Source organism: Haematobia irritans, chromosome 1 (genome assembly GCF_050003625.1).
Source record: "Haematobia irritans isolate KBUSLIRL chromosome 1, ASM5000362v1, whole genome shotgun sequence".
Taxonomy (NCBI): Eukaryota; Metazoa; Arthropoda; class Insecta; order Diptera; family Muscidae; genus Haematobia; species Haematobia irritans.
In genome coordinates, this window is record NC_134397.1 from 249,353,554 (window position 1) to 249,425,642 (window position 72,089).

Consider the following 72,089-nt stretch of genomic DNA (forward strand, 5'->3'; position numbering starts at 1 on the left):
GTTGTTTATTTTTTTTTTTTCGACTTAACTTGAAAAAAAAAATATGTACCGCTCTTAAATGATAATACCAGCCAGACAAACAGGCGTATGTATAAACGATGATCATTAAAAAGCAAAAAAAAAAATAAATAAAACGCGGTATTAATGTAAGATGCGGCAAATCATTAGTTTATTGCGGTGATAACCTTTGATCGCCGCTTCGAGTGAAATACAAAAGCTTGTGACAAACTAGCACAACAAAATTTTTAGTGATTATGAATTTGTTTAGGCAATCTCGCCTTTTGTCTCATCCACCGGTTGAGCTTTCCCTGTGATAGAAGTCATATTTAAATAATTCAATCGCACGTACTATTTTTATTTTTTATTTTGATGAACTGTGGTGAACTGATTTCATTTGGTTTGACGCATTCCCCTGACTCTTTGATATTTGCGCTTTTTTTTTGGGAGGAGGCAATAATGTAATTTGTTTGCAAATCATTTCACTAAACCCATAAATTATCCAAAAAGAAATAAAATAAAACCAAAAACCAAACCGAAAATCAACAAACAAGAAAATATTTCATTTTCGACAATCATAAAAGTGATCACTCATATGAAACTGGTGCGGCATGATGCGATGGCGGTATGGCATGGTGTGATTTTGGAGCTTTATGTTGGCTTTTTTAAGGCGCCAAGAGGTTAGAAGTGGGATACGCACAGTGGGCAGAGGAAATTAAAAGTATTTAATAATGGGTGTAAAATTATTTTAAAAATTAACAAACAAAAAAATTACGAAGAAATATCGTACAACATATATAGACCCAAATATTTTTATATTTTGTTATTTTAAGAATTTATGTATTAATAAAAAATTTTTTGGGTACACATTTTAAGAGCATTCGAGGGGTTTTACCCTGCGCCACACTGTGGAACAGGGTATTATAAGTTATTTTTAATATTGACGTTCTTGTATTAGTTTAAACAGCTGTTATTCGATTGGTTGTGTGTGTTGTTTTTGCCTTTAGCCCTTGCTATGCTGGAATGGTGAAGGAAGTTTGAGAGTCACTGGGAAAGCGCCAATAGCAAAGTTAGGTGGCAAACCGATGTATCAGGCTCACTTAGACTATTCAGTCAATTGTGATACCACAGTGGTGAACTTCTCCCTTATAGCAAGAGAGTGAGTTAAAGCAATGAGAGTAATATGCGTGTACTTTGTATGTCTTTGCTGAGGACAATGTTGTGGGGTGAGATGTTTTAGGTTGTGAAAATATCGGTTAGTTGAATAGTTTTCCTAAAGTTGTTAGTAAAGGACGTTATAAGAAAAATAAAAATGTATTATTAAAAACCCATGAATGAATGTAGTATGCGATATTTACATTTATTTAGGACTTTTTGGATACATATTGTGAGCGCATTTTAAAGGCCAAATTTGTTATCAAACGAAAGGCAATTTTCTGTAGATATGGCCTATGTAATTTTCCAAATTGATTAATTTTTATTGGAGAAAATTGCAGTCTTTTTTTTAAATATTGATTGTTGAATAATTGTTGTTTGGTTGATTTTGTGTGTGTTGCTTTTGTATTTGGCTTTTGGTATGCTAGCATGGGAAAGTATGTTTGAGATTCATTGGGAAAGTGGTAACAGCAAGAGAGTGAGTTAAACCAATGAGAATAATAAGATTGTACTTTTTAGGCAATTCAGAGTTGATAAAGTTGACACTTTCGTGTTTTTTTTTTTATACATTGCGACTGCCAAATGCACCGTAGTACGACCGCGAGCCATTTGGTACTTTTTCATCACAATAACTCTACATAGAGTTATTGTGAGTTATTGTGATAGAGTTTGATACTTTTTCATCACAATAACTCTATATAGAGTTATTCTGCCCTAAATGAGAACATTTCTCAGATATCAACACAACTCTAAAAATTATAAATAGCGGACATTAAAAAATTACACATAGTTCATAATGAGGACATTTTAGTTGTTATTACAGGATCTCAATATTTTTCAGAGGAATATTGTCTATATCATATTCGTCCGCAAATATGAAAAGTGAAATGTATTTTTTTCCGCCACACTGAGGAGCAGAGTATTATATATTGTATATAGTTGAAACGTCCAGAAGGAGACGCAATACACACTCTAGCAATAATGTTTAGATCTGGCCCCTGAGCCGGTTCCCAAAATTGGTAGAATTCTACAAAAAATTTTAAAGTTTTTACAGTTTTGTAGATAGGTAGAATTGTTGATTGTGGTAGATTTTGCAAAGAGGTACTTTTTCATAAATTTTCTATTGAAATAAAGATTTACTACAGAAATAAATTTTTGACAAAATTTGCTATAGAAATAAAATTTTGACAAAATTTTCCGAGAAATAAAATTTATAAAAAATTGTATATAGAAATAAATTTTTGACAAAATTTTGTATAGAAATAAAATTTTGACAAAATCTTCTACAAAAAAAAATTTACAAAATTTTCTATGGAAATAAATTTTTGACATAATCTTCTACATAAAAAAAATGTAACAAAATTTACTATAGAAATAAAATTTTGAGAAAATTTTCTATAGAACTAAGATATTGACATAATCTTGTACAAAAAAAAAATTGGAAAAATTTTCTATAGAAATAAATTTTTGACAAAATTGACTACAGAAATAAAATTTTGAGAAAATTTTCTAAAGAAATGAAATTTTGACAATATCTTCTACAGAACTAAAATTTTTCTATAGAAATAAAATTTTGACAAAATTTACTATAGAAATAAAATTTTGACAAAATCTTGTACACAAAAAAAAGACACAATTTTCTATAGAAATAAATTTTTGACAACATTTTTTACAGACAAAAAATCTAACAGAATTTACTATAAAAATAAAATTTGGCAAAATTCTCTATAGAAATAAATTTTTGACAAAATTTTCTACAGAAAAAAATGTAACAAAATTTACTATAGAAATAAAATTTTTACAAAATCTTCTACAGAAAAAAATGTAACAAAATTTTTTGAATTTTCTATAGAAATACAATTTTGACAAAATTTTCTATAGAAATAAAATTTTGACAAAATTTACTATAGAAATAAAATTTTGACAAAAATTTCTATAGAATTAAAATTTTGACAAAATTACCTATAGAAATAAAATTTTGACAAAATTGACTACAGATATAAAATTTTGAGAAAATTTTCTATAGAAATAAAATTTTGACAAAATTTACTATAGAAATAAAATTTTGACAAAATCTTGTACACAAAAAAAATAGACAAAATTTTCTATGGAAATAAATTTTTGACAAAATCTTCTACAGAAAAAAAAATGTAACAAAATTTAATATAGAAATAAAATTTTGACAAAATTCTCTATAGAAATAAAATTTTGACAAAATTTTCTACAGAAATAAATTTTTGACAAAATTTTCTATAGAATTAAAATTTTGACAAAAATTCCTATAGAAATAAAATTTTGACAAAATTGACTATAGAAATAAAATTTTGAGAAAATTTTCTATAGAAATAAAATATTTAACAAAATCTTCTACGGAAATAAAATTTTGACAAAATTTACTATAGAAATAAAATTTTGAATTTTCTATAGAAATACAGTTTTGACAAAATTTTCTATAGAATTAAAATTTTGACAAAATTTACTATAGAAATAAAATTTTGACAAAATTGACTACAGATATAAAATTTTGAGAAAATTTTCTATAGAAACAAAAGTTTGACAAAATCTTCTACAGAAATAAAATTTTGACAAAATTTACTATAGAAATAAAATTTTGACAAAATCTTGTACACAAAAAAAAAATTGACAAAATTTTCTATAGAAATAAATTTTTGACAAAATCTTCTACAGAAAAATATGTAACAAAATTTACTATAGAAATAAAATGTTGACAAAATTTTCTGCAGAAATAAATTTGTGACAAAATTTTCTATAGAATTAAAATTTTGACAAAATTTCCTATAGAAATAAAATTTTGACAAAATAAATAAATAAAGTTTTACTAAATTCGTACTTCTCACAAAATAGTTCATTATTCCGTTAAATTTTTAAATTCATTATTTCTTAAATTTGTGTGTGTGTGTGTGGTTTTTTTCTATTTGGCTTTTATTAAGGTCGCATGGGAAAATAAGTTTGAGAGTCTTCGGGAGAGTGTTAATAGTAAGAGAGTGAGTTAGAGTGAGAGTAATATGATGGTATACCCTCAGCAAATGTATACATATACATTTGCTGAGGGTAATGTGGTGGGGATGAGATGTTTTATGAGAGAAAAGGTGGGATGTAAAAAAATAATAGGCATTATAAGAAATATAAAAATATAGAACATTTACATATTTGTTATTAAACCAAATAAATAAAAGTACACTGAAAAAAAGCATACCCGGTTCCAAAGATTTTGTCAAATTTAAATTTTTCGTTTTTTTTAGCTCTGTTTCTTCATATACTATCAAAGTCCTTTAAAAACGATTTAACGGCAACTTTATTTTCCAAATTCAGACTCGACTTCCAGTAGAAATTTTGCTATGTTTCAAGTAAAAGACGTCTTTAAAATAAAGTGTTGAAAAACATGTCCTATTTTTGAATGATTTTTTGCTTTGTAGTCAAGATGCAAAAAGGCAACAAATTTAAGGACAATTTCATTAATTTTAAGGAATTTTTCTGAATTTTTAAAGTCAAGTTGACCTTACCCCAAAAAATTGTTCTTTCATGTTATGATACCCATTTTTAAGTCAAATCACTTAACTATAAGGACAATACGATTTCATTGAAAAGTTTATCGACTTTTTGATATAGAAAAAAAACTTTATATTATGAGAAGCAAAATTTGCATTCGTATTTTAAGGACATGAAATCTTTGGCCTCACGACAATATTTTTTTCAGTGTGGGAGGTGAAATTTCATTTTGTATAGAATGTTTTTCTCCAACAAATGTATCACATTCACTACACCATGTGTTTTGGTAGTCGTTAGGATAGTTTTTCGGTGGTAACCAGACTAACAAACGAAGTAAATTTTCTGTAGATATGGCGAATCGGTTTTTTTTTTGTCGACAAAATTGCAATTTATAAAAAAAATATGAATTTTATTATGTTAATTGGAATAACTGTTGTTTGATTGGTTGTGTGTGTTGGTTTTCTATTTGACTTTTGTTATAGTAGCATGGAAAAGAAAGTTTGAGAGTCATCGACGGAGTATACATGGCAAGAGAGTGAGTTAAACCGATCCTATTAAATGGGTTGGTGAGGGTGGTGGGAGCTTTATGTTTTACATATTAAAATGATCAGTTAGCCAGCCGTATATATTTTCTGAAGGTGCTAATAATAGTAATTTTGCATATTATAATAAGTTCGTTTTAGAAAATTTAGAACAAAAAATTACACTATTTTTAACTGTAATTTTAGATTAGAGGAACCAAAACAAATATTAATCATCAAAAACTGCTGTATTGTTTTCCAAAGTATTCTACATTAAGATTTATTGATTTTTGAAGCACGTTTGCCATTCTGATTGAGGTATCAAACGCTTCCTCATGTGTCCAAAAATGTTGACATCTCATTTTATATTTTACGTAGGGAAATAAACAGAAGACCACCTTGAGTGAGAGCTGCCATTGCCGTGGTGAAGAGTGATCCGTGTTCGGCGGTTGGTTTTCCTGATTTCTTGGAAGAAAACTGGCAATGAAATCATTGTTTACCACTCAGCGTTGTTCTAGTGTCCAGTTGTCCGACACTAGCGTGTTTTCCAGTTTTTCCGATAAACATACGATCATTTCGTGGATTGTGGAGTTAATTCACGTCAAAAGTTGAAAAAAATAATCGCACGAATGTGTTCACGATTTAATCACATTTTTTGGGCGAGTTTCTATAAACAACAAAAGTAGCGCTCGTATCTTAAAACGTTCTGAGTACATATAACCTCAATAAGGTTAAGCTTTAAGATAGAAGTGTCAGATGGCAGATTGCAACGCAAGGGCTACCCTATCCCGAAATATAAAATGCAACTCTCGTATAATGTTTATACTATAGGGATAAATAATAAAGCATTTGGTACTATAAACTATATTTACTTTTTATTTATTGTCTCTCCGCTTCTTTGGCTCGGAATCAATACCAAAATTTTTAAACTAAAGACAAAATCTTTGGAATCGGGCATGCTTTTTTTTCAGTGCAAATAAAGCAAAAAGTTTTACTAAATTCGTACTTCTCACAAAATAGTTCATTATTCCGTTAAATTTGTAAATGCATTATTGTTGTTGTTTTTCTATTTGGCTTTTATGAAGGGCGCATGGGGAAATAAGTTTGAGAGTCTTCGGGAAAGTGTTAATAGTAAGAGAGTGAGTTAGAGTGAGAGTAATATGATGGTATACATTTGCTGAGGGTAATGTGGTAGCGAGGAGATGTTTTATGAGAGAAAAGGTCCATAAGTGGGATGTAAAGAAATAATAGGCACACCGAAAAAAAAGTGAAAAAATATTCTACATTAAGATTTATTGATTTTTGAAGCACGTTTGCCATTCTGATTGAGGTATCAAACGCTTCCTCATGTGTCCAAAAATGTTGACATCTCATTTTATATTTTACGTAGGGAAATAAACAGAAGACCTCCTTGAGTGAGTGCTGCCATTGCCGTGGTGAAGAGTGATTTCTTGCAAATCTTTTTTTTGGCAAAGAAATCATTGTTTACCACTCAGAATTGACTGTTCTGCGTTGTTCTAATGTCCAGTTGTCCGACACTAGCGTGTTTTGCAGTTTTTCCGATAAACGTACGATCATATTGTGGAGTTAATTCACGTCGAAAGTTGTAAAAAATAATCGCACGAATGTGTTCACGATGTAATCACATTTTTGGCCGAGTTTCTGTAAACAACGAAAGTAGCGCTCGTATCTTAAAACGTTCTGAGTACATATAACCTCAAAAATTTTAAGCTTTAAGATAGAACTGTCAGTTGGAAGATCGCAATGCAAATGCTACCTTATCACGAAATATAAAATGCAACACTCGTATAATGTTTATACTATAGGGATAAATAAGAAAGCATTTGGTACTATAAACTATATTTACTTTTTATTTATTTATATATTTATTTATTTATTTTTTTATTTTTTTTTTTTTTTTTGATAATTTCCATCCCACTGTGAATTGGTTCGAGGTGAGATTGTAATTAAATGTTAAAGTATTTTTATTTATTTTTTGGCACATGTTTCAAATCTACATATGAACGCTAATAACAACATCGACTGACGATATCTATAACAGTGGCGGCGGCGTCAACGATAATGATCGCATATTTTGTCTTATGATCCATTTTGACATGCGATCTATTACAAGCTAATTTATGATATGAGCAGCATATAACGCATGTATGGTAGTGTTTGAACGCAAATCGAATATGAATTTTGATTGTGTGTTAAATTGAAAGAAGATAACATCTCTCAACCAATAGTGGATCATTTTTACTTATGTTTTTTTTTTTTTTTTTTTTTGGAATGAAATCAACTTTTCAAAGATATCCATTCCAATGCTGTGTCGCTTTTTATTTTATATTTTGATTTATTAGTAAAACGTTATAATATTCCCCAATATACAGAAGAAGAAAAACGAAAACTCTAAAATGATTTGTGTTTGCGAAAGTTAATTTATTTCTAATACATTTTGGCATTTTGTTTAGTGCTAATATTTTGGGGTTATATGTTATATGGCAAATGGACGTTTGATAAATTTTCACGAACCTATTTTGGAGGTAGATAAAATTTCTGCAAACAGTGGTGCGTTGAAAAATGATAAGTACGAATTATTTTCGAATGCTTACCCTATTTTTTATTTAATTTCGATAACAAAATTCATGTGTGAGCATTGTCTTATAAGAATGTGAAAGAGGACTACCATTCCATCTATTCTTGGTTGTGAGCAACCATGGTGCAATAGTTAACATGCTCGTCTTGCATACAAATGGTTCTGGTTTCAATCCCAGTTTTGGCCAAACACCACAAATTTTTTCAATGGTGGAATATCGGCTCTCTGTAATGCTGGTGACATTTTGAGTTTTTTTGCCAAACCATAAAAAAAAACTTATTTTGCTAAATTTTATTTCATTTATTTTTATGTTTACAGAACATTTGTCATTTTTTTTCCAAAAAAATTTTGTTAAAATTTTATTTCTATAGAAAATTTTGTCAAACTTTTATTTCTTTGAAAATTTTTATCAAAATTTTATTTCTGCAGAAAATTTTGTTAAAATTTTATTTCTATAGAACATTTTGTCAAAATTTTATTTCTAAAGAAAATTTTGTCAAAATTTAATTTATGTAGAAATTTTTGTCAAAACTTTATCTAGCAATTTTTGTTAAAATTTTATTTCTATAGAAAATTTTGTCAAAACTTTATCCAGAAATTTTTGTCAAACTTTTATTTCTATAGAAAATTTTGTCAAAATTTTATTTCTATAGAAATTTTTATCAAAATATTATTTTGTTAAAATTTTATTTCTATAGAAAATTTTGTCAAAACTTTATCCAGAAATTTTTGTCAAACTTTTATTTCTATAGAAAATTTTGTCAAAATTTTATTTCTATAGAAATTTTTATCAAAATTTTATTTCTGCAGAAAATTTTGTCAAAATTTTATCTCTATAGAAAATTTTGTAAAAATGTTATTTCTTTGGAAATTTTGTCATAATTTCATTTCTATAGAACATTTTGTCAAAATTTTATTTATCTAGAAATTTTTGTCAAAACTAGAAATTTTTGTTAAAATTTTATTCCTATAGAAAATTTTGTCAAAACTTTATCTAGAAATTTTTGTCAAACTTTTATTTCTATAGACAATTTTGTCAAAACTTTATTTAGAAATTTTTTTATTTTTTATTTCTATAGAAATTTTTATCAAAATATTATTTGTCAAAATTTTATTTTGTATAGAAAATTTTGTCAAAATTTTAGTTCTTAGGAAATTTTGTCAAAATTTCATTTCTATAGAACATTTTGTCAAAATTTTATTTCTAAAGAAAATTAAGTCAAATATTTATTTAAGTAAATATTTTTGTCACAACTTTATCTAGAAATTTTTTTCAAAATTTTATTTCTATAGAAATTTTTATCAAAATTTTATTTCTATAGAAATTTTTATCAAAATTTTATTTCTGCAGAAAATTTTGTCTAACTTTTATTTCTAAACTTTATCTAGAAATTTTTGTCAAACTTTTATTTCTATAGGAAATTTTGTCAAAATTTTATTTCTACAGAAAATCTTGTCAAAATTTTATTTCTATAGAAATTTTTATCAAAATTTTATTTCTGCAGAAAATGTTGTCAAAATTTTATTTCTTAGGAAATTTTGTCATAATTTCATTTCTTAGGAAATTTTGTCAAAATTTCATTTCTATAGAACATTTTGTCAAAATTTTATTTCTAAAGAAAATTTTGTCAAATTTTTATTTATCTAAAAATTTTTGTCACAACTTTATCTAGAAATTTTTGTTAAAATTTTATTTCTATAGAAATTTTTATCAAAATTTTATTTCTGCAGAAAATTTTGTCAAACTTTTATTTCTATAGAAAATTTTGTAAAAATATTATTTCTACAGAAAATTTTGTCAAAATTTTATTTCAAAACTTTATCTAGAAATTTTTGTTAACATTTTATTCCTATAGAAAATTTTGTCAAAGCTTTATCTAGAAAGTTTTGTCAAAATTTTATTTCTACAGAAAATTTTGTCAAAGTTTTATTTCTTTGCAAATTTTTATCAAAATTTTATTTTAGCAGAAAATTTTGTTAAAATTTTATTTCTATAGAATATTTTGTCAAAATTTTATTTCTAAAGAAAATTTTGTCAAAATTTTATTTATATAGAAATTTTTGTCAAAACTTTATCTAGAAATTTTTGTTAAAATTTTATTTCTATAGAAAATTTTGTCAAAACTTTATCTAGAAATGTTTGTCAAACTTTTATTTCTATAGAAAATTTTGCCAAAATTTTATTTCTATAGAAATTTTTATCAACATTTTATTTCTATAGAAAATTTTGTTAACATTTTATTTCTGTGGAAATTTTGTCAAAATTTCATTTCTATAGAAAATTTTGTCAAAATTTTATTTCTATAGAACATTTTGTCAAAATTTTATTTTTATAGAAATTTTTATCAAAATTTTATTTCTATAGAAATTTTTATCAAAATGTTATTTCTATAGAAAATTTTGTCAAAATTTTATTTCTGTGGAAATTTTTTCAAAATTTCATTTCTATAGAACATTTTGTCAAAATTTTATTTCTATAGAACATTTTGTAAAAATTTTATTTCTAAAGAAAATTTTGTCAACATTTTATTTCTATAGAAATTTTTATCAAAATTTTATTTCTGCAAAAAATTTTGTCAAAATTTTATTTCTATAGAAAAATTTGTCAAAATTTTATTTATCTAGAAATTTTTGTCAAAACTTTCTTTATATAGAAAATTTTGTCAAAATTTTATTTCTTTGGAAATTTTGTCAAAATTTTATTTATCTATAATTTTTTTATTCAAAAGCCAGAAATAACATCAATTTTGTATTTGTTTGATTTCACTACCACGAATTATGGCCATTCAATGGCCGGCATAGCTATCATACATTGAAAAAACAGTGAGAACACCAGGGAGAAAAATTTTGGTTAGTTTTAGAAAATTTAGATGATTTTTGGAAAAATTAACTGAATAGTATTACAAACTCTAACAGCACGCAGATATTACAAAAATGAGCAAATAGTTGTTGACAAATTTAAGAACATAATTATTTTGTTTTTTCACTTGGTAAAGAAAATTTAGTAGTTTGAAAGTGAAATAAAGTGTTCATTTATTTGAGGGTATGCTGCACAGCATTTTAAGATGATCGGCACTTTGACATTATTAAGTGCCCATTTTACTTTCCAAAATTCCCCAGGAGCGAGATCCAGAGGCTTTGGTGACCATTGCAGTGAAAATGAAGCCTTGAACCTCCATTTTAAGCCATTCTCGATGCGTGCTGAGTTCAATGGCGCTTAGTTCCGTTGGAATGTCACTAGTCTGCGGTGAAAATGTTTGTCTGCCTATGGCTTCAAAATACGATATTTAGGACATTTTTCCAATAATATTCGGCATTTATTTTGATCCCATGGTCGAAAAATAAGAGCGGAAAGCGCCATTCTAACGTTTAAATAATTTAGTAAAGCCGATCATTTTGTTTCTTCACAAACTGTTCATTTTGGAATGGAGAAACCCATATTCGTTAAAAGGCTATTTTCATGAAGCGAATCAAATCCTTGGCTTTTACTATCCCACATTTTCTTGTATATCGGTGAGCTCTTGCTCTTTTAGGAACTTCACTGTCTTTAATCCGCATCCGTTCTTACAATATGTTCAGCTCAGTCACTGCGGCGTTTATATCTGGCCTACAATTTTCGGACGATTTTTGGGTCGTTGCCGTGTTTTTTTCTTCCACTTTTTGGACGTCATACAACACTGCCAGTATCACAGTAACAAGCAATGGTATGAGAATCAAAAAAAAAATATTATAAAATTACTGGGAGGCTCTATACCAGAGAACTGACGAAATTCCCTATGTATTCAAGGAGAACATTTTCATTAAATTTTTGGCTACGCTTCTATTGTGGAAATTTTAAGCAAACGAAGTTTTCTTTTGACTCTAAAAAAAAAGATTCCTTATTTATTGGATACTTTAATGACAAGAATTAAAAAATAAATGTTTTGTACAAATCAAGTACTAAATTCGCAATAAAATAGTATTTTTTTTTTTTTTTTGAAAAGTGTTACTTTAACTGATAATTCATAGTTGTCTAAAATAAGCAAAATTTATTTAAATTGTGTCTGCATTGAACTTCGTCTAGCACTAAAGAGATTCTATTTATTTATTTATTATAATTACAAATTATAATAAATATAACAAAAAACAAGTATATGCGGCAGTAAATTCGCCCAGGCCGAATCTTATGTACCCTCCACCATGGATTGCGTAGAAACTTCTGCGAAAAACTGTCATCCACAATCGAATTACTTGCGTTGTCTTAATACTTACCGATGGCAAGGTATCTTAAAACTTCTTAACATCGTTTTGTAAATTGTGTGTTAAATATGGTATATATTAGACAAAAAAGTATATATAGGCCTAAAAAAAGTCTAAAAAAAATTACGAATCGATATAGACTTTTGCACGGTACTTAAAGAGCCAGAATTGAAATATGTTATGGGGGTCGCTTATAAGAGGGCTACAATTATGAACTTGAATGGACCAATTTTTGTGTGATTGGGATCGATTTATCTGAGGGCTATGTATAACTATAGACCGATATGAACCTAGTTAGGCATGGTTGTTAACGGCCACATACTAGCATAATGTACCAAATTTCAACTGATTCGGATGAAATTTGCTCCTTCAAGAGGCTCCAAAACCAAATCTCGGGATCTTTTTATATGGGGGATATAAAAGGGTGGTTAAATTGTAAGGGCCGATGTTGAATGTGAACCACTCCTAAACGCCAAGTTTTTTTCCGAATTTTATTTGACATTTCTCTATTTCAGACTTACTCAATTTGAACCATGGACGTCGTGAATGGGCAAAATGGTTCCAAGAAATGGCAACAGTGGATGATCATTTTTCAAAGAAAATCATCTTCAGTGATGAGGCACATTTTCACCTCAGTGGATTCGTCAATAAACAGAATTGCCGCATTTGGGCGAATGAGAATCCAAAGGGTAATTGTCGAAAAACCAATGCCCCCACAAAGAGTGACTGTTTGGTGCGGTTTATGGGCTGGCGGCATTTTTCCAAAATAAGGCCGGTCAGGCAGTTACTGTGAATGGTGTTCGCTATCGTGAGATGATAACGAACTTTTTATGGCCCGAATTGGAAGATATGGATGTGGACTATATGTGGTTTCAGCAGGACGGTGCCACTTGCCACACAGCTAACGAAGCAATGGCTCTTTTGCGCAACAAATTCAATGGCCGTGTTATCTCGCGTAATGGCGATGTCAATTGGCCGCCAAGATCATGTGATTTCACACCGTTGGACTTTTTTCTTTGGGGTTATTTGAAAGAAAAGGTGTACGTCGATAAGCCAGCAATAATTCAAGAGCTAAAGGATGAGATAATTCGGCACATTAACGGCATAGAACCTCCATTATGCCTCAGCGTCATCGGAAATTTGGACCATCGGATGAAGGTGTGCCACCGAAGTCGCGGCGCCCATTTGGCCGATATTTTGTTCCATATATAATTGAGTTTTTATTCAAAATCAACATCGGTCCTTGAAATTTTAACCACCCTTTATATGATTATGGGCTGATGTGGACCACTTTTGGCATGGTTGTTAAATATCATATACTAACACGACGTACCAAATTTCAACCAGATCGGATGAATTTTGCTTCTCCAAGAGGCTCCAAAACCAAATATCGGGATGGGTTTATATGAAGCTATATAGATAATTATGGACTGATATGAACCAATTCTTGCATGGTTGTTGGGTACCATATACTAATATCACGTATCAATTTTCAACTGAATCGGATGAATTTTGCTCTTCCAGGGGCTCCGCAGGTAAAATCTGGCGATCGGTTTATATGGGGCCTATATATAATTATAGACCGATTTCGACCGATTTTTGCATGGGTGTTTGAGGCCATATACTAACACCACGTACCAAATTTCAACTGAATCAGATGAATTTTGGTCTTCCAAGAGTTAAAATCTGGAGATCGGTTTATATGGGGGCTATATATAATTATGGACCGATGTGGACCAATTTTTGCGTGGTTTTTAGAGACCATATACCAACACCATGTACCAAATTTCAGCCGGATCGGATGAAATTTGGTTCTCTTACAGGCTACGCAAGCCAAATCTGGGGATCGGTTTATATGGGGGCTATATATAATTATGGACCGATCTGGATCAATTTTTGCATGGTTGTTAGAGACTATATACCAACACCATGTACCAAATTTCAGCCGGAGCGGATGAAATATGTTTCTGTTAGAGGCTCCACAAGCCAAATCTGAGGGTCCCTTTATATGGGGGCTATACGTAAAAGTGGATAGCTTGTTTCGTTCGGAAGTTAGTGTGATTTCAACAGACGGACGGACGGACATGCTTAGATCGACTCAGAATTTCACCACGACCCAGAATATATATACTTTATGGGGTCTTAGAGCAATATTTCGATGTGTTACAAACGGAATGACAAAGTTAATATACCCCCATCCTGTGATGGAGGGTATAAAAATGGTTCTTATAAATTCAGAATCTGATCTAGTTTTCATAGGTAAAGACTACGCTTCCCACATTTATCAGTGGGAAGCGTACTGCACACAGAGAAGGAATATGATCACCTCAAACATGTTTCAAGAGCAAAATGTTATTTTTGTATGGTGACCATGTAACATGTTTGTCACTAAAATGTTATTTTCTCGTCAAATATAACCTGCTTGCCGAAATCAGATATGTGATTTCCGAGAAAATAACATGGTTGCGAAAACTATGTTACATGGTCACCACCCAAAAATAACATTTTGCTCTTAAAATATGTTTGAGGTGATCATATTCCTTCTATGGGTGTGGTTGAACTGATCTGCTCGGGAAAATATCTGTCATCAAACCCCCCAGAAATTTTCAAAGGAAACTATTATATTTGATTCATGGTGGTGGGTATTTAAGTTTTGTCCCGGCCGAACTTACTACTGTATATACTTGTTTTATTTAATTTCGATAGCAAAATTCAGGTGTGAGCATTGTCTTATCAGAATTTGAAAGAGGACTATCATCTTTGGCCAAATACCACAAAGTTTTGCAATGGTGGAATATTGCCTCTCAGTAATGTTGGTGACATTTTGAGTTTTTTTTTATCAAACAAAAAAAAACTTATTTTGCAAAATTTTATTTCTATAGAACATTTGGTCAATTTGTTTTTTGAAAATTTTGTTAAAATTTTATTTCTATCGAAAATTTTGTCAAAATTTTATTTCTTTGGAAATGTTGTCAAAATTTCATTTCTATAGAATATTTTGTGGAAATTTTATTTCTAAAGAGAATTTTGTTTAAATTTTATTTCTGTTGACATTTTTATCAAAATGTTATTTGTCTAGAAATTTTTGTCAAAACTTTATCTAGTAATTTTTGTCAAAACTTTATCTAGAAATTTTTGATAAAATTTTATATAAAAATTTGTCAAAATTTTATTTATCTAAAAATGTTTGTCAAAACTTTATTTCTATAGAAATTTTTATCAAAATTTTATTACTATAGAAAATTTTTGCAAAAAAAAATTTTTTCTTGTTCTCAGATCTCAAAAGAATGCTCGCAGGGAAAAAATTTGGCTGCAATGAAGAGGTGATCGCCAAAACTGAGGCCTATTTTGAGGCAAAACCGAAGGAGTACTACCAAAACGGTATCAAAAAATTGGAAGGTCGTTATAATCGTTGTATCGCTCTTGAAGGGAACTATGTTGAATAATAAAAACGAATTTTGAAAAAAATGTGTTTTTCTTTGTTAGACCGGGGACTTGTCAGCCAACCTGTTAATTTGGATGAGGTGTTATTGGAAATTTGTAAAAAGTATTAACTTATTTGTGTCATGTTGTTTGCAATAAGTAAAATAATTTAGTGAAAATTTTCTAAAATAATCCTACATTTTCTTTCAATGTGGCTTCTCTTTTTTTTGGGTGTATGAACACAATGCTTTTCACTGCTCTTTTCGGTCATTATTAAATGCCCAAAATAATTATTAAAAAGCAAAAAAAAAATATACTAAAAAATATATATACTAAATATATACTACTAAAGCCAATTTAACTACATTTTAGTTAATGGTTTTGATAATTTTTTTTTTTTTTTGGTTTTTTAATTGACTTTAATAATTTTTTATGTACGTTAGTTAAATGAACTAAAAAAAGAGAAAAATTATATACAAATTAAACATAAAGATTTACTAAATTCGTGTCTCCCACAAATTAGTTCAGAATTTCTTATAATTTTTTTTTTAATTTTACCAATAATGCACCCGTCTTGAACTTCGTATGACATTTTTGCAAGTTTGAACTTAAATTTTTTTCCTTCATATTACGAAATTTTCTTTTACGAGTGAAAAAAAATATTTATGTGTAAAACATTTTCTTGTATTTGTCGAAAAGTGTTTACTTATTTTTATGAAATCAGCATGACATCTGAATTTTGTAATACCGTTAAACATTTCTAAAATTAACCTAAATTGTCAAAAATTTACCAACATTTTCCTTTTCGCTGTTTTTTCCGAAACGAAATTTTAAGACCAAGTAAATCCGAATTTATTAAATTAAGAGATATTATGATTGTCTCTATTTTCTTTTATTGCTCCTCAGAAAAAAAATTAATTTCATTGTTTTTTCTCTGCGGAAAAGCGGGTTCATTTTTTTTTCTTGGAAAATATAATTTTTCCAAAAATATTTGCTAAAGTTAATTTCCATTGGAAAACAGCATTTCTATATATTTTTAAAAATTCAAGTTTCTTTTTTAATACAAGTATCAAATTCTGGAAGCATTTTCCTCTTCTCACAATAGCTATTTAGTTAATGAATAATCATTTGCTTTTATTCATCTTTGCTCCATGCTTCACTCTAACCATTATCCTTTAATATCATCTCCTTTAGGGCAAACCATTTTAAATTAAACTCTTTTTGCACTGCGAACAAAAATACAAAATCAATTGGCACTTTTAATTAAAAGTACACAAGACAAAATGTAAACTAATTAAATGCAATATCCCTTCTTTTAAAACAGTGACAGTTAGGCCAACAGAAACAAAAAACACAACAAATATCCATTGTCAATATAGCATCAGTGGAAAATGTGCATTGTTAAAGCTGCAGTAGTAGCATCATCAGCAGCAGCATCATCTAATGGTGAATTTATCTCCCATCACACCAATACACAATAAAATCATGGGTAGTTCTATTACTGCTCTTCTATTAGCTATAATTTGCCACCTTTCTCTTTCACTTAGTCTCTTTAAATGATGTGCTTGTTTTAGCTCTTGTTTTTTTTTTATCCTTAAAAAAATTTTCTATTCTCCCATACTCATATTCGCGAATTTGTATTAAACGTAAACGATAATGAAACTCGTTAATTTACTTATTGATCTAAATGACGACAACCCCATGAATGGTTTACTGTGGTGTGATGATACAGTGTCGTCTAGAGAGAGCTAAGAGCTATTGATGATGTTTATTTAGGATACAGCAGCCCAATAACGGCAGCCAACCACCACCACCACCAACAACTTGTAAACCAATCAACCACACTGTTTTCGTTTATCTCTTACATGCAATACAAATACATTGAAAATAGCAACAACGAGAGAGAAAAAAGTCTCTGTCCACACAAAACACCATTTATCGGAAGCCATATGCAAAAGTAGCAATAACAACAACGACAACACTCATGTATAAAATACACTACTACTTTAAGAAGAACAAGAAGAAGACAACGACGAACAACAACAACAACAGCCATACAACACATTATTAATGAAAAAAGCAAAAAAAAAACAACAACAAAAAAAGACGGGGAAACAATAATCGTCTAAAATACCAGCCAACAACTACAATGAGGCTATTATCAGCATACAGCGGCTGAAGCAGCAAAAGTAGCAGCGGTTTTATACCAACTAATAATAATAACAGCTCTTAACGAGCGTAAAATGTAACTATTAAAAGTAGTAACGCCCCTCTCCCAGACAAAAGAGCTGAACAATGATAATCATACGAACAGTAAAAACAACAGAAGCAATAACAAAAACAACCACACAATGACAATACAACACCACCAATGTTATCTAAATGCAGACATATTAGGAAACAACAAATACAACAACCATGTAACCATAGAAAAACAACCCACACTAGCCATAACCCAAAAAAAAACACACTTCACCACTATTCTCATGAGAACAACAGAGAAAGTGAGTCACTTAAATGTTGTGGCACATATAGCTTTCTCTTTTACTCTTTTGCTTTACTACGCTATGGGTGTTTAAGATAAAATCCACATTATTATGAGGGTTGTTTGTATATCCCATATGCTGGAAAAAGATGGTGTTAAATGGTGCGAGAAGACCAGGTTTCAATAACCGGTTGTGAAATTTGAAATGGTATGAGAACCAAAAATTGAGAGAGAGAGAGAGAGAGAGTAAAGTAAAATTCCCACTGCGGATACTTAGTATGAGTTTGAGCATTCCATGATTATTCTGACATCGTTTGTCGTTGAGTAAACACATAATCGTAGTGAACGTCCGTGTTTGAAGAAACTAAAAGAGAAGACAAGAAAAAACAAAAAATAAAAGAAATATAATTTAAAGAGGAAGAAATAAATGAAAATAAACAAAAAATACGGAAGACAACATAAGTGTATGATAAAACGAAAATCTCAAGAATTTAAAAGAAATACTTATGAAATATTAAGAAGAATAAAAAGTGTTACAAAGTGAAATAGATTCAAGTGCTTTTTCTAACCATAAACTCCAACCAAAGGACTAACATAACACCACAACATCTTGATTTAAAAAAACGGATTTTTTGCTTCGTTTTTCATACGAATTGAAACGGTGATAATTTTCTCTTGAAAGTTATCTCCTATTCCCCCAAATCCCAAATTAAAAAAGTAAGCCTTTATGACTAAAATGATTCCGCCGGTACCCACTTCAGCCGTTATGATGCCTACGCCTAAGCAAAAGATCGGCTTTAGTATTGAGTCGATCGTTGGCAATGATGCCGCATCAAATCAATCGCATACGAATACCGTCGGTGCTGGAGAAACTCAATTAAATGGAAATCATGGTCAAACTAATAGCCCAACTCCAAATGCAGAGGATAATCATGGTCATAGTACAAATCCCACATCACCACCTCAGACACCACCAGCTATTACCACCACAGCATTACAGGGTCTAACACATCCCCATTTGTTGGGTCAACATCCTCATATGGCCCATCATTTATCGAAGGCCCAGCAACAGGCTTTGCATCAGCATTTATTAATGCAACATCAACATCAACAACATCAGCAGCAGCAACAACAACAACAACAAAATTCTGCCAAACCTGATATTTCGGATATTATTCAAAGATTGCATAATTCAGCAGCAGCTGCAGTACACTTGAATGCCGCCAATAATAACAATAATGGAGCCTATAGTCCTCCACCACCTCAGACCCGTCTATCACCTGATGTAGAATCCTCCAATTCTAGCTCGCAACATCAATCGCATATGCCTAATTTGAAACGTGAACGATCGCCCGATAGATGTCAAGATCAAATACAAAATCCTGCCCAACGTCATCAGCCTCCTCATACACCACCCAAATCAGTGTCTCCCCAATCACATCCCTCACCACCTCCACCACCACACAACAGTCATTTAAGTGCAAGTCCCGTGACTCCCCAACATTATGGAAAACCTCCTGGTATTGGTGGTGGTTTAACACCCCTCATGGTACCTGGTATGCCGCCGGCAAATATTGTTAGACCTTTTCCCATGGGTCCAGGAGTAGTGGGACCCCCACCTCCACCACCACCCCAGCAAGGAATGCCTGATATTAAAGCTTTACCGCCTTACATTAATGCTCCTCCAGAATTGCCACCTCAACATAATCCTCATTTAATAGCTGCTGCCCAATTTCAAATGGCTTTGCAGGCTGGTCATGTTTTGGGCCCTGCAGCAGCAGCGGCCGCGGCAGCTGGTCTCCCTCCACATCCTGGATCATTTATGGGTGGACCCGGTATGCCTCGCGATAGTTATCCTTTATATCCTTGGCTATTGAGTCGTCATGGAAGAATATTCCCACATCGTTTTCCAGGAAGTAAGTTGATTAAATATTTTTTAAAAAGTTTTTATTTATTTTTATTAGAAAAAACCCATAGGGAAAGAATTAAGGAAAAATTAGGAATAAAAAAATTTAAATTAAATGCCAATATCTTTAAAAGTTCTAGAAATTGCAAAAACGTTTATAAAATCTTAGAATTCACTTTCATTGCAAGGTATAAAATCGATTTGTATACAAATCTTATACCCATAGTTCAGTTCTAAAAATGTTCCAATAATGTTCCAAGGCATAAATATATTTTTATGAAATCTTAGAATTCACTTTCATTGCGAGGTATAAAATCGATTTGTATACAAATCTTATACCCATATTTCAGTTCTAAAAATGTTCCAATAAGGATCCAAGGCATAAATATTTGAGATATCATGGAACTCAGTTCATTTATATATTTAACATTTTTCATTTTCTTTCACTTGGATATTTAACAAATTAAAAAAAAAAATATCGGAATAGATCAATTAATGATCAATTATATAATATCGCCTTCCGCCGGCCGCTTTGGATGTGTTCAGATGTCTTGAGATACTTAGTGAAACTTAATTAGAACTAACTACTGTTCCTTAAACATTTATAATCTTCATAGGAACTTTTTATAGACCATTAAAAATTCTGCATTTCCTTTTCTTTATTTTACAAACGTTCAGCATTGCGAACTGAGACCTTTTTCTTACAAACTCAAATGGGTCTACCACGAATGTGTTCTTTTCGCCCGACGGAAAGTCAACTTCATGACATTTTTTTTATTTTTGCAAAACTTTTATCCAAGATCAATTTTTCTCAGTAAAAGCCTTTTCCCAAGTTTTCTCAGAAAATTCAACTTGATTTCTAACAATTTTCTATTTGAATTCAAGCCATCCTAGGTTTGTTATTTATAGAAACATATAAATCTTACATGATTCAAACTTAAGAGATACGTAGGAACATAATTATTTTTTTTTATTTATTCTTAATTTGTTTTTGTTTTCAAAATCATACTAATTTCCCACTTTTTCTCTCTCTCTCTTTTTTAGATTTCCTTCTACAACCCTTCCGCAAACCTAAACGTATACGTACTGCCTTCTCACCATCACAATTGTTGAAATTGGAACATGCCTTCGAAAGCAATCAATACGTGGTGGGAGCCGAACGTAAAGCCTTGGCTCAATCCCTAAATCTCTCAGAGACCCAAGTGAAAGTCTGGTTCCAAAATCGTCGCACCAAACACAAACGCATGCAACAGGAAGATGGCAAAGAGGGCTCAGATCGTAACTCACAAAATGCCAGCTGTGATGAAGATGACGATGAACTCATCGATATGGAAATGGATGATTGTGGTTCCGATGATGAACATGAATTGGATGCTAGCCATTAGAGAGTTAACCAAGTGTTAAAAAGGGGTAAATAGGATTTTGAGATTGCCCACTCAAAATCTTTTGTCGTTGTTCATCGTTGCTCCTGAATGAAAGATCTAACGAGAAATCTTCTCACAAACACCGTATGACTGCAAGTGGTGTTGTGTGAGAGGTGAATTTGTTTTGATGCTGTGAGTTCCTTAGTTATTGCATGGGAGTGGTGAGTTGGAGCGAAAGTGGGAGAGAGAGAGAGAAACAAAAAGTGCAGAGCGCTTAATCTAAGGCCAGGGTGATTGGATTACAAACCAAGCAAATAAAAAAAGGGTGTTTTTAGACCCCTCGCAAAAATGCATGAGATTGTGCTGTCTATGAAACAAATCTCAGTTTGTAGTACAGACCCAACCGTATATTGTTCAGTTTTGACTTTGTGATAATACTTTTATTGTAAAATTGTATTCATATTATTTATAAACATATTTCTTTCTTAGAATGAATTTTCCTACAAAAAAATTATAAAAATATTTTTATTAGAAAACTGTAATTATATTTAAATTTCCTTATAAAGAAACAAAAAAAAAAAAAACATAATCGAATCCAATTTTCTTAAAAAAAAAACTGGGCATTTGAAAAAGCAGCAATGAAAAATTTATCCCAAGGCATTAAGCCATGATATAGCAAGACAAATCATATTATTCGCTAGGCAACGCGAATTTTGAAACATGAATTTGTTAAAAAATAATGAAATATGAAAGTGTTAAAGCCCAATGCCATTTGTGGTTTTCACTTGAATCTGTATAAGTTGTTTATTTTCAAATGCCTAGTTTCTCTGAGAGAAATTTCCTTGATCCCTCTTAAATCCCAGTATTAAATGAAACTAATTATGAATCATATAAAGATATATTGATTTTTTTTTTGTGTGTAAATATTGCATATAACTTAGATTAAGTAAAGAAAACAACTATTGTATTATAAATTAATTTTAGTTTTATTATTGCTAAGTTTGTTTACTCTAGAAAATTTCAAAAAAAGATGAAAGTGGAAATTGCCGAAAAATACATAAAAAATTTTAAAAACTAAAATAATTTTGTGTTTAACTTAATTGGTGGGAAAAAATTTCAAAACAACACAGAAAACCTTAAACAAACCATACTAAATTGGTATTACTCTACAGATCATAGAAAGGACTCTATTTTAAGTTATGAAAAAAAAAATGCAATGGCTGACAGACAGGGGTTATATTTTCAGCAATAAACTTCAGTTCATTATTGTAATTTACAAGTCACTACTTACAAGCAAATTATAACAGAACAGGAAAATAACGGCCCAAAATGTTACACATTGAGAATGGAGAGGTATTATAAGAATAAGTATTTTGCTCTCGAGCCCAAGATGCCAAAATTTTGTTTGTTGACGTAACCACCGCAGAGGAAATGGGTGAAATTGGTTTTTCGATGGTACCAATTTTATAAAGAATGGTAATATAATATATACATCGTTGAATCGTGCATCATAGTTTCTATTCGTCAAGTGTTAAGGTATAAAAGCTTCAGAAATGACAGATACCGAAAGACCGTATAATTCTTGAATAAGTCGATTTGGGTCAAAATCAAAAAACGATTTTGGTACCAATGGCCTTGTAGTGAGTCTGATAATCTCAACTCCCAGACTCAAAAGCATTTATGGTGGAAGAAGTGAGAGTTCATGAGGTGGAGCGACTAGATAAGTAATCACTTTCCTTATCTTATACACGCAAAGAAGTTTGGAAAACGTGTACCGAAAATGTTTTGTTAGAGTTTTTTTTTGATTTTCTTCGAAAATTTTAAACTTTTATCACCAAAAAAAAAATTCGTTTGTTACAATTTTTTTTTCAATAAAAACAAGTAAGTAAAGTCTAAAGTCGGTCAGGGCCGACTATATTATACCCTTCACCATTATGTAGACCAAAATCTGTGTTACCATCTCAACTCCTTCGGATTTGTTGGCAGTTATTATCAAGTTAATATTCCCGATTTGGAGTCAATCGCCATGATATGTTGACAAGTGTGGGTTGTGATATACTATTTGGTCAAGTCGGGCAACTTGGAGCCTTATTTAAAACTCAACCATTCTGTGGAAATTTTGGCATTACAGTGTGTAGGATATGACTAAGATATGGGAAAATCATCACAAAATTTGGTGTAGAGTGTGGGAATTTGGCTTTATTTGTATAAACTGGAAGAACGAATATATGGAGGCTTTATCTAAAACTGATCCAAATTAGAACAAACTTGACACACTTAAATATCATATTAAATATATTCTCTGTGTCAATTGGAGGAAAATCTCATTGAAAATGGGTCTAACATATGAAAAAATCTACCATATTTCCCCAACTCTGGTGTACGTATATATGGGAGCTATATATAATCTGAACCGATTTTGACATGTATATTTAGAATAATAATACTGCAATCTCTGCAAAATTTCACGTAAATGGGAGTATAACTTTGGCCCCCGCGGTCATAAGAGTGTAAATCGGGCGAAAGATATATATGGGAGCTATAACTAAACTGAACCGATTTCAACCAAATTTGGCACACTTACCGATACTATTAAACGTACACCTTGTGTAAAATTTGAAGCAAGTCAGAGGAAAACTCTGGCTTTTGATGCCATATAAGTGCAAATCGGGCGAAAGATATATATGGGAGCTATATCTAAATCTGAACCGATTTCAACCAAATTTGGTACGCTTACCCATTCTATTAAACGTACTCCTTGTGCAAAATTTGAACCACATCACGGCAAAACTTTGGCTTTTGAGGCCATATAAGTGCAAATCAGACGAAAGATATATATGGGAGCTATATCTAAGTCTGAACCGATTTCAATCGAATTTACCAAGCATTTGTATAATGTCAATTCTACTCTCTATGTAAAATTTCACAAAATTTCATAAAATTTCACAAAGTAGTAAACTTTGGCCTCTGTGGTGATATTAGTCTAAATCGGACGAAAGATATATATGGGAACTATATCTAAATCTGAACCGACTTGGCTGATATTTTGCAAGTTTGTGGAGACTCATAAAATATTTGGATGTACTGAATTTGAAGAACGTCGGTTGATAAACACGCCAATTATAACCAGATCGGGTATAAATATGTGTGGCAGCTATATATAATCTGAACCGGTTTTTTTTCCAAAATCAATAGCGATTGTCTTTGTCCCAAAACACGACCCTATGCCAAATTTGAGGATGATCGGACTTAAACTGCGACCTGTCCTTTGCGCACAAAAATACATGAACAGACAGACAGACGGACATCGCTAAATCGACTCAGAATTTAATTCTAAGACGATCGGTATACTAAACGATGGGTCTCAGACTTTTCCTTCTTGGCGTTACGTACAAATGCACAAACTTATTATACCCTGTACCACAATAGTGGTGAAGGGTATAAACAGGAACATAGTTTCCACGGAGAATATATTTAATATGATATTTAAGTGTGTCAAGTTTGATTTAATTTGGTTCAGAATTAGATAAAGCCTCCATATATTCGTTTTTCCGGTTTACACAAATATGGTCAAAATCTCCACACTTTACACAAAATTCTGTGATAATTTCCCCATATCTTAGTCATATCCTACACATTGCAATGCCAGACTTTCTACAGAACGGTTGAGTTTTAAATAAGGCTCCAAGTCGCCTGACTTGACAAAATAATATATCACAACCTACACTTGACCACATATCTTGGCAAGATCTAAACAATATTCGTGTAAAATCGTCACTGCTGAGTAGCAAAAATTGTTAATGTTACTCAAATTGTCCTATATCTCGAATACATAAGTATAGCCTGATAAATCGCAAATGCTATTTTGTACAATTGCCTCAAAATTTTTCTCGCTTCATATTTCCCATATTTTTTTATACCCTCCTCCATAGGACGGGGGTATATTAACTTTGTCATTCCGTTTGTAACACATCGAAATATTGCTCTAAGACCCCATAAAGTGTATATATTCTGGGTTGTGGTGAAATTCTGAGTCGATCTGAGCATGTTAGTCCGTCCGTCTGTTGAAATCACACTAACTTTCGAACGACTTGAAACTTCGCACAAGTAGTTGTTATTGATGTAGGTCGGATGGTATTGCAAATGGGCCATATCGGTCCACTTTTACGTATAGCCCCCATAAAAAGGGACCCCCAAATTTGGCTTGCGATTGCTCTAAGAGAAGCAAAGGGACCCCCAAATTTGGCTTGCGATTGCTCTAAGAGAAGCAAATTTCATCCGATCCGGCTGAAATTTGGTACATGGTGTTAGTACATGGTCTCTAACAACCATGCAAAAATTGGTCCACATCGGTTCATAATTATATATAGCCCCCATATAACCCGATCCCCCGATTTGGTTTGCGGAGCCTCTAAGAGAAGCAATTTTCATCCGATCCGGCTGAAATTTGGTACGTGGTGTTAGTATATGGTCTCTAACAACCATGCAAGAATTGGTCCATATCGGTCCATAATTATATATAGCCCCCATATAAATCGATCCCCAGATTTGGCTTGTGGAGCCTCTAAGAGAAGCATATTTCATCCGATCCGGCTGAAATTTGGTACATGGTGTTGGTATATGGTCTCTAACAATCATGCAAAAATTGGTCCACATCGGTCCCTAATTATATATAGCCCCCATATTAAACGTTCCCCAGATTTGATCTCCGGAGCCTCTTGGAGGAGCAAAATTTATCCGATCCGGTTGAAATCTTAGTATAAGGCCTCTAATAACCATACCAATATGTATGTATTTGGGACAAACCTTTATATATAGCACCCAACACATTTGACGGATGTGATATGGTATCGAAAATTTAGATTTACAAAGTGGTGCAGGGTATAATATGGTCGGCCCCGCCCGACTTTAGACTTTCCTTACTTGTTTTTAATACCATTTTTTTCTTCCGAAATATGAAATTTTATTAAACAAAAGATTTTGGTAATACATTTTCTTCAATTTGACAAAAATTATGAATCAGTTTGTATCATATTGCAATTAAAGGGTGATACGGTCAAAATTTGGTCAAGGGAAAACACGTGTAAATCGGTGAAATCGTTTATTTAAAAAATCAAATTAAATTTCTTTTTCACGTTCAATTAGTATAAAATTCAGGAAAAATATTCAGTTAGGCTTTCGCTTTTCCAAATCCGAATTGCCGGGCCTCACGCTTGATACCTGCCATCAGATTTTGTACAGCCACCTTGTCCACCTTCTTCGCCGCAGAATGACAGTTTGCCTTGAACTGCTGCTCGTCCTTAGCAGTTTTTTTTTTTTTGTCTTCTTTAGGTTCCGCTTGACAATAGCCCAGTATTTCTCAATTGGGCGGAGCTTTGGCGTGTTGGGAGGGTTCTTGTCCTTGGGAACCACCTGCTCGTTGTTGGCGGCGTAACACTCCATGGCCTTTTTACCGTAATGGCAAGATGCCAAATCGGGCCAAAACAGTACGGAACAACCGTGTTTCTTCAGGAATGGCAGCAGACGTTTATTCAAACACTCTTTCACGTAAATTTCTTGGTTGACAGTCCCGGAAGCTATGAAAATGCTGCTTTTCAAGCCACAGGTACAGATGGCTTGCCAAACCAGATATTTTTTTTGGGAACTTTGACAGTTTTATGTGCTTGAAAATATCTGCTACCTTTCCCCTTCCTTTTGCCGTATAAAACTCCTGTCCCGGAAGCTGCTTGTAGTCGGCTTTGACGTAGGTTTCGTCGTCCATTACCACGCAGTCAAACTTCGTCAGCGTCGTCGGGGATCGCGCTTTGGCCGTCGTATTTTGTTTATCATCGCGATTTGGAGTCACTACCTTCTTGTAAGTCGATAGTCCGGCTCGATGCACGGTTGTAGACGATACACCCAGCTTATTTGCGGCATCTCGGAGAGAGAGGTTAGGGTTTCGCTTGAAACTACCGGCAACTCTCTTTGTCGTCTCAACGGCTTCCGGTTTTCGATTTCCCCCCGATCCAGACTTCCTGGCTATCGACAAACGTTCCCCAAACACTTTAATTACATTTGTAACGGTTGATTTGGCAACTTTTAGCGATTTTGCCAGCTTTGCGTGCGAGTAGCTGGGATTTTCGCGATGCGCGAGCAAAATTTTGATACGCTGCTCTTCTTGCTTGGACGGCATTTTGACAACTGAAGAGTGAATTCCAAAATCAAAATAGGAGCAACATTCTACACACACACACACCTTCAAAATGAGGGGTGTTCAGATTTAAATGAAAAATATAAAGAAATACGTCAAGTTTATATTGACCAAATTTTGACCGTATCACCCTTTATAAAGTCCGGACGTGTAAAAGGACTTAAAAAATACCTAACAATATTGGGGATATTTAGGTTTTTTACACAAAGAAATTCCCTTATTATACCCTCCACCATAGGATGGGGGTATATTAACTTTGTCATTTCGTTTGTAACACATCGAAGTATTGCTCTAAGAGTATATATATTCTAGGTCGTGGTGAAATTCTGAGTCGATCTGAGCATGTCCGTCCGTCCGTCCGTCTCTTGAAATCACGCTAACTTCCGAACGAAACAAGCTATCGACTTGAAACTTGGCACAAGTAGTTTTTTATTGATGTAGGTCGGATGGTATTGCAAATGGGCCATATCGGCTCTCTTTAACGTATAGCTCCCATATAAACGGACCCCCAAATTTGGCTTGCGATTGCTCTATGAGAAGCGGCTGAAATTTGGTACTTGGTGTTGGTATATGGTCTCTAACAACCATGCAAAAATTGGTTCACATCGGTCCATAATTATATATAGCCTCCATATAAACCGATCCCCCGATTTGGCTTGCGGAGCCTCTTAGAGGAGCAAATGCATCCGATCCGGTTGAAATTTGGTACATGGTGTTGGTATATGGTCTCTAACAACCATGCAAAAATTGGTCCATATCGGTCCATAATTATATATAGCCCCCATATAAACCGATCACCAGATTTGTCCTCCGGAGCCTCTTGGAGGAGCAAAATTCATCCGATCCGGTTGAATTTTGCAACGTGGTGTTAGTATAAGGCCGCTTATAACCATGCCATAATTGGTCCATATCGATCTATAGTTATATATAGCCGATCCCCAATCACACAAAAATTGGTCCATATCGGTTCATAATCGTGGTTGCCATTGGATCCAAATATAATCTACCAACATTTTTTTTATAGAAAATTTTGTCAAAATTTAATTTCTTTAAAAAATTTTGTCAAAATTTTATTTCTATAGAAAATTTTTTCCAAATTTTATTTCTATAGAAAATTTTGTCAAAATTTTATTTCTATAGAAAATTTTGTCAAAATTTTATTTCTATAGAAAATTTTTTCCAAATTTTATTTCTATAGGTTTTTTTCCAAATTTTATTTCTATAGATTTTTTTTCCAAATTTTACTTTTACACGCAAAAAAATAATTCTTTCCTCCCAAACGAAATTTTAGACAAACAGGGTTCGTTTCTCATTTGCTTTTCGCTGTAAGGAAGTGTATTTGGAAGAAAAGTATAAACTTTTTGTGATAAAAGTTTATTCTTTTCCAGGATGTAAAAACAATTTCATAAAGACTAACTAAAATAACATTGTTTTCTTGCTAATTGCATTTTCCCTCAAATCTTTCTCACATTCACGAGGTTTTTTAGTTCTTAACACCTTTTCCTGTAATACCAACAATGTAGAAGAAATTATACAATTTTATAAATTTTTAAAATTTTTTTTACCTTTCGCCTGGACGGAGAATCGAAGCCAACACACTAACCACTGAGCTAGGTACCTGTTATGGTCATCAATAGATAAATATCCATAAAAGTTATATTTATATAGCATAGCTTGCGGCGCCCACGAACCGAATAAACAAAGTTTATTTAACAGAAACAAACATTTAGTTTGGCACCGTGGAGCAGTGGTTGCTACGTCCGACTTGCATGTCAAGGGTCGTGGGTTCGATCCCTGCTTCGACCAAAGTTTTTTTTTTTACATATATTGCGGATATGTTCGGAAGATTCCGAAAAAATGTTCAACATTACATTGTAGTATATAAAATTTGAACAGTAAAATGTGTCTTATTAAAGACCTAAAGTCAGAAAAGAACAGTGTTTGATATAAACGAAATGGACTGTGTTGTTGTTTCAAAAATAACTTTTTTTATTGAAAAAATAAAAATTTTCACCCAGAAAAAAGTGACCCCTTCTTTAAGTTAAAATGAACTCATTGTGAAGAAAGTTGAACTTCGTATAGCGCCAAAGACATTTTTATTGGTTTGAACGATGTGATTTTCGTAGAAATTAGGTATAATGCATTCCATATATTAGTTAACATTTTCCTATATTTATATACCACTATACTGCAGAATGAAAAAATTTAACTAATTTGAATTCATATATGGAATGATTTTATTGAAATTTTTTCATTCACATGGACAAATCTTACACATTTGTGGTAAAACTTTTACTTCATAGTTAGAACTGCTTACCTTCGTTTTTAAATACAATTTTATTTATTTATATAAGCAATTTTATATTCAATAAAAGACATGTTTTATTAATATATTGAATATATTTATTAAGAATCAACAGCATCGAATCTCCTTGAAATATTAGTTTATTATTCCGCTGTTTCCAATTTCCATGTGATATTATCAACTGTAAAACGCACTTTTTCTTCTTCTTGTACTTTTCACTTTTAATAAGTTGCTGCCTAACGATTTTGTCCTCCTTTTACAATTTCAATACCTACTAATATAAAAAATCATAAAACATTTTTGTTGCAAAAGGTTAGCGTCACTGAATATTACCTGATAATTGAAGATTCCAAAATGAAGACAAATGAAAGGGTTGTTATTCTGCTGGTGTTTTCTTTCTTTATACACTATCACGAACATTGATAGATTTATTTAAAAAAACGAAAATTTTTCTCACTAATTTAAAATAATAAATATTTTATATTATAAAGGAAGTCGCAATTATCATTTTATAAGAAATTTTACTAATTTTGAGGAAACTTGGTTTTAGTTCGGTTTTTGTTTATTTTTACGAATGCTTTGTTATCGGTGAATAAAATTTTCTTGTTCAGTAGTAAATTCTTATACCCAGCGAAGAAAATAGTATGAGTAAAATTCCATGCCTTATTCTAGTTAATGAACTATTCCTAACTGCTTACAGTTTAGGATTTTTTTACTGAAACGAGTAAATTTTATTATTTCTCACAAAAATTTACCTAAATGGAAATAAAATGGATAAACTATATTGATGAAAAATTTTTCCTTTAGTTTCGAAGGCACTTTTTTCTGGGTGTTGTAACCAGGGATCCGGAGCGGAGCGGAGCGGAGCGTGGAGCGGAGCGGAGCAAGCCCTTTTTTTGCCGGAGCGGGAGCGGAGCGGGAGCGGCATTTCTAAAATCCGGAGCGGAGCGGGAGCGGAGCGGTTTCCAAATGAAAAACCGCTCCGCTCCGAATAAAATATTACTTGAATGAAATGTGTAACTTTGAAATTACACTGTGTAGGTAATTTCAAATTTAGCTAGTACTTAGCGTAGTGTGAGTAAACGTTTAAAATGTACGATATGTATTTTTGTACGTACGTACATTGGGGAAAACACAACGTGTTTTTTTAGTAATTGTTTTCAAAAACGGCATATGTCAAAATATATCTCTAGTATGTGTTGTAAAAGTAACAACAGTACTTTCGATCAATTTCATCCCGTATTACTACAAAGATGTTTGTAATGAACGTCAAATAAATGCAATTAAACGATCTTATTTATATTTAATTTTTTAGTTTTCCACACTGAAAAAAATATTGTCGTGAAGTCAAAGATTCCATGTCCTTAGAATAAGAATGCAAATTTTGCTTAACATGGAAGACGCATTTCTCTAAAATAAAGTTTTTTTTCTTGTCCAAAAGGCAATAAACTTTTGAATGAAGTTGTAATGTCCTTATAATTAAGTGATTTTACTTAAAAATGTGTATCATAACATGAAAGATAAAATTTTTGAGGTAAGGTCAACGTGAATTTAATAATTAAGAAAAATTCTTTAAAATTAATAAAATTGTCTTTAAATTTGTTTCCTTTTTGCATCTTGCCTACAAAGCAAAAAATCGTTAACAAATAAGACATGTTTTTCAACACTTTATTTTAAAGACGCTTTTTACTTGAAACATAGCATAATTTCTACTGGAAGTCGAGTCTTAATATGGAAAAAAATAACTCGTTAACTCGTTTTTAAAGGATTTTGATAACAACTGACGAAAAAAATCTAAAAAAATGAAAAATTAACATTTGCTTCCTGGAAGCAATTACATAACCCCCAAATTTAAAAGAGAATTACGTCTTTAAAGTATCCTTAATTGTATTCTCCGCTTCTTTGGCTCGGAATTAATACCCAAACTGTTAAAGTAAAGACAAAATCTTTGGAACCGGGCATGCTTTTTTTCAGTGTAAGGACATTCATATTTGCTTTACTATTGTACTATATCCTAGCATTCTCTTATTTCTGATATTAGTTCTCGAAAATTTAATTAAAATTATGGATAGTTTCAATTTTGGTTGAAAAATGTGCGCATATACATTTATTATACAATAAAGGGGAAAAAAGCGAAATTAGTTAACACTAGATCTGAGTAAGAATATTCGTAGGTATACCACGGACTGATGTCGATGGAGGTTGTTGCAAACATAAACATACACACACACATTACAAATATAACAAAACCTCTTCTCTACGTCTGTTGCAAAACAAAAAAAAACTTCCGGAGAGTAGTTACTTCTACTCTGTGTATAGACTTTCAATTCCAATCAGCGTTGCCGTTTTGGTCCGATCGGACCAAAATTGGTCCAAAAGATTTCTAATTTTTAAATTTGGTCCGATGGTCAGACCAAACAGAATTTGGTCCATTTTCATAAATTTGGTTTCTATCACATATTAAATAGTAGATGGTGCACCGCAAAGAATATTGTCGGGAGGCCAAATATTTCACATGCTTAAAATACGAATACGAATTTTGCTTAGAATAGAAGACGTATTTCTCTGAAAAAAAGTTTTTCCTTGTCTAAGTGATTCGACATAAAAATGTGTATCCTAACATGAATGCAAATTTCGTTTTAATGAAGTCAAAATGGATTTAATATTTCTGAAAAAATCTTCAAAATTAATAAAATATTTCAACACATTGTTTTAAAGTCATTATACCCTAAACCATATAGTGGTTAGGGTATAATAAGTTTGATCTGCCAAAAAATGTGCTTACAAGAAATATTGATTTTAGACCCCATAAAATATATACCGATCGACTCAGAATCACCTCCTGAGTCGATCTAGCGCTTGGTGTCCGTCCGTCTGTCCATGTATTTGTTGTTCACAGGATTTCGGCCGCAATTATTAACCGATTTTGATGAAATTTGGTACAGGGAGTTTTTTTGGGCACAAGGACGAACGTTATTGAATTTGGAAGAAATCGGATCAAATTTAGATATAGCTCCCATATATATGTATTGCCCGATTTCGACAAATGGGGTCACGTTGCACTTTTTTTACTAACCGATCGTCGTCAAATTTAGCACAAAATAATCTTCTGTATCACCCTTTAAGTCTGAAAATTTAATCGAAATCGGTTCAGATTTAGATATAGGTCCCATATATATGTATCGCCCGATTTTGTCAAATTAGGTCATAAAACCCTTATTTATCAACTGATCTTACTCAAAGTTGGCGAAATGTAATCTTCTACAGCACTAACTAAAGGGTGATTTGTTAAGAGCTTGATAACTTTTTTTTAAAAAAAAACGCATAAAATTTGCAAAATCTCATCGGTTCTTTATTTGAAACGTTAGATTGGTCCATGACATTTACTTTTTGAAGATAATTTCATTTAAATGTTGACCGCGGCTGCGTCTTAGGTGGTCCATTCGGAAAGTCCAATTTTGGGCAACTTTTTCGAGCATTTCGGCCGGAATAGCCCGAATTTCTTCGGAAATGTTGTCTTCCAAAGCTGGAATAGTTGCTGGCTTATTTCTGTAGACTTTAGACTTGACGTAGCCCCACAAAAAATAGTCTAAAGGCGTCAAATCGCATGATCTTGGTGGCCAACTTACCGGTCCATTTCTTGAGATGAATTGTTCTCCGAAGTTTTCCCTCAAAATGGCCATAGAATCGCGAGCTGTGTGGCATGTAGCGCCATCTTGTTGAAACCACATGTCAACCAAGTTCAGTTCTTCCATTTTTGGCAACAAAAAGTTTGTTAGCATCGAACGATAGCGATCGCCATTCACCGTAACGTTGCGTCCAACAGCATCTTTGAAAAAATACGGTCCAATGATTCCACCAGCGTACAAACCACACCAAACAGTGCATTTTTCGGGATGCATGGGCAGTTCTTGAACGGCTTCTGGTTGCTCTTCACTCCAAATGCGGCAATTTTGCTTATTTACGTAGCCATTCAACCAGAAATGAGCCTCATCGCTGAACAAAATTTGTCGATAAAAAAGCGGATTTTCTGCCACTGATTTTGGTAATAAAATTCAATGATTTGCAAGCGTTGCTCGTTAATAAGTCTATTCATGATGAAATGTCAAAGCATACTGAGCATCTTTCTCTTTGACACCATGTCTGAAATCCCACGTGATCTGTCAAATACTAATGCATGAAAATCCTAACCTCAAAAGAATCACCCTTTATATGTGCAAAAAATCATCGAAATCGGTTCAAATTTAGCTATAGCTCCCATATATGTACCGCCCGATTTTTCTAAATAAAATAAAACTCAATTGAACAAATAATACAATGTTTGTACTATAATTTTCTCGAAGAGGAGCGGAGCGGAGCGTGGAGCGGAGCGGAGCGATTTTTTTTTTCTCGGAGCGGAGCGAGGAGCGGAGCGGTTTTTTTTTCTCCGGAGCGGGAGCGGAGCGGAGCGAAAAAAATGGACCGCTCCGGATCCCTGGTTGTAACAAACGAATTTTTTTGGTAATAAAAGTTTAAAATTTTCGGAGCAATTCAAAAAACTCTAACAAAAAAAAAACGTTTTCGGTACACGTTTTCCAAACGTTTTTTTTTTCTTTGCGTGTATAGAAAATGTTGTCAAAATTTTATTTTGTCAAAATTTTATTTCTATAGAAACTTTACACTTCATTATATATTTACGTATTTAATCGGCCTTATTTAGTTTAATATATACCACGTATGGACTATGTGGTATATATTACGGTGTAAGGAAGTTTTAAGATACCTTGCCATCGGCAAGTGTTACCGCAACCCAAGTAATTCGAATCCATGGTGGAGGCTACATAAGCTTCGGCCTGGCCGAACTTACGGTCGTATATACTTGTTTTAACTAAAATTATAATTTTTTTGAGTCAAACAGACTTACTTTTAAAGTTTTGGCACCCCCAGAAAAAAGACAACTACATTTTTTATACTTTATATTTTAATTATTTATGGTTTAACATACTTTAATGACGTGAACTAAAAATGAGACAAAAATGTATACAAATTAAGTGAAAATGGGTGAATTTTGCTGTAATTGCGTTCATTAGTTTCTCGAATGAGTAAATTCTACTTAAATTGTGACTGTCTAGAACTTCATATAACGCTAAAGACATTTTAATAATTGTAAATACCATTTTTTTTTTCTTCTGAAATATGCAATTTTATTAAACAACAGATTTTGCTAATAAAGTTTCTTCAATTTGACAAAAATTATGAAATAGTTTGTATTATATTGCAATTACTAAAATTTTTATACCCTCCACCATAGGATGGGGGTATATTAACTTTGTCATTCCGTTTGTAACACATCGAAATATTGCTCTAAGACCCCATAAAGTATATATATTCTGGGTCGTGGTGAAATTCTGAGTCGATCTAAGCATGTCCGTCCGTCCGTCTGTCCGTCCGTCTGTTGAAATCACGCTAACTTCCGAACGAAACAAGCTATCGACTTGAAACTTGGCACAAGTAGTTGTTATCGATGTAGGTCGGATGGTATTGAAAATGGGCCATATCGGACCACGTTTACGTATAGCCCCCATATAAACCGATCCCCAAATTTGGGTTGCGGAGCCTTCCGGAGCAGCAAAATTCATCCGATCCGGTTGAAATTTGGTACGTGGTCTAAGTATACGGTCTCTAACAACCATGCAAAAATTGGTCCATATCGGTCCATAATTATATATATCCCCATATAAACCGATCCCCAGATTTGACCTCCGGAGCCTCTTGGAGGGGCAAAATTCATCCGATCCGGTTGAAATTTTGTACTTGTTGTTAGTATACGGTCTCTAATAACCATGCAAAAATTGGTTCATATCGGTCCATAAATATATATAGCTCCCATATAAACCGATCCCCAGATTTGACCTCCGGAGCCTCTTGGAGGAGCAAACTTCATCCTACCCGATTGAAATTTGGTACGTGGTGTTAGTATATGGTCTCTAACAACCATGCAAAAACTGGTCCATATCGGTCCATAATTATATATAGCTCCCATATAAACCGATCCCCAGATTTGACCTCCGGAGCCTCTTGGAGGGGCAAAATTCATCCGATCCGTTTGAAATTGGGTACCTGATGTTAGTATACGGTCTCTAACAAGCATGCAAAAATTGGTCCATATCGGTCCATAATTATATATAGCTCCCATATAAACCGATCCCCAGATTTGAACTCTGGAGCCTCTTGGATGAGCAAAATTCATCCGATCCATTTGAAATTTAGTACGTGGTGTTAGTATATGGTCTCTAACAACCATGCAAAAATTGGTCCATATCGGTCCATAATTATATATAGCTCCCATATAAACCGATCCCCAGTTTTGACCTCCGGAGCCTCTTGGAGGAGCAAAAGTCATCCGATGCGGTTGAAATTTGGTACATTTCGTTAGTATATGGCCTCTAACAGCCATGTAAAAATTGTCAAATTTTATTACTATAGAAAGTTTTGTCAAAATTTCATTTCTATAGAAAGTTTTGTAAAAAGTTTATTTCTATAGCAATGTTTGTCAACATTTTATTTCCATAGAAAATTTTGTCAAAATTTTATTTCTATAGAAAATTTTGTAAACAATTTATTTCTGTAGAAAATTTTGTCAACATTTTATTTCTATAGACAATTTTGTCAACATTTTATTTCTATAGAACATTTTGTCAACATTTTATTTCTATAGAAAATTTTGTCAACATTTTATTTCTATAGAAAATTTTGTCAAAATTTTATTGCTATAGAAAATTTTGTCAACATTTTACTTCCATAGAAAATTTTGTCAACATTTTATTTCTATAGAAAATTTTGTCAAGTTTTTATTTCTATAGAAAATTTTGTCAAAATTTTATTTCTATTGAAAATTTTGTCAAACTGAATTATATACGTATTTAATCGGCCTTTTTTTTTGTTTAATATATACCCCTTATGGACTAACTTACAATTTAGAAGACAGTGTTAAAAAGTTTTACGATACCTTGCCATCGGCAAGTGTTATCGCAACCCAAGTAATTCGATTGTGGATGACAGCCTTTAGTAGAAGTTCCTACGCAATCCATGGTGGAGGGTACATAAGATTCGGCCTGGCCGAACTTACGGCCGTATATACTTGTTTTTGTTAAAATTGTCTTTTTTTTTCAATTTTGGTCCACTTTCATCACATTAGTATTTTTTGCAAAAATTTCTAAAAAAAAATAAATTTTGTAAAAATTTTTCTATAGAAATAAAATTTTGCAAAATTTTTCTATAGAAATAAAACTTTTACATTTTCTTTCATGGGAGCTTCACTTTTTTCCGGGTGCACGGTATTCCGGTAACATAACATATTTTCCTTAAAATCGAATTATTATTGTTTTTTTTTTTTTTTTTTTTTTGTAACCAAAACTTAAACCATTGAATATGCTCTTATGATCTCAATTTCATAAGGCTCACACATGCTCAGAATCAATTCACGGCCTATTGACTACAGGTGATGACGTTGGCATGACCATGACGTTGTTTATAATCAAACCAAAAAAAAAAAAAAAAACAACAAAAAACAAAAAAACAGACAGGTTGTTCGATAAACGAACCACGAAGACATAAAACCATCCTTTTTGTACAAAGTTATTTGTTATCCTTGGGCGTTTAGCTTTATCGCCAAAAAAAAAAAAACAATAACAACAACAACAAGAAACCATATTCACACTTGATCATGCTGTTCTATGTTCAGAAAACCCCAATATGATCACACAAACGTGCAAATGCATACACTTTGACCAAAGAGATAATAAAATCGCCAAGATTCTTAACAAGATCTATATTCATAATCATAACAATGGACAGACATATAGGACGTATGGTGTTGGGTTATGTCCATCGAAGCTGCTGTTTTGCCCCAAACCAAAATATCGAAGTAGAAACATTTTGCAGTGTGATTTTCGATTCAGTTATTTTCGATTTTCGTTTCAGTTAGATTATCGATGCCTTATGGGACAGGGTTTAGAATTCCATATTGTCAGAAATATTTCTATAGAATTTTAAATGGATGTAAGCAACCTGTATCAATTGCATATAGCTTTATCGAAGGACTATGTTTCTACATTGGTTTTCGGATATTTATTTTTCACTTGTGAGATAGGATGTTTTAGAGGATCATATGATAGAAGAGTAATGATTAATAAACAAGTATATACGGCCGTAAGTTCGGCCAGGCCGAATCTTATGTACCCTCCACCATGGATTGCGTAGGAACTTCTACTAAAGGCTGTCATCCACAATCGAATTACTTGGGTTGCGATAACACTTGCCGATGGCAAGGTATCGTAAAACTTTTTAACACTGTCTTCTAAATTGTAAGTTAGCCGATACGGGGTATATATTAAACAAAAAAAGGCCGATTAAATACGTATATAATATAGTTTGACAAAATTTTCTATAGAAATAAAATTTTGACAAAATTTTCTATAGAAATGAAACATTGACAAAATTTTCTATAGAAATAAAATTTTGACAAAATTTTCTATAGAAATAAAAATTTGACAAAATTTTCTATAGAAATAAAAACTTGACAACATTTTCTATAGAAATAAAATGTTGACAAAATTTTCTATGGAAGTAAAATGTTGACAAAATTTTCTATAGCAATACAATTTTGACAAAAATTTCTATAGAAATAAAATGTTGACAAAATTTTGTATAGAAATGAAATTTTGACAAAACTTTGTATAGAAATAATATGTTGACAAAATTTTCTACAGAAATAAATTTTTTAAAAATTTTCTATAGAAATAAAATTTTGACAAACATTTCTATATAAATAAACTTTTGACAAAACTTTCTATAGAAATGAAATTTTAACAAAATTTTCTATAGTAATAAAATTTGACAAAATTTTCTATAGAAATAAAATTTTGACAAAATTTTCTATGGAAATAAAATTTTGACAAACATTTGTATAGAAATAAACTTTTGACAAAACTTTCTATAGAAATGAAATTTTGACAAAACTTTCTACAGTAATAAAATTTGACAAAATTTTCTATGGAAATAAAGTTTTGGTAGATTATTTTTGGCGATATGGACCAATTTTTGTGTAATAAGTCATCGGCTATATATAACTAAAGACCGATATGGACCAATTTTTACATGGCTGTTAGAGGCCATATATTGACAAAATGTACCAAATTTCAACCGTATCGGATGACTTTTGCTCCTCCAAGAGGTTCCGGACGTCAAATCTGGGGACGGTTTATATGGGAACTATATATAATTATGGACCGATATGGACCAATTTTTGCATGTTTGTTAGAGACCATATACTAACACCATGTACCAAAGTTCAACTGGATCGGATGAATTTTGCTCTTCCAAGAGGCTCCGGAGGTCAAATCTGGGGATCGGTTTATATGGGGGCTATATATAATTATGGACCGATATGGACCAATTTTTGCATGGTTATTAGAGGCCGTAAACTAACATCAGGTACCAAATTTCAACCGGATCGGATGAATTTTGCCCCTCCAAGAGGCTCCGGAGGTCAAATCTGGGGATCGGTTTATATGGGGGCTATATATATTTATGGACCGATATGGACCAATTTTTGCATGGTTGTTAAAAACCGTATACTAAGACCACGTACTAAATTTCAACCGGATTGGATGAATTTTGCTCCTCCAAGAGGCTCCGGTGGTCAAATCTGGGGATCGGTTTATATGGGAGCTATATATAATTATTGACCGATATGGACCAATTTTTGCATGGTTGTTAGAGGCCGTATACTAACATCACGTACCAAATTTCAACCGGATCGGATGAATTTTGCCCCTGCAAAAGTCTCCGGAGGTCAAATCTGGGGATCGGTTTATATGGGGGCTATATATAATTATGGACCGATATGCACCAAATTTTGCATGGTTGTTAGAAACCATATACTAACATCAGGTACCAAATTTCAATCGGATCGGATGAATTTTGCCCCTCCAAGAGGCTCCGGAGGTCAAATCTGGGGATCGGTTTATATGGGGGCTATATATAATTATGGACCGATATGAACCAATTTTTGCATGGTTGTTAGAGACCGTATACTAAGACCACGTACCAAATTTCAACCGGATCGGATGAATTTTGCTGCTCCGGGAGGCTCCCCAAGCCAAATTTGGGGATCGGTTTATATGGGGGCTATACGTAAACGTGGTGCGATATGGCCCATTTTCAATACCATCCGACCTACATCAATAACAACTACTTGTGCCAAGTTTCAAGTCGATAGCTTGTTTCGTTCGGAAGTTAGCGTGATTTCCACAGACGGACGGACAGCCGGACAGACGGACAGACGGACGGACGGACGGACGGACGGACATGCTTAGATCGACTCAGAATTTCACCACGACCCAGAATATATATACTTTATGGGGTCTTAGAGCAATATTTCGATGTGTTACAAACGGAATGACAAAGTTAATATACCCCCATCCTATGGTGGAGGGTATAAAAATTACACCCACTCGTTCTTTTCCTCATCCTCTATACTGAAAAAATATTGTAGTCAGGCCAAAAATTTCTTGTCCTTAATTTGGCTTAGCATATGAGACGCATTTGAAACCATGGACAAAACAGACTAAATCTGTGCCAAATTTCAGACCCTCATTATGGCTGTAGAGTGATTACAACAGACAAAAAAACCGAGCGTCATCGTTACGGTATGGTCACACAGGGCAACTAAAGGGTGATACGGTCAAAATTTGGTCAATATAAACTTGACGTATTTCTTTCAATTTTGCATTTAAAAAACCTGAACACACCCCATTTTGAAGGTGTGTGTGTAGAATGTTGCTCCTATTTTGATTTTGGAATTCACTCTTCAGTTGTCAAAATGCCGTCCAAGCAAGAAGAGCAGCGTATCAAAATTTTGCTCGCGCATCGCGAAAATCCGAGCTACTCGCACGCAAAGCTGGCAAAATCGCTAAAAGTTGCCAAATCAACCGTTACAAATGTAATTAAAGTGTTTGGGGAACGTTTGTCGACAGCCAGGAAGTCTGGATCGGGGGGAAATCGAAAACCGGAAGCAGCTGAGACGACAAAGAGAGTTGCCGGTAATTTCAAGCGAAATCCTAACCTCTCTCTCCGAGATGCCGCAAATAAGCTGGGTGTATCGTCTACAACCGTGCATCGAGCCAAAAAACGAGCCGGACTATCGACTTACAAGAAGGTAGTGACTCCAAATCGCGACGATAAACAAAATACGACGGCCAAAGCGCGATCTCGGAGGCTGTACACGACGATGCTGACGAAGTTTGACTGCGTGGTAATGGACGACGAAACCTACGTCAAAGCCGACTACAAGCAGCTTCCGGGACAGGAGTTTCATACGGCAAAAGGAAGGGGAAAGGTAGCAGATATTTTCAAGCACATAAAACTGTCAAAGTTCGCAAATAAATATCTGGTTTGGCAAGCCATCTGTACTTGTGGCTTAAAAAGCAGCATTTTCATAGCTTCCGGGACTGTCAACCAAGAAAATTACGTGAAAGAGTGTTTGAATAAACGTCTGCTGCCTTTCCTGAAGAAACACGGTTGTTCCGTACTGTTTTGGCCGGATTTGGCATCTTGCCATTACGGTAAAAAGGCCATGGAGTGGTACGCCGCCAACAACGTGCAGGTGGTTCCCAAGGACAAGAACCCTCCCAACACGCCAGAGCTGCGCCCAATTGAGAAATACTGGGCTATTGTCAAGCGGAACCTAAAGAAGACCAAAAAAACTGCTAAGGACGAGCAGTAGTTCAAGGCAAACTGACTTTCTGCGGCGAAGAAGGTGGACAAGGTGGCTGTACAAAATCTGATGGCAAGTGTCAAGCGTGAGGCCCGGCAATTCGGATTTGGAAAAGCGAAAGCCTAACTGAATATTTTTCCTGAATTTTATACTAATTGAACTTGAAAAAGAAAGTTAATTTGACACGCGTTTTCCCTTGACCAAATTTTGACCGTATCACCCTTTACTCAATTTTGCACTTTTTGGTGTACTCATCATAAAACAAAAATATAGCGTTAGTTTTGTATTTTTTTTTCTTTCTTTAACAGGTTGGCTGATAAGTCCCCGGTCTGACACATAGATGGCGTCGCTAGTATTAAATGCATATTATTTTTATATAGTACCAAGCTTCAAATGATTCGAGTCAAAATTAGACGTCTGTTAGGCAATTAGTTTGTGAGATAGAGCGTCGTTTGTGAAGCAACTTTTGTTATTGTGAAAAAATGGAAAAAAAAGGAATTTCGTGTTTTGATAAAATACTGTTTTCTAAAGGGGAAAAATACGGTGGAAGCAAAAACTTGGCTTGATAATGAGCTTCCGGACTCTGTCCCAGGGAAATCAACAATAATTGATTGGTATGCAAAATTCAAGCGTGGTGAAATGAGCACGGAGGACGGTGAACGCAGTGGACGCCCGAAAGTGGTGGTTACCGACGAAAACATCAAAAAAATCCACAAAATGATTTTGAATGACCGTAAAATGAAGTTGATCGAGATAGCAGACGCCTTAAAGATATCAAAGGAACGTGTTGGTCATATCCTTCGTCAATATTTTTATATGCGGAAGCTCTGTGCAAAATGGGTGCCGCGCGAGCTCACATTTGACCAAAAACAACAACGTGTTGATGATTCTGAGCGGTGTTTGCAGCTGTTAACTCGTAATACACCCGAGTTTTTCCGTCGATATGTGACAATGGATGATACATGGCTTCATCACTACACTCCTGAGTCCAATCGACAGTCGGCTAAGTGGATAGCGACCGGTGAACCGTCTCCGAAGCGTGGAAAGACTCAAAAGTCCGCTGGCAAAGTAATGGCCTCTGTTTTTTGGGATGCGCATGGAATAATTTTTGTCGATTATCTTGAGAAGGGAAAAACCATCAACAGTGACTATTATATGGCGTTATTGGAGCGTTTGAAGGAATCTTATGTAGCCACCACCATGGATTGCGTAGAAACTTCTACGAAAGACTGTCATCCACAAATTTCAACTCACTCGTATGAAATTTGCTCCTCCAAGAGGCTCCAAAACCAAATCTCGGGATCGGTTTATATGGGGGCTATAAATGATATGGACTGATATGGACCACTTTTGGCATGGTTGTTAAATATCATATACTACCACCACGTACCAAATTTCAACCAGATCGGATGAATTTTGCTTCTCCAAAAGGCTCCGGAGGTCAAATCTGGCGATCGGTTTATATGGGAGCTATATATAATTATGGACTGATAGGAACCAATTCCTGCATGGATGTTGGATACCATATACTAACATCAAGTACCAAATTCCAACCGAATGGGAAGAATTTTGCTCTTCCAAGATGCTCCGGAGGTCAAATCTGGGGATCGGTTTTTTGGGGCCTATATATAATTATGGACCGATGTGGACCAATTTTTGCATGATTGTTAGATACCGTATACATAGACCACGTACCAAATTTCAACTGGATCGGGTGAATTTTGCTCTTCCAAGGGGCTCCTGAGGTCAAATCTGGGGATCGGTTTATATGGGGCTATATAATTATAGACCGATATCGACCAATTTTTGCATGGGTGTTTGAGGCCATATATTAACATCACGTACCAAATTTCAACCGAATGGGAAGAATTTTGCTCTTCCAAGATGCTCCGGAGGTCAAATCTTGGGATCGGTTTATATGGGGCCTATATATAATTATGGACCGATGTGGACCAATTTTTGCATGATTGTTAGATACCGTATACTTAGACCACGTACCAAATTTCAACTGGATCGGGTGAATTTTGCTCTTCCAAGGGGCTCCTGAGGTCAAATCTGGGGATCGGTTTATATGGGGCTATATAATTATAGACCGATATCGACCAATTTTTGCATGGGTGTTTGAGGCCATATACTTACATTATGTACCAAATTTCAGCCGAATCGGATGAAATTTGTTTCTCTTAGAGGCTCTGCAAGCCAAATCGGGGGATCGGTTTATATGGGGGCTATATATAATTATGGTCCGATGTGGACCAATTTTTGCATGGTTTTTAGAGACCATATACTAACACCATGTACCAAATTTTAGCCGGATCGGATCAAATTTGCTTCTATTAGAGGCCTCTCAAGCCAAATTTGGGGGTCCGTTTATATGGGGGCTATACGTAAAAGTGGACCGATATGGCCCATTTGCAATACCATCCGACCTTCATCAATAGCAACTACTTGTGCCAAGTTTCAAGTCGATAGCATGTTTCGTTCGGAAGTTAGCGGGGTTTCAACAGACGGACGGACGGACGGACGGACATGCTCAGATCGACTCAGAATTTCACCACGACCCAGAATGTATACACTTTATGGGGTCTTAGATCAATATTTCGATGTGTTACAAACGGAATGACAAAGTTAATATACCTCCATCCTATGGTGGAGGGTATAAAAAGTGTTCTTCCACCAAGACAACGCACCGTGCCACAAGTCATTGAGAACGATGGCAAAAATTCATGAATTGGGCTTCGAATTGCTTCCCCCCGCACCGTATTCTCCAGATCTGGCCCCAGCGACTTTTTCTTGTTCTCAGACCTCAAAAGGATGCTCGTAGGGAAGAAATTTGGCTGCAATGAAGAGGTGATCGCCGAAACTGAGGCCTATTTTGAGGCAAAACCGAAGGAGTACTACCAAAATGGTGTCAAAAAATTGGAAGGTCGTTATAATCGTTATATGGCTCTTGAAGGGAACTATGTTGAATAATAAAAACGAATTTTTACAAAAAAAAAATGTGTTTTTTTTTTGTTAGACCGGGGACTTATCAGCCAACCTGTTACATCACAATCAGATTATTTTCCATGAACGGTATCCAAATATTTCAAAAGTGCTCCAGGAAAAAAGTTTGACACTCATTTTGCCCAGTGTGACCATACCCTTAGGATATCTTAGAATTTCATCCTGATCAAGAATAAACATATAAACTATTTATAAACGGTAATCGGTATTTCAATGTGTTACAAATGGAATGGTAAACTTATTATACCTCCAATACACATTTTTTCCGTTGTCTATACAACCCCACCAGCTAACTTGGATGATTTCTTTATAAGCCATAAACGTGTTTATCAAATCGTAATTCTGAGAAATTAACACGAATGATTTTTGGACATTTGTTCTGGTGTCGAGCGAGTTTTGTTGTTGCTTCTGCTGTTGTTGCACCGATCGTTTGCTTGCTTGCTTTGCTGGTCGACAACATACCTACATGTAGTAAGGTTTTCAGTCTGGCAGTCAGTAAGTCTCCCTCCATATCATGACCATAGTTTTGGCTTAATTTAAACGAGATTGGGTCACATATATTTTTGGTTTGGTTTGGCCCTCCATTTATAATTATTGTCATCCCCTCGTCCAACATCAAGCTGAGGAGATGATAATTTATTTGGGTTTCCTTAATATATTTGAGAATTATTGCCAAAGGTAATGAGCATGAAATATAAACATTAATCGGTATAAATCTATACACGCATATGATACTCAAGAAGTGAAGTTTTACAAACACATGCAAGATTTACAGGAGAGATCTCAGGCAGAATTCACTTGCTTGCTGCAATTTTTGGTTAATTCCATTTTTTTTGTTTGATTTATAAACAAAACAGGACTATTATTAACTTCACCTTATACACCATACTCAAAATCCTATTTTTCAAACAAGTAGGCAACCCTTGCAATTTCAAATTATATGCCTATGTTTGTTTCTGTTTCCTGCACTCATTCCTGATAAAATGTTTAGCAATGATGCAACTGTTGGCAGGTGCATAACTAATTCATTGTCTTCAAATACAGAGTGATAGAGAGAGTGAGGCCAAGGAATTCTCCTAAGGCTTAAGTGGCAGTGGCTAATATTGTAGACACAGCGGTAGGTGTAACCGTGTACGGTGTTATGCTGTCTGTTCGTTAATTGCGCACATGTCTTGACTCTTGACGTTTGTATGTTGTTTGTCTGTCTGTCTGTCTGTTTGTTTTGCTGGGCCATTTTTCGATGATTTTTGTATTCTTCTTTATGTACAGAGTTGCTGCTCCAAAATTCTTCAACGCCATCATTCATTTTCAAGCATACAAATAAACAAACAAACACATGCCCTCAGATATTATTTCTTTGTGAGCAGCATTATTGTTATTAGTGTTGTTATTATTTGGGGCTTTGCTCTTCATAATGTTTGTGTGACCCATGTTGTTGACGTTGTTGTTGTTGTTATTGCTACAACATTGTGTAGTGCAGTCTGATTATTTGTGTGTATTGTTGTTGCTGTTGGCTTTTTGTCTTCACTATGATATTAATTACTTGACGTCCATTTCGGTTAAGTACTCATAACTAATCGTACACATCATACTCACCACACAGTCAACACATCATGCTTGTGTAGGCTCGCTAGGCCATTCTCATATACCCATGCTGCTGGAGAAAGAGATGGAGTTGTGGAGCTCTACAGTACAAGTGAGTGTGATGTTTGATGGCCTATGAAATAAAAAGCTCCCCTCTTCCATCGTTATCAAAGTGAGTGCAAATGAGTAGTATTTTATCACAGTATTAGTGATGCAGAGTAAGTTTGTTATAATTACTGGTGATTTTACCGTAGATGATGACTACGCAGCGTGAGAGAGTGAATGGTGGTGGTATACTCGTTTTCACGTTTCCATCATCATGCTCAGGCTTTAGTCTTCAAGAAATTAAAGTTATTATAATTATCATTAATTCATTGGAATTAGTCCATTAAAAGCCATGGAGTGTGCGTGCATGAGTACAAGACAAAGCCATTCAATTTATAAGCTTAGGCCAAGTCATTTACAGCAACTGTGGAAACTCAATGCTGACAAAGACAGGGCGCGCAAGCCATCGAAGAAATAAACTCTACATCCATACTTCTCGCCCGTGTTAAGTACCACCATCAAGAAAGCTACGTATAGCCACAAACCAGCTTTATTAAAATGTGACAAGTTTTTTAATGATCTTTTGCGTTTGTCCGTCTGTTTGGTCATCCATCCTTTTGGCCATCAAGCATCGTCCCATAGTTATACGATATAATAATCACATAACCATTGTATAGATATACCTACCCAGCAAACATTTTCTATAGAAAATGTGTGGGGCTAAATAGATTCGCCATGAAAAAAAAACTTTCGCGGGCGATATCATCTACTTAACGAGTTAGGGTCTCTCTCACTCTCTTTCTAGTGGTTTTAAATTTTTCTGCAATTTATTCACAATGAGGTGATATTGTAAATGTAGCCACATAGAAAAAATATTACCAATAATATTTTTTAATAATATAGATTTTTTAAAATTTTTTTTTAATAAATTTAATTATTTTTAGCAAAAAAATTCGTTTGGTCTACTTATTTTTGAATATCAAGATTTGGCAACACTTTTAGTGACATTTTAGAGAGAGACTTGGGAGTATAGTCTCTCGCTAAAATGTTTGGAGGGTTACATACATATGTAAGTATATATCTACGAGCATATGTATGATTACATATCATACTCATATGAGTCTTGTCCATTGAGACGGCTTGAGGACTTATGAGGTTTGTTTGTGCGTCGTCGTTATCAGTTCGTTGACGAGATCAGTTAGTGATTGTATGTGGCATATATTGTATGACTTTGTTGTTGTTGCTATATTTAATGGTTTGATAGGCAATATATATTTTGTTGTTGTTATGAATAACTAAATTGGTCTATATTTATGTCGAGAATTGAAGAGATTTTATAGACAATTGTTACGAGCTATAAATTAAATTAAGTTTTCACAATCATCGACAACGTGTAGGTGTCACAATGTATTTTTATTTATCAATGTATTAATTCTATGTATGCATGTGCATACATATTTACATATATGAACGTACGCTTTATGGGTAATGTTTACATATTAATAATAGGGTTATTCGTTGAGATGTAAGAAATTTGTAATTAAGTGGTTTATAGACTCAAAAAAACAGTGAACCCAGCAGGAAGGTAAATTTTGGTTTGTTTTTGATAATTTAGGTTAAATTTGTAAAATTGTAACTGAACTGTATCACAAACGCTAACGTCACAGAAAATAGTAAGAAGTTTTCGACAAATTAAGAAACAAAATTATTATAATTTTTATAATTATAAAAATTTTATAGTTTGAAGGAAAAAAATTTGAGTTTTTAACGTGCTTTTGTTCGTGTTCTGAGGTAGGCCCGTGGCCGTCCAGGATTAGCTTTTAAGGATCCACAAACCTTAAATAATAACACACTACTTTTATTCCTTTGCGGCTTTTCATTAACAATTCTTATTATATTTACAATACAAATGTGGGTAATGAGTGGGCTGAAGGGGCGGCGACGACTGGTTGGGTTTCGACGATGGCGAACCGTAGGCTGCGCTGGGTTGGACGATGGCAAGTACTGGTGCAATGCTAAGTGGTGACGACAATGAATGGGTGGTGCTGGCTGGTGACGATGATGAAACGGTGTCGGTGATAGTGCGGGGTGATGCAAACTAGTGACGATGGTGAATAGTGCTTGTCTCGACGAAGAAGCGGTGGTGATGAACGGGGTTGTTCGAGCGATGTTGACTGGAGATGGTGGCGAATGGTGTCTGTCGTTGGTGAAGAACGGTGCGTGTTGACTTGAGACGGTGATGAACGATGTCGTTGATGAAGAACGGTGCAGTGCTGACTGGAGACGGTGATGAACGGTGTGGTGCGAGGTGTTCGTGTATGTAGATGTCGATAGTGTCGGGCAGATGGTGTTCGTGTGCGAAGATGACGATGACTTCGGTACGACGGTGTTCGTGTACGGAGATGACGATGGTGTCGGGTCAACGGTGTTCGCGTACGGGTATGACGATGGTGTCGGGCCAACAATGTTCGTGTGCAGCAGTGTTGCCAGGTGATTTTTGTTTCTTCCCCCCAAATCTTAAGAAAAAAACCCTAAATTGGTCTAAGCTTTTTTCAAAAACCCCCCAAAAAATTTCAAAATATAAAAGTACAAAAAGTGGTCCCAAAATTACGTGAAAAAAATCCTGTAGTGATACACTTTAAAAATTAAATTCAATACAAATATATATCCTGAAAGAAGAGTTCTTTCCTGAGAAACGAAATTTTAGAAAAACTAAGTTTTCTTTTGATGCAAATTTTTTTTTCGTTGGAAGTAAATAAAAAATAAAATTTGCTATTTAAGAAAATACTTTAAAACAAAAGAGATTTTCGTTTGTTTAAAATTTCATCCCTGAGGAAATTATTTTTTCTATGGATGTAATAATACAATATGTATATCAATTTAAAAAACGGGCTTACTCTTAAAAAGCTTTCAGCTGCTAAGTTAAAATACGATTGTTTTTAATTTTGTCAAATATTAAAAATGCCCTTTCAACAGAAGAGTTTAAAAAAGATAACGAAAATAATTCTATTGGATACTTGTTTGTATTTAGGATCTTCTTGTTGACTTTCCGTATCTTTTTTCTCATAACTCATGCTAGAATTGTTCCGAATTTGCTTAAGAATTGCTCCACTTTATAAGGTCTGAAATAATTTTTTACCCCCAAAAACCCCCAAAAACCCGCCTAAACGTGAAAAACCCCCTAAATTTGGGGGGAAAACTCCTAACCTTGCAACAATGGGGTGCAGAGATGACGATGGTGTCGGGCCGACAGTGTTTGTGTACGGGGATGACGATGGTGACGGGTCGATGGTGCTCGTTTTCTGTAACGAAAAGAGGCACAAAAAAGGATTCGGATATACACACAAAAAAAAAAAATTGTTTTTAGATTTAATGACAAAATTAATCGACCCAATTAATTTTTTATTTGAAATGTATTCAATCACGAAAATTATAGTATCAATCACAGTTTTAATTGAGCATCAAAAAAATGTTTGATTAAAATATTAATTGGTTTCATTAGCAAATTTCAATAATTTTTTAATTTAATTAAATTTTTAATTGATGTTGATTTCAAAATTCAATTTTTTTTTTTAATTAAAAACGAACAAATTTGTAATCGCTATACTAAATTTCAATCACTTTGTATAACTATTTTTAGTCATTTTTAGTTTGATTTAAAAATTTATAGTTTCAAAAAAATTTTAATTAAGAATTTAAAAATATATTCATAATTTTTTTAAGTGTCTTATTCTTCCGAGTTTGATTAAAAAGTTATTTGTATCAATTAGCTCATTGACTTAATGTTTCTAGTTTGATTAAAAGATTAATAGTATCAATTAATTTTTTAATTGAAAAAGTTTTCAACTTCAATCAACTTTTTCATTGGGAATATTTTGGTGATATTTTTTTCTGTGTACTAGCACTTGAGTGATGCGAACGAATCGCGTAAGCGGACGAACCACGTTAGGGGGGTGTTAGTGGGAGGAAAGGGGGATAGGGGAAGGTAGTGGGGAGTGGTGGTTAAATACAAGTATGGGATGCGAACGAATCGCGTTAAGATGAATCGACCTACGGGAAATTGGTGCAAATTCCCACTGACGGACCTATCACAGAACTGGTACTTGTGCTCCAGCTAGTTGCAATTTTTAAATAGTCGTAATTTATTTATTTCCGTATATGCTTGCCGTTAAAATCTTAGATCTCTGGTTTAAACTTGGACGTGGAGACAATATTCTTTACGGCACCCAAAATCCGATTTTAAAGTCATCTTACTTCCACTGTGGTATCACAATGGACTGAATAGTCTAAGTGAGCCTGATACATCGGGCTGCCACCTAACCTAACCTCTACTGCGAAAAACAAGTACATACTGCCCAAGGTCCAAGTTATAAATCTTTTGTCTTCGATGAAAAAGTCAATGGAGGAGGCTACCTTATCAATAGCCCAAGAGAAATTACAGCACTCACTATTTTTCAAACCTCCAATTGAGTTACCCTTCAATTCGATTCAAAACAGAAACCTAATCCACCGAAACCACATCGGATAAAGGGAAATGCAATACGAAATGAACCCAAATAAAAACGAAAAAAATAAAAACAGGAAAAGTGTCATATCACTGATTTACCATCACAGCCAATCGACCTTATGAGCTTTTAGCGTGATCCAAAAACTAAACAACAAATGTGCTTGGATTAAGAGATACTCTTGACTTTTTGGTGGGGGTACAGCAAGGCTTCGCGCCTGCGTGTTTGATTTCCAATAACCATTCATAGGCCTCCAGACCCTTCGCAAGTATGCTCGTATGCTGCAAGAGTGTCGACTGGCATCAGATCACAATCAAATGATTATGGCACCCTGTGACGGCAGCTAATGTCTTTATTTGGTTTGTTCAAAATCGGTTGTATCGGTTTGCATGGGGAAGCATTTTGGCTCGATGTTGATGATGATGCTGTTGTTGTTGGCTTACATGATATTGGTTGGTGATACCTTCGATCAGATTATGGTTAGTGTATATTGGTTTGAACCCAACTAACGTCAGACATTCAAATTTGAATTTGACACTTTTTATGAGACGAAATCACCACCCCTCCCCCTGCACCCTACAGCATATATGCTTAAATACTCACAAATATCTTTTCTATTGTCTTAAGTGATTATGGATCATCATATGGCCATGGAGTGTGCGCTAGGTAAACATTTTGTGTGTTTGGCTCACGCGCTCCAACGTTTATGTGTTTTTGTGATTTTTGGGTTTTTATTCTCTTTTATGAGTTTTTTTTTATGAATATCACGTTGATTAGCCAACCAAATTAAATCAACTAACCGAAATCAATGAGTTAACGATAACCATGGATGGGCATATACAGGGAAAGTGCCGCTGTCTTAATATCTAACCCGACAGCATCTCCCTTTCAGGCAGTCAATCAAAGGCGCAAGATTTTTATTAGTTTGACGAAAAGCCAGATCGAATTCAGTCACTCAGTTGAAAAAACAATTGAGCCCGCCAATCCAACTGTGACGGAGGCGCCTTCATAAATTGAAAGATGTGAATATTTTGATTATTAATGAATAAAAACAACATAAAGAATGGAAAAAAACCTTAATAATTATAATAAAGAAGAAAATAATAAATATTGAGAAAAAAAAAAATAATACAAAAGATACAAGAGATTTGTTTGGCGTATGGCGAGCTTGAATGGATTTTCATTTTAGTTTTGTTATCAGTCTTGGGTAAGGGACTTTTCAGTGTATGCATTTCATGTATAACCATCATTGGACAATGAAGATCATATTGATATAATATTAAAAATTATATAAAAGAATTAATTTTAAATTTAATATGGAATAAACTTCAACTTCCAACTAAAAGGCAACTACATTTTCTATAGAAATAAAATTTTGACACAATTGTCTATATAAATAAATTTTTTACAAAATTTTCTATAGAAATAAAAAATTTTCTATAGCAATAAAATTTTGACAAAATTTTCTATATAAATAAATTTTTGACAAAAATTTCTATAGAAATAAAATTTTGACAAAATTTCCTATAGCAATAAAATTTTGACAAAATTTTCTATAGAAATAAAATTTGGACAACATTTTTCTTAAAAATAAAATTTGGAAAAAAAATTTTTATAGAAATAAAATTTTGACAAAATTTTCCTTAGAAATAAAATTTTTGACAAAAGATTCTATAGAAATTATTTTTTTTTTATAAAATTTTCTATAGAAATAAAATGTTGACAAAATTTTCTATAGAAATAAAATGTTGACAAAATTTTCTACAGCAATAACACAGCAACAACTTTTTCTATACAAATAAAATTGAACAAAATTTTCCTTAAAAATAAAATTTTGACAAAATTGTCTATAGGAATAAAATTTTGTCAAAATTTTCCATAGAAATTAAATTTTTACAAAATTTTCTATGGAAATCAAATTTTGGTAACATTTTCTATGGAAATAAAATTTTGGTAACATTTTCTATGGAAATAAAATTTTGATAAAATTTTCTATGGAAATAAAAATTTGACAAAAATTTTTAATTTTTTCTATAGAAATAAAAAATTGACAAAACATTTTTAGAAATAAAATGTTCACAAAATTTTCTATAGAAATACGATTTTGAGAAAATTTTCCTTAGAAATAAAATTTTGACAAAATTTTCTATAGCAATAAAATGTTGACAAAAATTTCTATGGAAATCAAATTTTGATAAAATGTTCTATGGAAATGAAAATTTGACAAAATTTTTTTTAAATTTTTATAGAAAAATTTTGACAAAATTTTTTATAGAAACAAAATTTTGACAAAATTTTCTATAGAAAAAAAATTTTGACAAAATTTTCTATAGAAAAAACAATTACAAAATTTACTATAGAAAAAAAATTTTTGAAAATTGTCTATAGAAAAAAATGTTGACAAAATTTTCTATGGAAATAAAATGTTGATAAAACTTTCTATGGAAATACAAATTTGAAAAAAAAACTTTTTACATTTTTCTATAGAAATAAAAATTTGACAAAAAATTTTTAGAAATACAATTTTGAGAAAATTTTCTTAGAAATAAAATGTTGACAAAATTTTTAATAGCAATAACATTTTGACAAAATTTCCTAAAGAAATAAAACCTTGATAAAATTTTCTATAGCAATAAAATTTTCCTTAAAGATAAAATTTGGAAAAAATTTTATAGAAATAAAATTTTGGCAAAATTATCCTTAGAAATAAAATTTTTGACAAAAGATTCTATAGAAATTATTTTTTTATAAAACTTTCTATAATAGTAAAATTTTGACAAAATTTTCTATAAAAATAAAATTTTGACAAAATTTTCTATAGCAATAAAATTTTGACAAAATTTTCTACAGCAATACAGTTTTGACAAAATTTTCTATACAAATAAAATTGAACAAAATTTTTCTTAGAAATAAAATTTTGACAACATTTTCTATAAAAATAAATTTTTTAAAAAAAATTTTATAGAAACAAAATAGAAAGAAAATTTTGATAAAATTTTCTAAGGAAATAAAAATTTGACAAAAACTTTTTAAATAAAAATTTGACAAAATATTTGTAGAGATAAAATGTTTACAAAATTTTCTATAGAAATACAATTTTGAGAAAATTTTCCTTAAGCTGAGTACTATGTTCAGTTTTCAAGCTGAAAACCAGCTTGTTTTTACGGTTACTTTTTTTATACCCTCCATCATAGGATGGGGGTATATTAACATTGTCATTCCGTTTGTAACACATCCACATATTGTTCTAAGACCCCATAAAGTGTATATATTCTGGGTCGTGGTGAAATTCTGAGTCGATCTGAGCATGTTGGTCCGTCCGTCCGTCCGTCTGTTGAAATCACGCTAACTTACGAACGAAACAAGCTATCGACTTGAAACTTGGCACAAGTAGTTGTTATTGATGTAGGTCGGACGGTATTGAAAATGGGCCATATCGGTCCACTTTTACGTATAGCCCCCATATAAAGGGACCCTCAGATTTGGCTTGTGGAGCCTCTAAAAGAAGCATATTTCATCCGATCCAGCTGAAATTTGGTATATGGTGTTGGTATATGGTCTCTAACAACCATGCATAAATTGGTCCATATCGGTCCATAATTATATATAGCCCCCATATAAACCGATCCCCAGATTTGGCTTGTGGAGCCTCTAACAGAAGCCTATTTCATCCGATCCAGCTGAAATTTGGTATATGGTGTTGGTATATGGTCTCTAACAACCATGCAAAAATTGGTCCATATCGGTCCATAATTATATATAGCCCCCATATAAACCGATCCCCAGATTTGGCTTGCGGAACCTAAAAGAGAAGCAAATTTCATCCGATCCGGCTGAAATTTGGTACATGGTGTTGGTATATGGTCTCTAACAACCATGCAAAAATTGATTCCCATCGGTCCACAATTATATATAGCCCCCATATAAACCGGTCCCCAGATTTGGGTAGTGGAGCCTCTAAGAGAAGCATATTTCATCCGATCCGGCTGAAATTTGGTACATGGTGTTGGTATATGGTCTCTAACAACCATGCAAAAATTGATTCCCATTGGACCACAATTATATATAGCCCCCATATAAACCGGTCCCCAGATTTGGGTAGTGGAGCCTCTAAGAGAAGCATATTTCATCCGATCCGGCTGAAATTTGGTACATGGTGTTGGTATATGGTCTCTAACAATCATGCAAAAATTGGTCCACATCGGTCCATAATTATATATAGCGCCCATATAAACCGATCCCCAGATTTTGGCTTGCGGAGCCTCAAAGAGAAGCAAATTTTATCCGATCCGTCTGAAATTTGGTACATGATATTGGTATATGGTCTCTAACAACCGTGCAAAAATTGGTCCACATCGGTTCATAATTATATATAGCTCCCATATAAACCGATCCCCAGATTTGGCTTGCGAAGTGTCCAAGAGAAGCAAATTTCATCCAAACCGGTTGTAATTTGGAACATGGTCCATATCGGTCCATAATTATATATAGCCCCCATAACAAAATTCATCCGATCCGGTTCAAAGTAGGAACGTGGTGTTAGTATATGGTCGCTAACAACCATCACACAAAAATTGGTCCATATCGGTTCATAATCATGGTTGCCACTAGAGCCAAAAATAATCTACCAAAATTTTATTTCTATGGAAAATGTTGCAAAATTTTATTTCTAGAGAAAATTTTGTTAAAATTTTATTCGGTTCATAATAAAATTTTCATCATTGTCAAAATTTTATTTCTATAGAAAATTTTGTCAAGATTTTATTGCTATAGAAAATTTTGTTCAAATTTTATTCGGTTCGTAATCATAGTTGCCACTCGAGCCAAAAATAATCGACCAAGATTTTATTTTTATAGAAAATTTTGTCAAAAGTTTATTTCTATAGAAAATTTTTTTAAAATTTTATTTCTGTAGAAATTTTTGTGAAAATTTTCTTTCTATAGAAAATGTTGTCAAAATTTTTATTTCTATAGAAAATTTTGTGAAAATTTTATTTCCATAGAAAATTTTTTAATATTTTCTTTCTGTAGAAAATTTTGTCAAAATTTTATGTCTACTTTGTCAAACTGAATTATATACGGATCGATCTTTTATTGGATCGATGTTTTTTGATTTAATATATACCACCTATGGACTTACATACAATTTAGAAGATGGTGTTAGGAGGTTTTAAGATACCTTGCCATCGGCAAGCGTTACCGCAACTTAAGTAATTCGATTGTGGATGGCAGTGTTTAGAAGAAGTTTCTACGCAATCCATGATGGAGGGTACATATACTTCGGCCTGGCCTGGACGTATATACTTGTTAATTAATTAATTTAGAAATATAAAATTATTTGCAATCAATTCCTTGGATTATTTCAATCCATTATTTGGCAAGACTTGATCAAAATATAATCGTGGTTTCCTATGCCACTGTCAAATCATCGATTTGCTGCAAGTAGAGGATGCTGATGAGGAATGTGGTAATTCCGAAACGCGCGTCCATCCAACCATCTTGCAGTCTATAGGGCTTTGCCCAAATAAATCTGACAAACATTCTTTTCCTCTGTTGGTTAAGCTACACTTGTAGTTTAGTCAATGTATGGTTTTAAGCTGAAATAAAAAAACAACAGAAATAAAATTTTGACAAAATTGTCTAAAGAAATAAAAATGTGACAAAATATTCCTTAGAACTAAAATTTTGAAACAAAAAAATTATAAACATAAAATTTTGACAAAATTTTCTATAGAAATAAAATTTCGATAAATTTTTCTATAGAAATAAAATTTTGACAAAATTTTCTATAGCAATAACATTTTCTAAAGAAATAAAATGTTGACAAAATTTTCTGTAACAATTACATTTTGACAAAATTTTCTATACAAATAAAATTGGAACAAAATTTTCCTTTGAAATAAAGTTTTGACAAAATTTTCTAGAGAAATAAAAATTTTACAAAATTTTCTAAAGAATTTTGACAAAATATTCTTTAGAAATAAAATTTTGGAAAAAAATTTTTATAGAAATAAAGATTTGACCAAATTTTCCATAGAAATAAAATTTTGATAAAATTTTCTATATAAATAAAATGTTGACAAAATTTTCTATAGTAGTTATATTTTGACAAAATTGTTTATAGCAATTAAATTTTGACAAAATTTTTAATAGGAATAAAATTCTAACAAAATTTTCTATAGCAATAAAATGTTGAAAAAATGTTCTAAAGGAATAAAATTTTGACACAATTTTCTAAAGAAATAAAAATGTGACCAAATATTCCTTAGCAGTAAAATTTAAAAAAAAAAAATTATTAAAAGAAAATTTTGACAAAATTTGCTATAGAAATAAAATTTTGACAAAATTTTCTATAGAAATAAAATTTTGACAAAATTTTTTATAGAACCAAAATTGTGACAAAATTTTCTATACAAATAAAATTTAGACAACATTTTCTATAGTAATAAAATTTTGACAAAGTGTTCTATAGAAATAAAATTTTGATAAAATTTTCTATAGGAATAACATTTTCTAAAGAAATAAAATGTCGACAAAATTTTCTGTAGCAATTACATTCTGACAAAATTTTCTGTACCAATTACAAAATTGTTTATACAAATTATATTTTGACTAAATTTTCTATACAAATAAAATTGGAACAACATTTTCCTTTGAAATAAAGTTTTAACAAAATTTTGACAAAATTTTCTAAAGAAATAAAATGTTGACAAAATTTTCTAGAGAAATAAAATTTTGACACAATTTTCTTTAGAAATAAAATTTTGGAAAAAAAAATTTTATAGAAATGAAGTTTTGACCATATTTTCCATACAAATAAAATTTTAACAAAATTTTCTATAGAAATAAAATTTTGACAACATTTTCTATAGCAGTTAAATTTTGACAAAATTTTTTATAGCAATTAAATTTTGACAAAATTTTTTATAGAAATAAAATTTTGACAAAATTTTCCATAGAAATAAAATGTTGACAAAATTTTTTATAGCAATAACATTTTGACAAAATGTTCTATAGAAATAAAATTTTGACAAAATTTTCTATAGCAATTAAGTTTTGACAAAATTTTCTATAGCAATTAAATTTTGACAAAATTTTCTTTAGAAATAAAATGTTGGAAAAAAATTTATAGAAATAAATATTTAACCAAATTTTCGATAGAAATAAATATTTCACAAAGTTTTTCTATAGGAATACAATTTTGACCAAACCCATAGAAATGAAATTTTGACAAAAGATTCTATAGAAATTAATTTTTTATAAAATTGTCTATAGAAGTAAAATTTTGACAACATTTTCTATAGCATTTAAATTTTGACAAAATTTTCTATACAAATAAAATTGGAACAAAATTTTGACAAAATTTTCTATAGCAATAAAAATTTGACAAAATTCTCTATAGTTATAAAATGTTGACAAAATTTTCTACAGAAATAAAATTTTGACAAAATGCTCTATAGCAATAAAATTTTGACAACATTTTTTATAGAAACAAAATTGAGACAAAATTTTCTATAGAAATAAAATTTTGACAAAATTTTCTATAGAACAAAATTTTGACAAAATTTTCTATAGAAATAAAATTTGGACAAAATTTTCTATAGAAATAAAATTTGGATAATATTTTCTATAGAAATAAAATTTAATTATACAATTATATATAACCATATACAAAATAAAATTTGGACAAATTTTTCTATACAAGTAAAATTTGGACAAATTCTTCTATAGAAATAAAATTTTGAAAAAATTTTCTATAGAAATAAAATTTTGAAATAATTTTCTATAGAAATAAAATTTTGACAAAATTTTCTATAGAAATAAAAATTTGACAAAAATTTTTTAGAAATAAAATTTTAATTCTAAAATCGTTAAAAAATGGAAAATTCGACACATTTATCATTCAAGGGATATTTATATGCCCAAATTAATGTCACTAATAGGAGAGATCATAAAACTGCCAGCAAAAACTGGGTAAGCAATAGTGATTCTTTCAGTAATATCGGTAATCAAAAAGTTACTACGTGCCTGTGTAGGCAAAAAGTGATTCTTTCTATTAATACCGGTAATCAAAATCATATCTTGAGTTGCGGGTTCGGCTCTACTGTGGGCACTCTACTGTGTGTTGATAGTAGCGAAAAGTAATGCCAAATTACATTTCAGAAAAAAATTGCCAATAAAATATACATTTGTTTTCAAAAGTTGTATAGTACATAATTTATATTACAAAATAACATAGATCCATGTCGTGGAGCGTGGTATAATTGTTGGATTACAAAACAACAGGGGTGAGTTCGCACTTTTTGGGTATCTTTATGGTAAAGATATTATTTTTGAAGAGCTGCTATGCTTGCGAAGAAGTACTTATTTGTCGACTGTTGGTATGCTTCCACGGAAGTACTTTCCTGCAATGTCATGTCCGTGTAAAAGTTTTACTACTGATATATGTACGAGTAATTGTTATCAATTTGGCGCAGGTATACTTGTACTCATACCTGGTAATAGGAGTTTTTGCTGTGATTTCAAATATTGGAAAAAAAGAAATCAAAAATAAAATAATAAAACATATCTTTCGAAAAAATATAAAATAGTCTTTTCATACTAATCAGAAAATTTGTTCAAAAACTGCAAAGGCAGATTTTTTTCCATTTGGTAGATTTTTGGTAAAATTTTCTGCAAATGTTGACAGATTATTTTTGGCATCAGTGGCAAACGTGTGGTTTAATCCAACAAATTACACTTAATTACAATCGCTAAAATACAACTTGATATATTTTGTCACAAAAATGCAAATTATTTTCTTTAAAATTCATTTAAAAAATTCTTGAGTATGTGATTTACTGAGATTGTGAATAATCTCAAGTCTCATGTCCAAAAAAAAACCAGAACTAAGAAATTCAGATCAAGCAAATACCAGCTCATGAGGAGAGTTAAGCCCATAACAAAAAAAAAAGGGGTACAAGCCAAAGAGCAAGAACGACAACAACAACAACAACAACACGAAAAACAAAACATAACATAACAGATTAGTTACCATATCCCATATCAGGGTAATTATTGTTAAATGCGATAACAATCTTGTACTGTGGTGACATTTATTTATTTTCCTTAATTTTGTTGTATTAATCTTTTGTCCATGGAATTTCTCTTCCTCTTCACCATCCATCCATATAGGCAGCTACAATACAACACACAAGTGGTGTCATGTATGGTGTTTGCTGCTGCTGCGGCTGTTGTTGTTGTTGTTGTCATGCTCCAATGCCGTGAAGACACATGTATCCCCCAAACGCAGTCATCCATCCATGGAGGAGAGGCCCGTACAGGCAAGGAAGGCCAGGTGAAATGAAATGATACCAGCCAGGTTTTCTTTGACTTTTTTGGTAACTTCTTTTTAATCATGAGCCCATGCTTCAGTCATTTCATTTCGATATACATTCCCTCAGGGCCCCCAGAGTGTCCCATTTTTGTGTTGTATCATTAGCACGAATTGTGGTCGTATGGAGTGGCCATTATCATCGTCATCATCAGCATCAGGCAAATTCGAAATCATCCAACTCCATCAGCAGCATCACTATCTGATGCAAAGTTTTTGGATCATTAATTGTTGGCTTAAATGTTCGTAGCCCTTTTTTAGGATTATTGCTCGATAATGCGATCATGTTCAGGTGGAGCAGTGTTGAAAATGCCATTAAGGTATTTAGGCAAAGCAACAGGAGTAGAGAGAAGGATGCCATTTTTATCGTTTAATTACCAGAAAAATTTTTATTACGCAACATTTTTCCCACGAATGTGGCTAAATAAGTGATAGAAGCAGACATATTCCATTCAAGGTTCCAAAATTAGTGAAGCTTTGAGAAATTATTCTCAAGCGCTGTTTAAAAACTGAGAACAAGGCAGGGCTGTCACTTTGTGTTAAACCGACTGGCGTCCAACGCGGGGCAGGCTTAATTTAGGTCAAGTCTACAAAGAATTCTCAAACACAAAAAATGTCATTCCTAAATGGAGCATGCCCGCGTTGGGCGCCAGTCGATAGTTAGGTTACGTTATATGCTCTATCTTGGCCTAACCTAAAGCTAAGACAAAATAGGGCTATCTAATACGATGCTTCTCTAACATAATTGCTGTCACCATCGTTGAAAAGATTTCAGTTAGTCTGTCTGAATGGATAATATAACGTTTGCGTGTGAAACGGACCCACAAAATATATAAAATAAAATTTGGTATAAGAACTATATAAAATATCAACTGGCGTCCAACGCGGGGCAGGCTCCATTTAGGTCAAGTCTACAAAGAATTCTCAAAACTAAAAAAAATATCATTCCTAAATGGAGCATGCCCGCATTGGGCGCCAGTCGATAGTTAGGTTAGGTTAGTTGGTCTATCTTGGCCTAACCTAAACCTAAGATAAAATAGGGCTATCTCATACAGTACGGTACGATGCTTCTCCAACATAATTGCATCTCATCATCCTTGAAAACATTTCAAGTAGTTTGTCTGATTGGACAATAAAACGTCTGCGTGTAAAACGGACCCAAAACAATAAATAAATAAATAAAATTTGGTATAATAACTATATAAAAAATCTCGACTGGCGCCCAACGCGGGGGCATACTTCATTTAGATATAGTCTACAAAATACAAATTTGTCACACAAAAGTGACATGCTTAAATGGAGCATGCCCGCGTTGGACGCCAGTCGATAGTTAACAGGTTGGCTGATAAGTTCCCGGTCTAACAAAGAAAAACACATTTTTTTTTTGTCAAAATTCGTTTTTATTATTCAACATAGTTCCCTTCAAGAGCGATACAACGATTATAATGACCTTCCAATTTTTATACCCTAAACCACATAGTGGTCAGGGTATAATAAGTTTGATCGGCCAAAAAATGTGCCTACCAGAAATATTGATTTTAGACCCCATAAAATATATACCGATCGACTCAGAATCACCTCCTGAGTCGATCTAGCGCTTGGTGTCCGTCCGTCTGTCCATGTATTTGTTGTTCACAGGATTCCGGTCGCAATTATTAACCGATTTTGATGAAATTTGGTACAGGGAGTTTTTTGGGAACAAGGACGAACGCTATTGAATTTGGAAGAAATCGGATCGAATTTAGATATAGCTCCCATATATATGTATCGCCCGATTTCGACAAATGGCATCACGTTGCGTTTGTTTTCAAACGGATCGTCACCAAATTTGGCAGAAAGTAATCTTTTTAATCGTCCTTCAAGTCTGCAAAATTTCATCTAAATCGGTTCAGATTTAGATATAGCTCCCATATATATGTATCGCCCGATTTTCCCAAATTTGGTCATAAAAACCTTATTTTTTAAGCGATCTTACTCAAACTTGGCTTAATTTAATCTTTTATGGTACTGACAATATGTGCCAAAAATAATCGAAATAGGTTCAGATTTAGATATAGCTCCCATATATATGTACCGCCCGATTTTTCTAACTTTGGCCATAAAACCCTTATTTAGCAACCGATCTTACTCAAATTTGGCTAAATATAGTCTTCTATATCACTAACTATATGTGCAAAAAATCATCGAAATCGGGTCAGATTTAGCTATAGCTCCCATATATATGTACCGCCCGATTTTTCTAAATTTGGCCATAAAACCCTTATTTAGCAACCGATCTTACTCAAATTTATGTTTGACCATACAGACCTCATTTCTTAACTGATCTTACTCAAATCTTACACAAGGTAACCTTTTGTGGTAGTTATCAAACCCGCAAAATATTATGCAAATTGGTTCAGATTTACATATAGCTTCCATATATATGCATCGTTCGATTTTCCTAAATTTGACCATAATACTCTTATTTATTAACCAATGTTACCCAAATTTCAAATTTTGATGTACTGGCCGATCGTATTTATACGTACATGTAGCTCTTACATAAGAATATTGCTCAATTTTTACAAATTTGGATTTATTACCCACACTAATTGAACGATTTTCTATTTTTTAATAATGGGCTCAATATTAGTGGTATACTAACTCCGTAGGTGCAATATCAACACAGCCAGTGTTGCTAGAAGTAGGGGGAATTCTCTATATATAGGGGTTTTCTAATATTTAGCGTCTTGTAGGCACGTTGGACCACAATGTAGGGACATTTTCACTCAACACAATTTGTAATAATTTTTACATTTTGGTGGCTCTAGGAAATTAGAAGCCGGCAAGGCGTGATCTTTAACAATGTGCGGTAACAACAGTTACCACTCGTCCAAAATATTGTAGGGAAAATTGTTTGGGAATCTATGGGAAAGTAGGGAACTTTTTTTGTCCTTGTAGGGTAAACCGAACATTTTCCCTGGCAATATTGACTATGAGCTATAGTAAGATTGATACAAAGCACCCATAAACATGAACCCCTTAATTTTCTTAAATATGCAACTGCGGTTTATCTCCCATACCTATATCAATGTTACCCCACAAATGCTTATGTTTACTAATTCAGTAATAGTGGTTTAGGGTATGATATAGTCGGCCCCGCCCGACTTTCTGCTTTACTTACTTGTTTGATACCATTTTGGTAGTACTCCTTCTGTTTTGCCTCAAAATAGGCCTCAGTTTCGGCGATCACCTCTTTATTGCAGCAAAATTTTTTCCCTTCGGTCTGAGAACAAGAAAAAGTCACTGGGGCCAGATCTGGAGAAAACGGTGGGTGGGGAAGCAATTCGAAGCCCAATTCATAAATTTTTGCCATCGTTCTCAATGACTTGTGGCACGGTGCGTTGTCTTGGTGGAACAACACTTTTTTCTTCTTCATATGGGGCCGTTTTGCCGCGATTTCGTCCTTCAAACGCTCCAATAACGCCATATAATAGTCACTGTTGATGGGTTTTCCCTTCTCAAGATAATCGATAAAAATTATTCCATGCGCATCCCAAAAAACAGAAGCCATTACTTTGCCAGCGGAATTTTGAGTCTTTCCACGCTTCGGAGACGGTTCACCGGTCTCTGTCCACTCAACCGACTGTCGATTGGACTCAGGAGTGTAGTGATGGAGCCATGTTTCATATCGACGGAAAAACTCGGGTGTATTACGAGTTAACAGCTGCAAGCACCGTTCAGAATCATCAACACTTTGTTGTTTTTGGTCAAATGTGAGCTCCCGCGGCACCCATTTTGCACAGAGCTTCCGCATATCCAAATATTGATGAATGATATGACCAACACCTTCCTTTGATATCTTTAAGGCCTCTGCTATCTCGATCAACTTCATTTTACGATCATTCAAAATCATTTTGTGGATTTTTTTGATGTTTTCGTCGGTAACCACCTCTTTCGGGCGTCCATTGCGTTCACCGTCCTCCGTGCTCATTTCACCACGCTTGAATTTTGCATACCAATCAATTATTGTTGATTTCCCTGAGGCAGAGTTCGGAAACTCATTATCAAGCCAAGTTTTTGCTTCCACCGTATTTTTTTCCCTTCAGAAAACAGTATTTTATCAAAACACGAAATTCCTTTTTTCCATTTTTTTTTCACAATAACAAAAGTTGCTTCACAAAAGACGCTCTATCTCACAAACTAATTTACTTATAGACGTCAAATTTTGACACGAATCATTTGAAGGTTGGTACTATATAAAAATAATATGCATTTAATACTAGCGATGCCATCTATGTGTCAGACCGGGGACGTATCAGCCAACCTGTTAGGTTGGGTTAGTTGCTCTATCTTGGCCTAACATAAACCTAGGCTATCTCATACAGTACGGTACGATGCTTCTCCATATAATTGCATCTGATCATCCTTGAAAACATTTCAAGTAGTTTGTCTGATTGGACTATATAACGTCTGTGTGTAAAACGAACCCAAAACAAAAAATAAATAAAATTTGGTATAATAACTATATAAAATATCGACTGGCGCCCAACGTGGGACATACTTCATTTAGATATAGTCTACTAAAAAAACAAGTAAGAAAGTCTAAAGTCGGGCGGGGCCGACTATATTATACCCTGCACCACTTTGTAGATCTAAATTTTTGGTACCATATCACATCCGTCAAATGTGTTGGGGGCTATATATAAGGGTTTGTCTCAAATACATACATTTAAATATCACTCGATCTGGACAGAATTTCATAGACTTCTACAAAATCTAAAGACTCAAAATTGTATGCACTAGGGTGGAACACAATGTTAGTAAAAAAATATGGGAAACATTTAAATCTGAAGCAATTTTCGCAAAAGTTTATTTATGATTTATCGCTCGATACATATGTATTAGAAGTTTAGGAAAATTAGAGTCATTTTTACAACTTTTCGACTAAGCAGTGGTGATTTAACAAGGAAAATGTTGGTATTTTGACCATTTTTGTCGAAATCAGAAAAACATATATATGGGAGCTATATCTAAATCTGAACCGATGTCAACCAAATTTGGCACGCATAGCTACAATGCTAATTCTACTCCCTGTGCAAAATTTCAACTAAATCGGAGTTAAAAATTGGCCTCTGTGGTCATATGAGTGTAAATCGGGCGAAAGCTATATATGGGAGCTATATCTAAATCTGAACTGATTTCAACCAAATTTTGCACACTTGACTACACTACTAATTCTACTGCCTGTGCTAAATTTCAACTAAATCGGAGCAAAGAATTGGCCTCTGTTGTCATATGAGTGTAAATCGGGCGAAAGCTATATATGGGAGCTATATCTAAATCTGAACAGATTTCAACCAAATTTTGCACACTTGACCACACTACTAATTCTACTGCCTGTGCTAAATTTCAACTAAATCGGAGCAAAGAATTGGCCTCTGTTGTCATATGAGTGTAAATCGGGCGAAAGCTATATATGGGAGCTATATCTAAATCTGAACCGATTTCAATAAAATTTGGCATACTTAACTACACTACTAATTGTACTCTTAGTGCAAAATTTCAACCAAATTGGCGTAAAACTCTAGCTTCTGGGACCGTATTAGTCCATATCGGGCGAAAGATATATATGGGAGCTATATCTAAATCTGAACCGATTTCAATAAAATTTGGGACACTTGACTACAGTACTAATTGTTTTTCTTGTGCAAAATTTTAAGCAAATTAGCGTAAAACTCTGGCTTCTGGGGTCATATAAGTCCATATCGGGCGAAATATATATATGGGAGCTATATAAATCTGAACCGATTTCTTCCAAAATCAATAGAGATCTATTCTGAGCCAAAACACATATTTGTGCCAAATTTGAAGTCGATTGGACTAAAACTGCGACCTAGAGTTTGATTACAAAAATGTGTTCACGGACAGACGGACAGACGGACAGACGGACCTCGCTATATCGACGCAAGATCCCACCCTGAGCATTTTTGCCAAAGACACCATGTGTCTATCTCGTCTCCTTCTGGGTGTTGCAAACATATGCACGAACTTATAATACCATGTTCCACAGTGTGGCGCAGGGTATAAAAATGTCACACAAAAGTGACATGCTTAAATGGAGCATGCCCCGCGTTGGGCGCCAGTCGATATTTTATATAGTTATTATACCAAATTTTATATATTTCTTAGATCCATTTCGCACGCAGACGCTACGAGTATATTGTCCAATCGCACAATGTGACAAATAATCTGAAGAGAAAAGAAGGAAACACAATGGACAACATCTCAAAGAACTTGCGGTAAGTACTAATGCCTACATCCAGGGTTGCAAATTTTGACGATTATTGTCTCAAAAAACAGCAGTTTCCGATTTTTACCACGAAAATGACGATATTAGCTCCTTTCAAATATTATTACTGGAAGTCACTTGGAAACCCAGCATAAAAGAGACTATTGTCAGGTTAATAAATAAGGATATTATAATTTCGGCAAACCGGGTGATACGTATATATGGGAGCTATATCTAAATCTGAATTGATTTTGATGAGTTCTTTTTGCAGATATAGTTTGTACTATAAAAGCTTGCACCAACTGTTACCAACTTGAGAAAGATCAGTAAATAAATAAGTCCTTTATGGCCAAGTTTGAGAAATGGGGGAAAATGGGGAAATCTGAACAGATTTCGATGTAATTTTGCTTGACTACATTATACTAAATTTAAAGACGATCGGTTAGTAAACAAGCGCAGTATGACTCCATTTTTTAAAATCGAGCGATAAAAATATATGGGGTCTATGTATCTAAATTTGATCCAATTTTTGTAATTTGGATAGCGTTCGTCCTTGTGCCAAAAAAACAAAAAAACGCACTGATCCAAGTTTCATCAAAATTGGTTAATGATGCGAACAATAAATACATGGACTAGGCGAATGGATATATCGCCTCGGGAGATGATTCTTAGTCCATCAGTTTATATTTTATGGGGTCTAAAATCAATATTTTTGGTAGGGACATTGTTTGCAGGTCAAAGTTATTTTACCCTTTTATGTTTGTTCCCGATTTTTTGACGATTTTTATGATGCATATTATGATGATTTTTTTCGGAAAAAGTGACGATTTTTTAAAATTTTTTTTTTGACAGCTTTGCCCTTCATTAGGGACTACTTTTTCCAGAGGAAAAGTCTTCAGCATCCATATTCACATCGTAATCTAAGGAAGTGAATCAGTATATACAAAACAAATTTTTTCTTAATATTGTCAAACATAGAGTTAATTACGTAGTCGTTGGGCCACCGCACCTTTCTATGGTCATTTGAACCTATTTTTTTTTTTGACTGGGGGTTTCTCTTACCCCAAAAACAAGGTGTGTAAGGCAACAGGTTCGTATTGATAACAGAAAATCGTTGTCAATGTCTACGACATCGTCATCATCATCATCAATATCGTCATTGCTGAAGACAAGACAATTTTATGAACTAATTTTGAGGAGACGCCAACAAAAAAAAAAAGAAGAAGTGGCATCATAAGATTCTCTTCAAGATATTCTTCGAATGCAGATGCATAAGGGGAAGTTTGTGAATTAAAAAATCATGATGATTGAGCTTATATCCATACATATACAAGAGGATGTCTTCTGGGGAATTAAGTAATTAATTGTGATTCTTCTACACTTTGATAGCTTGCAAACATGTTGTTTTGTCCAAGGTAACCTGAAACAGTAACCATCACGCCAAGTGATGATCATCGGCAGCAAATATACGAGTATACATAGTATCATGGTGGACTTGGGAAAACGAAAATGATTGCATTAATTCTATATAACATTGCCATTGCTGATGTTATCTCATTTATTAATCAGGATTTGGCTGAAGTTTTAAATATCAATTGAAGGATCTACCACGTAAACGTCTCATTGACCATATCTATTATTTCTTAATTCTAGAATTGTACAAATTAATTGATATTAAAAAAAAAAAAAACAAGAATATATGGGTGAGAGTTCAGTCTCCCCGAAACTTATGTAGCCTCCACTAAAAAAGTTCTACTACAGACTCATCCGCAATGGAATTACTTGTGTTGTGGTAACAGTTGTCGATGGCAACCTATAGTTTTATTTCTTAATATTGTTTCCTAAATTGTATTTTAGTCCATATGGAGTCTATGTTAGATAAAATAGGGCATATTAAACACATACATATATAAGCCCCTTTAGTGCTTAATAAATTTATATCGAATAGTCTATACAAAATTATGAACCGGTATGAACCAATTTTGGTATGGTAATTAGAGGGCCAAATTTCAAACGGATCGAACAAACTTTGTTCGTCCATGAGGTTTCGGAAATTAAATATGGGGATTGGTTTTTATGGAGGCTTTAGGTCATTATGGACCATTTTTTGCATAGTATGTATGTATGTAGGGATATAAATTATATGACTTAGAGTCCCTAGCGATGCACACAAAACTATCGTAGTAAACCAGTGAGAAGTACCGATAGATGCTACACCAAACTGCCCAGCAAAAAAAAAAAATTGGAAGTCCTTCCAAAGGCACAACTTTAAAAGCACTTCCAGAAGATGCACTCCCAATGATGTTCTTTTTTTAACTACCCAGGAAGTTATTTTAATTCAATTCTTTATAACTTGGTTTTTTCCTACTGTTGATGGATAATTTTAACTTTTTGGTTTCAAATTGTTTAAAAACATAGTAAGAATTCATAAAATGGTACACGCTCACAAAAAAACGCTTCTGTAACATATACCCCCAAACATATTTTGCTTCAAGCATATACATTTTTGGGTATTGCCCAAACATTTATATGTTTGATCTCTTCCAATATATAATATGTTTGAAAGCATATTGGTCTAAACAATATATGTTTGGGTAGTCTTAGTTCCAAACATTTTGTATTTTTGCATCCAAATTCAATAATGTTGTCTTCCAAAAAACAATATGTTATTATGTGAACATATAATATGTTTGGAAGCATTTTGCACCCAAAAATATTATATGCTTAAAAAAAATTCTCCCAAACAATATTGTGCTCAAAATTTTATTTATTTATTTATATATTTACAATCATAATGAATTATGAAAATAAACAGGTAATATAGGTGCTAACAACATAGGTTTTCGACCTGAATGCTCAAAATTTTGTTTCTGCCCAATTGTATATTCCCCCACATCTTTCTCACTTCCACGAGATTTTTTAGTTCTTAGCACCTTTTTCTGTAATACAAACATTGTAGAAGAAATTATTCAATTGTATGATTTTTTTTATTTTAATTTTACCTTTTGCCGGACGGGGATTCGAACAGCGGACCACACAGTTTGTAAGGATCAAAGAAGTAGCTGATCAATTGCCCAAGGAAAAATAAAATGTTAATTTTGTAATAACAAGCAACAACCACCAACTTAATTCAATATCGCTCCCTGTTAAATAGCGCTCCTAGCTACTAAACACATATATGTTTATAGGCTATTTCTAAATTAATATATGTTTGCATCCAAGCATATTATATTTAAAAACATTTTATGTCCCAAACATAATATGTTCTAACATATTAACATATATGTCCCAAACATGTTATGCTAGTTTATGACCATTATATGCTTGCACTCAAAAATATTGTGTTTAAAAATTTGTGTTCCAAACATATAATGTTTATAGCCAAACATATGAAAAACAGTCTTTTTCATCCGTGTACAAATCATTTAAATTTTGTCGTCAAAAATGCTAAATGCAAATTTTTCTATAGAAATTTGATTGTGACAAAATTTTCTGCATAAATAAAATTGGAAAAAATTTTGTAATATACTAAAATTTTAACAAAGTTTTCTACAAAAAAAAAAAAACAAGCAAGGAAAGTCTAAAGTCGTGCGGGGCCGACTATATTATACCCTGCACCACTTTTTAGATATAAATTTTCGATACCATATCACATCCGTCAAATGTGTTGGGGGCTATATATAAAGGTTTGTCCCAAATACATACATTTAAATATCACTCGATCTGGACAGAATTTGTTAGACTTCTACAAAATCTATAGACTCAAAATTTAAGTCGGCAAATGCACTAGGGTGGAACACAATGTTTGTAAAAAAATATGGGAAACATTTAAATCTGAAGCAATTTTAAGGAAACTTCGCAAAAGTTTATTTGCGATTTATCGTATTACAAGTTGAGGAAAATTAGAGTAATTTTTACAACTTTTCGACTAAGCAGTGGCGATTTTACAAGGAAAATGTTGGTATTTGACGCATAGCTACAATGCTAATTCTACACCCTGTGCAAATTTTCAACTAAATCGGTTATATGAGTGTAAATCGGGCGAAAGCTATATATGGGAGATATATCTAAATCTGAACCGATTTCAACCAAATTGGGCACGCATAGCTACAATGCTAATTCTACACCCTGTGCAAAATTTCAACTAAATCGGAGCAAAAAATTGGCGTCTGTTGTCATATGAGTGTAAATCGGGCGAAAGCTATATGGGAGCCATATCTAAATCTGAACCGATTTCAACCAAATTTGGCACGCATAGCTACAATGCTAATTCTACTCCCTGTGCAAAATTTCAACTAAATCGGAGTTAAAAATTGGACTCTGTGGTCATATGAGTGTAAATCGGGCGAAAGCTATATATTGGAGCTATATCTAAATCTGAACCGATTTCAACCAAATTGAGCACGCAAAGCTACAATGCTAATTCTACTCCCTGTGCAAAATTTCAACTAAATCGGAGTTAAAAATTGGCCTCTATGGTCATATGAGTGTAAATCGGGCGAAAGCTATATATGAAAGCTGTACCTAAATCTGAACCGATTTCAACCAAATTTGGCACGCATAGCTACAATGCTAATTCTACTCCCTGCGCAAAATTTCAACTAAATCGGAGCAAAAAATTGGCGTCTGTAGTCATATGAGTGTAAATCGGGCGAAAGCTATATATGGGAGCTATATCTAAATCTGAACCGATTTCAATAAAATTTGGCACACTTGACTTACTACTAATCGTACTCCTAGTGCAAAATTTCAACCAAATTGGGGTAAAACTCTGGCTTCTGGGAACGTATTAGTCCATATCGGGCGAAAGATATATATGGGAGCTATATCTAAATCTGAACCGATTTCTTCCAAAATCAATAGGGTTCTATTCTGAGCCAAAACACATACTTGTGCCAAATGTTAAGTCGATTGGACTAAAACTGCGACCTAGACTTTGATTACAAAAATGTGTTCACGGACAGACGGACATGGCTGTATCGACTCAGGAGCCCACCCTGAGCATTTTTGCCAAAGACACCATGTGTCTATCTCGTCTCCTTCTGGGTGTTGCAAACATATGCACTAACTTATAATACCCTGTTCCACAGTGTGGCGCAGGGTATAAAAAAATGACAAAATTTTCTACAGAAATAAAATTTTGTCAAAATGTTCTATAGAAGTGAAATTTTGTCAAAATATTCTATAGAAATAAAATTTTGACAAAATTTTCTATAGAAATAAAATTTTGACAAAATTTTCTATAGAAATAAAATTTTGTCAAAATTGTCTACAGAAATAACATTTTGAGAAGATTTTCTATAGAAATAAAATTTTGTCAAAATTGTCTATAGAAATAAAATTTTGACAAAATTTTCTATAGAAATAAAAATGGACAAAATTTTCTATAGAAATAAAAATGGACACAATTTTCTAATAAACTAAAATTTTATCACAGTTTTCTACAGAAAAAAAATTGACCAAATTTTCTACAGAAATAAAATTTTGTCAAAATTTTTTATAGAAATAAAATTTTGACATTTTCTATAGAAGCAAAATTGTGACAAAATTTTCTATACAAATAAAATGTTGACAAACTTTTCTAGAGAAATAAAATTTTGACAAAATTTTCTATTGAAATATAATATTGACAAAACAAAATTTTGACAAAATTCTCTATAGAAATAAAATTTTGACATTTTATATAGAAATAAATTATGACAATATTTTAAAAATGTTATATAGAAATGACATTTTGTCAAGATTTTCTATAGAAATGAAATTTTGTCAAAATGTTCAATAGAAATAAAATTTTGACAAAAATTTCAACAGAAATATAATTTTGTCAAAATTTTCTACAGAAATAAAATTTTG

At 32.9% G+C, this 72,089-nt stretch overlaps 1 protein-coding gene across 1 annotated transcript; it reads left to right on the forward strand.

Annotated features, from left to right (window-relative positions):
* Positions 1-18,230: 18,230 nt before the first annotated feature.
* On the forward strand, positions 18,231-21,446 carry ems (empty spiracles). The gene is made up of 2 exons (XM_075288607.1): positions 18,231-19,845; positions 20,880-21,446. The coding sequence occupies exons 1-2, from the start codon at positions 18,657-18,659 to the stop codon at positions 21,218-21,220; spliced, it is 1,530 nt and encodes a 509-aa protein (XP_075144722.1). The 5' UTR covers positions 18,231-18,656; the 3' UTR covers positions 21,221-21,446.
* The last annotated feature ends 50,643 nt before the right edge of the window (positions 21,447-72,089 follow it).

Bases quoted from the DNA above. Each gene is read 5' to 3' on its own strand.
- ems (XM_075288607.1), top strand. From the start codon at position 18,657: ATGACTAAAATGATTCCGCCGGTACCCACTTCAGCCGTTATGATGCCT. The intron at 19,846-20,879 runs GTAAGTTGATTA...TCTCTTTTTTAG, and splicing joins CCCACATCGTTTTCCAGGAA to ATTTCCTTCTACAACCCTTC.